The sequence below is a fragment of the Diceros bicornis genome, chromosome 2, assembly GCF_020826845.1.
Source record: "Diceros bicornis minor isolate mBicDic1 chromosome 2, mDicBic1.mat.cur, whole genome shotgun sequence".
In the NCBI taxonomy this organism is placed as follows: Eukaryota; Metazoa; Chordata; class Mammalia; order Perissodactyla; family Rhinocerotidae; genus Diceros; species Diceros bicornis.
This window is the reverse complement of record NC_080741.1, coordinates 2341064-2413152: the sequence shown is the minus strand read 5'-3', so window position 1 is coordinate 2413152 and position 72089 is coordinate 2341064.

Here is a 72089-nt window from a genome sequence, read left to right as displayed (position 1 = left end):
TCCAGCTACAACTTCATGCCCCTAGGAATCAAGAACAGAGCCTACTTCATGTGATTTTCATTTAGTTTTCTATACAATAGCTAACCACTGTTTAGTGTACACTCGCTATAAATCACTTTTTTTCCTTTCTAAATCTTACTTTACAATTATAATTTCTATTATTTAAATGCATAGATCTTATTTTTATTTCTCGTATTGAAGCCATCATTTTACTCTTTACACTATCAAGTGATTCTGAATCATGAAATTCCGTGAAAGGTTTTTTTCTAATTTATAATTAAAAGAGATTGGATTGGTGGTTACCAGAGGGGAAGGGGGAAGGGAGGAGGGCAAAAGGGATAATTCAGCACATGTATGTGGTGATAGGTTGTAATTAGTATTTGGGTGGTAAACATGATGTAATCTATGCAGAAATAGAAGTATAATGATGTACACCTGAAATTTATACAATGTTATAAACCATTGTTACTCAATAAACAAAAAATTAAAAAAAAAAAAGAAAAGAAAAATGCAGTGACCACTCTAAAAAAAAAAAAAAAAAAAGATTCCTGATTTTCCATCTCAGAACAGTAAAAAACATTGTAAATACAATAACCACCAAATAGTTTGTAACTGATAAAATCTCTTTACGTATAAAGGGGAAAGGAGATTAACTAAAGGTTTTAAATGTGAAAATTATGCTTATAAAAATAAAAATTGAAAATCATGATTCTTATGCTTAAAGCCAGCAAAATAGAAGTATTGAAAGACTATGAATAGGATTGAATTTATGGATAAAGTGTAACTAGATGAGTTCAATTTCCTTTCTAATACTTTCTATTAATTAGAAGCATATGAAAAATACACCTAAACACCAAATAAGAATTTTAGCTTGAAGTCTGAGCAATATCTAAGTTCTTAAAATTATTTACCATTGCTAAGTAAGTTTTAAACTGGGTAGAATGTAGTAAACTTTGATGTAAATCATCGCTGTTTTTGTAAAATCCAGTTAGTGGTTCATGGACCTGTCCTACTGAGGCTCTGCTCTTCTCATTCACGTTCTTCACAGACGATAACAGCATGTGGAGAAAGCCCTACCAGTCCACCAGGTGCCATTTGTAAGGAGATTGCTATGAAAATGCAAGGCACTTGGGTCACGCTTGCTGTAATATGTATGATTTATGTTGTGTTGTAAATTCTCAAGCTTATAGTTATAGTACTCTTCAACAGATTGGATGGTTTCAGTGTTATCAACTAGGTGACCTTCCAGAACCTGTTAGAATCCCTATCGCCCCTCAACCCTTAGCTGTATAACAGCACGAAATTGACAAAAATGTGTCACTGAGTGATCATTTGGGTAAAAACTGACAGAGATTTCTGTTTCTCAGCTGCTTGTATGATTTTTTGTTTATAAAAATGTTTTAAAGGATATATTTTCACTTAGGGAATGTTGAAAGACAAATTTTTTTTTTTGACACAGGAAACCAGAAATATATAAAAGATATCCTTAAAATATTACATTGACCTTTAGCAGGGATGTGAGTTAAAAGGAAATGAGTGGAATTTCACCAACATTTCTAACTCAAAAAATTCTTAGTCTGTTTAAATCAGTTTTTACATTAAGCTATTTGTTGAACTGATTTGCTGTTGAATAATATCAATGAGTATCCTTTTTTAGTAACTTGAATATGGAATGACTATAAGAAGTCAAGGTTACCAAAGATAATGAAAATTTGATTTCCTTAAAATCTCTGATGCATCTATTTCTGCATCTTTTCTAAGCTTATTTTCCTAAATAGATTTAAATAATCTCAAAGGGTCATCAAGCTTTAATACTGAAAGAATTTATCTACCACTGCCCCTTCCTCTTACAGAGGATGAAACAGAGGCCCATACAAATACAGTGATCTGGTCAAAATGTAGAGCTTATGTGTGTTACCTCCTACTCCCTTCCCACTTTTGGAGGGTTTTGTTACAAGCTTTTCAGCCCCTCAACTGCTGATGGGTCTAGATTCTGAATAATCTCTTCATTTAATTTCCTCTATTTTTCCTCTTTCACAAGCTTACCCTCTGAATACACTTAGCTATTACTGTTTATTTTTTTCCTCCAACATCATATTTTTCCAATACTTACATTCAATTTTGACAAATACTAATATTTCTCACAATATAAATATTTTTAACTCACTACTTTGTCTCTAAGTTTACAGCCAAACTGTATCTATTAGCTACTGCCACTATATGCTGCATAAGAAACCATCCCCAAACTCAGTGGCCTACAGCAACAAGCTCATATTTCTTGTTCACACGTCTGCACGTTGATGGAGTTTGGTTGATCTGGACTATGTTGGCTGTACTTGGTGCCAAACTGTAGACTAGGTCCAGATCTAGTCCATGGTTCTCTTGTTCCTCTTGGGCTGACTACCTAATCAAGTTATTTTCATGGCAAAAAGACTACATCTAATCTCACAAGCACATTTCAGACCTCTGCTAGTTTCATTTCACCAACCTCCCACTGGCCAAAATAAGACATATAGCCAAACCCATCATCGATAGGACAGGGAAGATATTCCTCCCAAAGAGGAGGGGGCATTGGGCAGTGAGTGAACATTTGATGAATAATAATTTAATCTACCACACCAGTTCTGGGACTACATAATACTTTACTGATATAACATTCTCTTCATCAGATACATTCAAATAATTTTCAATAAATGCTTATTGCACACCGACCATGTGCCAACACTTTTCAATCCCTTTTTTCTGGAACTCTGCCCTCTATGAAGATTTTGTGATCTAAAACTCAGTACCATCCTCTTTGAATTTCCTTCTGGATGGATTGAATGTACAGAATTGGGTGGAAAATAATGAACACCGGCACCAATTTAAATTTATTGTTAGAGAGAATTTTACAAGCACTGTTTAAATTAACTCTTAGGAAAGACAGGAATGATTGTTGCACACTCCTTCCCGGAGTAGATGTTTTGAGTGTGGAAGAGGGATGGCCTCGCCTGGGGAAGCTGATCAGTGCAGGCTGGCTCAGCAGTTCGCAAGCCGAGAAACAACATATTGTCAGCCTCCTTTGCGGTCGGACGCCTGCATATCCTGTACCATGCTCTGTCTTACACTTTTTTCTTGACTTATTTCAAACGTATGTGTAATTGGGTACCCACTCTACAATTGTTTAATATTTAGGTTCAAATTTTCACTTTAATAAATAAAGATGTGAAGAACATCCTTGTGTGTATATGGTCTCTATCTCAGATTGGTTTTTAGGCTAGCCCAGAGAAAGGATTATTGGATGACAGGATGTAATTTCTTATAAGGCATCTGACACATTGCAAGGGGTTCTTCGTGCATGTTTATTTGCTTTGTTTCCTTGCACCATAGAAATGGAATGCAACCTGTATAAATTATCTTTTCCCGTGTGACCTACTTCTATATTTAACTGATACTGATGCTTATCACCAATCTTTTATACCATAACTTTCTCATTCTTAAAGTCTTAAATTTTAGTCATCTTTCAGGTGGCTACACATATCTTCAAGTAGTTTTGTTTTGTCTTTTAAGCCATGCAAGTGAGTGAAATGTTTCTGGAATGTCTGCATATTTGAAAATCTCTTCCAGCACCCTACGTAAGCAAGAACTTTGCTAGGTACAACCTCTTCCTCTGTGATGTTGTGGACCTTCCTCCATTTCCTGCTGGCATTATTTTTTAAAAAGAGAAAACTGAGGACAGGCTAGTTTTTCTTTCACAGTAACTTGCATTTTCTGTCTGGATGCTTTTAAGGCCGTTACTCTATGTTATTCAAAAATTTCCTTGATATTTTGTTAATCATTCCAGATATGAGCAGTCTTCTTCCTCCTCCATTCCAGAAAGTAGCATTTCGTTATGTTTTTTGATTGTTGCTAAGGTTTCATTGATTTAATTTCTTCCTCAGGAAGAGCTGAACCAGTTTAAAGCTCTTCCCAACTCAGAACCTGTTCACAGTCAAGATGCAGCGGTCTGTGCAGAGCCCAACCCAGGGGCCTTCTCCCGTCCTCCACTCGGAGGCCTCTTTCTCTGGAGCCTTCCTGCACACCCGGACCCGGGTTCTGCCCTTGGGACCGAGGCTTCAGTGAGTCTGCTGCCCCACCTTCTGCTGGATCTGCCTCGTTTGCCATCCCACTCCTGGTTTCTAGCTGAAAGCAGACCCTGAGGAGGCAAAGCCAAGCCTGCTGCCTCAAATCTTTCTTATTCATGACAAGAATTCAGATGCTCCTAGAACCAAATTTCCTGAATATATGTATGTCTTTTTTCCTTCGTGAAGCATATCAAATCAGTGTTTTTAGTTGCCTTGTGTACATGATCTTTCCACAAAAATTTCCAAACTGTTTTGAAAAATTAATTCAGACAATTTGTTGTTTTTTAAAAAATCAGTTGAATTTGAACAACCAATTTTATCCACTTACTGAACAGTTGCTATGTTTATTTCAAATGATCCCTCTAAATGCTTCATTTTCAAATTGCTTTCAGTGCAACTTCTTTGGCAAAAGGGCTCTATCAACTACCCTAACCCAGCAGTGCATATTTTCACTAATCATGCAGACAAATCGCGGCTCTTCAGTCGCCACCAACCCGGTCATTATTGGACACTGGTTGGTTAAATTCTTCACAACTCGAACTTACAGCCTCAGAATCTTGCTATTAATAGTGTCATTGTAGTCAGTCAATGATGCTTTACATAAAATTAACATTTTAGTGATGTTCAAATTTATGTGGTTATATACACCACCTGTGTGTGTGTGTTTGTGTGTGTGTGTGTTCATGGGTACCTCTGTGTGTGTGTGTTTAAATGAGCTCAACCTATACTGATAATTTAAAATTCTAAATGTCTTGCCTAAATTCTGCAGTCATAATACCACATATTAGTATTTTTAACAATCAGCTTTCTAAAAATAAAAAGTCACTTGATTTATTCTACTTATCATATATATTAACGTATATATCTGTAAGTTTTTAAAGTTCAGTACTTAGAATTCTAATTTCCTTGAAGTGAGTACTGTCCCTATATGCCATATTAGTTATTAATGTATCTCATTACATAAAGAATATGATTTCTTTCTTCAGCAAATATTAAGCACCAACTATACTAAGCACTTTCCTAGATGCTGAGCAACCAATAGTAAAATGAAGTTGTTTTATTCATGTAGTTTTCATTCTAGTTTATGAAGATGTAAATGTATGTAAATATAAATATGGAAGCAATATTTAAAATTTATTTATATGCTTTTTAAATAAATATATATTTTATTACACATATAAATTTTAAATATAGATATACACAATTTCATTAGAGAAAATACTATGAAGAAAATAATGTAGGCATGTCTCACCGGGAAAATAAACTTTTAATCTACCACATACTCATGGCAGGAAAAAATGAAGGAGTTGTGCTCAAGCTTCAACCTGCTTTGCTCGTCAATGATTTCAGCTCAGTCATTTTACAAGCACCTGGCTGTCTGGCTTTCTCATTTAAACATAAGTATTCACAGCTGCTCAACTCAGTGGTTTGTGTATTTGCTTCTTTCCTGAAAGATTGAAAAGTAATTCTTCTCTGCCTACTTCAAGAGTGTAACAAGGCAAGCCTTTACGTTCCGCTCACCTTCATCAGCTTTTGTGTACCAGGCTCCAAAACTGGACGTTAGTCCTGGGACACAAGCATCAGTTTTGTTTTGTTTTGTTTTGTTTTTAAAGCTCTCCAGCCGCTGCACAGCTGAGATGGAACTATTGACTTAGAAGGTATACTGAGCCAGAGGGCAGTCAGTAATGAGGCCATGGGACGGGGGTGGCAGTGAGAGCGTGGACACTCTAGGCAGATGAAACTGTGTCTGCAAAGGCACCAGGTCTGAAATTGAGGAAGAGGTATTTGAGGGACTACAAATTCATTCGGTGGACTGCACTGTTCATTTCTGGAGAGGCAGAGGAAGTGTTGAGAGATGCTCCTAGACAGGCCCAGTAGAGTTTTGGTACATCCTTATAGCCATGCTAAGAAGCTTGGCTTTTATCCCTGAGTGTCCACTGAAAGATTGTAATCTGGTTGTTGAGGAGTTATCGAATTAGATTTGCATGTGAAAAGGAGCATTTTGGCGGCAGCTTGGAGAATGAACTGGAGAGGGAGGCAGAGATGACAGTGGCAAGGAGAACAGCTAGCATCCTGGAAAAAAGATGAGGCCATGCCCAGATGAATGGATTAGAAAGAAGTGCAATCGATTTTAGGAGGTTAAATTAATAGGGTTTGGAAAGTGGCAGCCATGAAAACGCATCTCTGAGACCTCCTGCAGTGTGTGGATATAACTGACCCACGGCTCCAGCTTCTGTTCCTCTAGTTCCACCACTTCATTCACACAAGGCTGTGCTTTCCACGGGCTGCTCCCAGCCAGTGAAGGAGCATGGCTGGGGTACGAATGCAAGCCATTCCTGTAAGAGACAAGACTCTTGTGGGGTACAGGACACCCACAATGAGAGACCTGGGCTCAAGGACTTCTTGACTTGCTTGAAACTTTCTTGTCCTCCTACCCAATCTTCCTTCTCCTTCTCCCCACAGAGAAGAGATCTGCTCTGTAGTCTGAGGGCTCTTCATATCACCTCCTCCTCCCTTCCCTTTATCCTTCACAGGTGTTCCCTCCAAAATCTCTTGCATTTCTCATCCCATCTTGGTGACTTGGTGTCTGCTTCTTGGAGGATTCAAATTAACATAGTACTAATTAAATGTGAGGAAGTGGGAAAGGAAAAATTCTAAGAGGATTCTCAGGTTGATGGTTGGGAGAAAAGAATAAATTCTGCTGACGATTCCAAGGAATATGATGAAAGGCTGGGAAAGACAAGGTCAATATTTTACCTGTTGTCTTTTTAGGATTCTAGGACAATCAGGTATGGATTTCCAGTAGGGAACTGCATATTATGAAACAAGAATTCAGAAGAGAGGTCGGACACAGGCATAGATTGGAGAGTCATCAGCATCAGTGGTAGTTTGTGCTGTGGCTGTGAGTGAGGACACTAAGGATGCTGGTTAGTGTGAGGAGTGAGTCACGTATAAACCGGGAAAAGTCAAGGAGGAGACAATGAAGGAGACAGATGCAAGTTCCCTTCAATGCAATGGATGGAAACGGCTGGGAAGATGGAGACACATGCACACATGTGACATTCTCTACTTAAAACAATGGAGGAAGAAGTGCAAGTAAAGGGCAGTCAGATACTCCTGAGGGCAAGTACGTTAGGAAATAAGATGATTCTCTTGACAGCAAGTGTGTTAAGGAAGCTAAGGCAGAGTTGTTAATTGGAGGGATTGTGGAAAATGCCTGAGTGCAAAATGCTTAAGAGGGAACGGGAAGCAAGATGCTAAACAAGAGCCTTTGGAGAGCTATGGTGGGAGGAATGAGAAGAAGTAGGGTGCCAGCTGGAGGATCTAGAGGGGCGTTTCTGCTTCTTTTTGAGATGGAAGAGACTTGAATGGGCTCACAGGCAAGCAGCAAGGGGCCAGGACTTATACAGAATGAGAGATGGAGGTAAATGATTTGGACTTGTCCTAGGGAGTCAGGAGGGGATTAGATTAAAAACACAAGTGTTAGAGCAAAGCCTGATGAAGATGACACCCTGGCTCCCCTCCCTCGGAGCCGACATGCAGTGGACACAGACACCTAAGTGTCCAGGTGCAGTGGAGGGAAGGCAAAGCTGTCTCCATACCAGAGCTTCAATTTCCTCCCCAAGGACAATGCTGAGACAGTGGGGGTAACAACAAGAGGCTTCAGTGCCTTTAGTAAAGGAGGATATTGAAAAAGGAGGCTGTGGTTTGAGGGTGGTGTGTTGACGTTTAGGATTTCAGAGTTCCCTAATGACGAGATTGAAAAGGCACACAGCAGAGCTGGAGAGGAAGAGTCAGGAGGCTATAGTGGATGGCTTGTTCACACGGACATGAAGTCCATTAGGATTCTGACAGGAACCGGGGTGGAGGAAAATGCTGTGACCGCTCCGAAGTCCTCAGTGAGAGTGCGACTCAGTGAGAGGCAGCAAGGATGCGTAAAACGGGGTCGAGGCAGACCATATGAGTCTCAAAACAGGATGAGATTCTGGACGTAAAAATAATGGTCTGCCGACAGCAGTAGGGAGCTTGGAGAATGCAATCCGTTTATCCCTTTGGGGAGAAATGAGGCATTATGGACAAATGCGAAGCTATCCTTTGGGAGAATTTGAATTAATTTCCAACATTTAAAAAATCAGATTTTACATAATGAAGAGAGGAAAGATGGAAAGAAGGAAGCTCAAATATAGTAACAACTGGCTGTGTTGAGTCCAAAGCTGGGATGGCCACCTCATGCCGGTCACCCAGCACTTTTCCAGTTTCAGCACCAAGAATCTCACACCGTGGAAACTCCCTCAGTTATAGGCAAACCAGGATTGTGCGACACCCTAGGAGCAGCCATTCTCTTTGGATTGGTGCAGTGTGCTTTGGGGTTTGCCAGAGTTGCTACCATACCAGCACTGATTATCTGATTGGTTCCTGCAGGTCTCTGAGTTCTCTAGATTTTGGCCTATCAAAGGCCTGCGAAGAGCTGATTTAATTCTCCCACTCCCAGGCAGTACCTCCCAATAGGGAAGTGACTGACTGACTGACTTAAAGAATCTTAGGGGAGCACAGAACAAGAAGCAATCCACGCAGGTGATGCTTATAGAGGATGAATGTCCACAGGCCATAGCACAGTTTATCAGCTTCTAGCCCATTCATTCACTATGCACTAAGGCCCAAGCTCGGTAATGCCTTACCTGGATTCCTTAGCTTCCTGTGGGTGGACCTAGGCAGGGAGTAAGGCTTGGGTTCTCTATTGTGGTTGGAATGTACCTCTGCGTAACTGGACTGGTTGAGTTTGGGGGCAGTGAGAAAGAAAGGAATGAGAGATACAGATGCAGTTAATTGGACCAAGTTTTCCTTTGGAACTCTGAGCCTAAAGAATCAGCCTGGAAGAAGAGGATACTGGCAATCAAGGGCCACCTTTAGGTGCTGGGTTGCTATAGTCTGAAGTTCAGTGTGTTGTTGTTGGTGAAGTTCTGTTTGCACATTGCTCCAAGGCCTGCCAAAACAGATGCCAGCCTTGGCTCGTGAGCCAAAAGAGAACAAGATGAAATAATACATTAGTGTTTCAGAAACATCCAGCCCCAGGAAACATCCAGAGGAAGCTACAAGATCTGTGTCTTGACTGATCAGTGACTTCCCCTCAATCAATTCCACTTTTTGAACTATAAATACTGTGTAATGATGTGTAGCAATTATAGTATACCTTGTACCATTTAGATGTGAAAATCCAGGCTGTGATTAAATGCATTAAATGTGACTGTATTTCAGTTGAATGGAGGTCCCCCAATGTTAAGAAATGTGTGATATTTTAAAGCTACCCTCAGAACTTTCTCTTAAGTACAATTGTTGGTACTACCTCTGAAAAATAAAATCTTATCAATTTTATAAATAATAATTCAGATTAAACAATAGTTGCTTCAAGTGAAGTTCAGGAAGTCAAGGGTGTGTTAATGAAATAGCAGTGTACACTCTGGTGGCTGGGTAACAGCTGACACAGCCTCCTGCCTCCCTAATTCACGGGTCTCAGGAGGGCAGTTTGGGCTGTTTATTACCCGCAGCCCTTCCAGCTGTCAGGGAGGCTTCCCGGCACTTCCAGGATACCTGCCACTTTGGTACCAGTGCTGTTGCAGTAGACACCGATTTTCTACTAGAGAAGAAACTGAGATGGCAGGCATAGTCTATACGGACTGTACCAAGGCTAAGTGGGCTGGTTACTCTAGCAAGGGAACAAATGAGGGAGTGATGCAGAAAAACAGAATAGATAGTAAAACTCACTCCATGAAAAGGACTATTTTTCTTAAAGCAGATTAGAACCAAGCAAGTGGCAGATAATCTATCAATATTTGTTGAATTAATATTTACTGAATAAATTATTTGGCCTTTGTTCAAGTTTTAAGGAAATTGGAACCAACAATGGTTTTAATAATTAAACTAATTTGATGAGTGAACAAACTAAAGTTGGCAGAGCTGTTTTATTGGAACAATTATTTTTCTGTTTTTCTGGCATAACAACAAATCTAGTTGCTTAAATCCATTATTCTTATAAGAAAGCAAATGCACTTCTCTTTAATGTTAATCTGCCAGTTTAATATCTAGCAATAGTTGTGCTCTTTTAAAATTTTTTCTCATTTGTTATAATGCCAATTTGTTAATGAAAGATTAAGACTATCAAAATAACACTAACTAACTAGTAGAATCAATACAGAATGGAGTAGATGAGACTCAATGGAAATCATCGTTTTTTTTAACAGCTTTACTGAGGTGTAATTGATATGCAAATAACTGCACAAATTTAACGTGTGCAATTGATGAATTTGGACATATGCAAACACCCACGATACCATCACCACAAACATTTGCTATATATCAGGCACCATGCTACAGACTTTATGTGTTTTACATCGTTCCATTCTCACAACTCTATAGTGAGGGGGGCTATGATTATTCCTTTATTAGGGGAAAGAAACTGATGCTCAGAGAGTTTGCACAACACGCTCAGTATCACATGGTTAGTAAAGTCTTCAGTGAAACACTGGAGGCCATTTCCAGAGTTTAGGCTGGCTCCTTCCTCTTCAGACCTAGTGCCCTTCATCTGTAAAATTATCTATGATTTTATTGAGTGTTCATCAGCTCTTTACTCTGTTATTATGTCTAGTTCTAATGGATAATAATTAAGGGCTTATAAAAGGCTTTTTCAAGGATGGATTAAAGAGACTTGTTTCTAATTTGGGGAAGAGAATGGTGGTGCTAAGTAACAGAGCTGGAAACCAACAAACGTTATCACCAGAATGCTGCGTCTGTTCCCAATAAGAACTAAAGAAAGTGAGTTAATCTGCAGCCTGCGGATTATTTTAAATGTGAGAGAAGGAAAATCTTAGTTATCAAATTTTTCCTCACACTTGTCTTGGAAAGGGACAGTATACCTCAGTGAGCCGCCACCTAGCCCTCCTGACCCATGGCCAGGGCCACCTACGTTCATCAGGCTACAATTTAGAGGCGCACCGCGTGATTTCTCAAGATCCCTACCTTATGCTCAAATTGTACAATTTGTGATTTGATCAACATACAGAGATGCAGAGTCTCTACCAGCTCTAATAGGGGGAAGGAAATAATAATCTCTCTCTCACACACACACATAGAGCTGTTTAGAGTACGGCGTCAGGCTGCTCTTCTCTTCCTGTTATCTGGAAACAGCAGAGGGACCTTGGGTGCCCCTGACGGTTCTCCAACAGGCATGCCCCGTAGTGTTGAACTTGGCTGCCACACACAGTGATTCAGCAGTTTGCCAGCAGAAAATTGAGAGAGAGAAGAAGGAGGATCTTTCATCCTGGGTTTGGGTAAGGAACATTTCTCATTGCGCACAAATAAGAAGATATCTAGAGTTGTTCATTTTGTTCTTTATTCTAAAGCTGTTAATATGTGTAACTGGCTGATTTCAGACCAGAAATCCTATTTGCCTTGATTGAGTCTTTAGAATGTGGAAACTCATTTTATAGGCTCATACCAGAAATAAAATGAAATTTAAATTAAATTAAATGGTGATTACAGAAATGTATCTATATTACATGGTTTAAGACATGAGAGATTTTTTTTTTTATGAGATATGTGTTCTACTTAAATCTAATAGATGTCTGAGAGAAAGATTGATAATTTTGTTAATCCTATTTTACAGAAGAGGAAGAGGAGGCAACAGAACATTAAAGGCATGTTCTTCAATCCATGTGGCAGGATGCAACATATGAGCAACTGGAATCAGACTGTTCCTCTCCAGACAATACCCATTTTACTAAAATGCAATATCAACTCTTATTCAAATTGGCAGGTTAAAAAAGCAAATTTTCATGTGAAGTCTGTCAATCTTTCTATCGAATGATTCAATGATAGTGAGAAATGGCTCCATGAAGAAATGATAGCAAACAGCCTTCTAAAAACAACTTCTTCCAAGAAAATTTTGGCCTTCTAGAAGACAACTGTTTGTGACTGCTTGGGTACATGACTTGCTTAGAAGGAAAAAAAAAGTACAATTCTCCAAGAGGGAAATGGATATCAGTAGTGGAGAGACAAAAAGAAAAACTTTCAAAGCTGAATTCTAAATTCCTCTCTGAGATTCAGAGGAGCACTTGAGCTCTAGAACAGCGTTTTCAGAAACACAATCTGTCAATGATGGCATTTATGGGTCAGTTACTATTACCAGGGGAATTTGGTCTACTCTTACTTTACAGTATATCTGCCAAAAGAAAGTCATATGTGGCATGCTTTGACTTGGCTCTAAGCTTCCTAAAAGCTTTTCATTCTTTTTCAGCTGAAACTCTGAAACTTACCTTCTACTTTTTTGGCCCAGAATCAGTTCTTCACCAGATCTACACTGTGCCGTGTTTTTCTGTATTCCAGCCAGCCTCCTATTTCAGACTTTGGCACAAATAACAGAGTGCAGATAGTGAAGACCCAGAGTATTCAGATGAGGTCACTTGGGAAGGGGTAGGGGGAGGAAAGTGTGGAACTTCTCAGGTAAAGCCTAGAAAAGGCAAGTGAGCAGAGAACACCTGGTTTCTGAAGAACCAACGGGCAGATTCTCATGTATCCACTATGAAGACAAGCCACTCTCTTCACAGCTGTTAAGACACCTTTTTGGTCAATGAATTGAGGGTCCCACTTTCTGCCTCCTGGGAGACATGCCGGTGGGGAATCTGCTTCACTACCCTTTCATTTATTTCTTCATCCATCCACTCCCTCACTAACTATTCAACCAGCTGTTAAAGAACAATTTTATTTTGAATAGTATACAACAGTGCCTCTAAAAATTTAATGAACATTCAGATTCCTTGGGAATCTTGTTAAAATGCAGTCTCTGATTCAGTGGGCTGGGGTGGGCTCAAAAGTCTGCATTTCCCCTAAGCCCTCAGGTGATGTGTATGCTGCTTTCCGAGAGTTGGAGAGGTATACATCCATTTCATTTCGCTTTTCCCTACACCAGCGGTTTTCAAACTTGTTAGAAAAATGCACGTTCTTGGGCCTGACCCAACCCTACTGAATCTTGGCGTTGGATCCATCAATCCTTGTCTTTCCAGGCCCCTCAATTGATTCTGATGTTTGCTCAAGTTTCAGAACCACTGAGTTTAGACCCATAGTTCTTAAAACTTAGCTGCATATTAGAATCACTTGGGGAGCTTGCATGATGAATTGTGTCCCACAAAAAGATGTGTTGAAGTCCTAACCCCAGATACCTTTGAATGTGACCTTATTTGGAAATAGAGTCTTTGCATATGTAACCAAGTTAAGATGTGGTCAGACCTGTAGGGTGGGCCCCAAATCCCGTGACTTCTGTCCTTATAAGAAGAACGAGATTTAGAGACACACAGACAGAGAGAGGAAGGCTATGCAATGAAGAAGGCAGAAATTGGAGCCATGCAGCTATCAGCCAAGGATTGCCAAGGATTGCCAGCAACCCTCAGAAACTAGGAGAGAGACATGAAGCAGATTCTTCCCTAGAGTCTTTGGAGAGAGCACGGCTCTGCCAACACCTTGATTTCAGACTTCTAACCTCCAGAACTGTGAAAGAAAAGAACTCTGTTGTTTTAAGTCATCAAATTTGTGTACTCTGTTAGGGCATCCCCAGGAAACTAACATCAGAGCTTTCGAGGGGGAGGGGGGAGAAGCCTATTCCCTCACCAATTAAATCAGAATCTCTGGGGATGGGCCCTTTGCATGAGGATTTTAAAATCTCTCTCAAAGAATTCCAACATGTGATCAGGGTTGAAATCCACATCTCTAGACATTTTCAGATGTAAATCAATTGTTTATACTTAATTTTGCAATAAGTCAAAACCCCGCAAGCAGCTGAATATCAGTGTAAGATTATCTATGAGATTTTTATATACATAACTCAAAATCAGTTATGTATATAAGAAGTATACTAAGACAACATTGGTCAGAGTTGGGTTACAGAAACACTGATACAAGAATCACCTGCAGTCTATCCCTCAAGTGGGTTCTGGGCCCCATCTCAAACCGAATGACCAGCATCTCCTGCGGAGGGCCTGAGTAGCACAAGTTACCCAGCTCCCTGGAGGTGACCCCTGTGTGCAGTGTACAGAGCCGTCTGTACAGAGGTGATTGAGAAGGCTTGAGCCAAAGGGGAGGCCTTCCTGAAAATGAAGGAATTGGATGAACGTAGGAAGGGAACATAAGTGACTACGGCATCAGTCAGAACTGTTGAGAAACTGAGAGACTGCTGGAGAAAGGAGAGTCCTTTCTGGAAGACAATGGATATCAGGTAGGGTTGGTGAGAGAATACAGACCCGTGAAAGGCAGGGCAACAAAATATGGTTGAAGGAACACCATTGGCATCACCTGGGAGCTGTCTGAAATGCGGAATCCTGGGTTCACCTCAGCCCTATGGAATCAGAGACTGCATTTTACCAAGATCCCCACATAATATGAATGTACATTAAATTTTGGGAAGCACTGTCCTGGTGGCAGTAAGAAACCAGTCAGAAGTTTCTGAGCAAGGAAGTGATATAATAAAATTATGCATGAGCAGGCTTAGCTTAGTGGGGATGTTTAGGGCAAATTGGAAGCCTTGCAGAGCTTTCCCATAAAAATATCTGCAATGATGAAAATGTTCTACATCTGTGCTACTCAATATAGTAACCACATGTGGCCACTGAGCACTTGAAATGTGGCTAGTGTGACAGAGAAACTGAACTTTTTGAAATTTTAATTTACGTTTAAATAGCCAGATGTGGCTAGTGGCTACTGTATTGGACAGCACAGGCTTAGAGGCTGCAGACATAAAGACTAGTGAGGAGGCATCAGTGATGGTTAGAGGGAGCTCTGATTGACATTGTCTTACAGTATCAAGTGTTAGTTCTCACACCATTTTTTATACGTGCCCAGACAATGTAGGCAATGCAATTTTCTGTTGAATGAAGGCATGGACAATGATTATTTAATTGTGCCTACAATCAACTTTCAATTACAAAGGATCTGATTATCCCCTCTAGTGCTTATGCCCATTGCTGGCTTCTCTGTCCTTTCCACTTTGCTGTTTACACTCCTTGGCTTGTCAATATCACTTGCCAGAGGGTCCATGGAGACAAGGAAACTTGTGTTGCAAGGGACCTAACTGAAGAAAAGAGACACTATTATTTGCCTGAAATCTTTGTTTGGGTTTGTTCAGTCCATTTCAAATGTCTGTTGCTCCCCAAACTCATTGTCTTTTTCCTTCCTAAATAATCTGTTGAGTGACAGGCGAGATGTGAGTGACACGCCCTTGATTACTGATAGTGGGGCTTCTGTAGCATCGCAATACTGGGTTGAGGAAGGGAAGAACACACAGCCGTGAGCCCCGGCAGCCTAGCACTTTGGCTCTGGCTTCTGCAGCCCATCCTACTGAGCCCCCTTCCTAATCCCTGACCTCCCCTACTTACTCCCTGCTCTGGATATCAAAACCGTCTCTGAGTCTCTCAAGCTTCATGGCTGCTTCTCTTTCAGCTTCTACCTCTGCCAGCTCGGTGACGCCTAGGCGTTTACTCTGGGTGCTGCTTTCTCTTTTTGCTCTCTGCTTCTTAGATTTCCTTCTGCATCTTTGCTCACCTCACTACTGATTCCTCTCTTCTTGAGCCCTCTCTCCAGTTGTTACTAGTGTGAGCAGAATTCCTCACTCTCTAGGCGTGCTCTGTCCAGCATAGAAGATTCCAAGAGTAAGGTCAGGTAGAAATGGTTCTGAAACATCAGTGTCATGAATTAGATCTCCAAAGTTGCTATTTTTAAAGATATTTGCTTGAAGACAGGGAACTAATTCTAAAGGTTTTAACAGATTTATTCATTTACAAATAATTATTTAACACCTAGACACAGTCCCTGCTTGCAAGAGCTCATAATCTGTTAGAAGGAGACAAAATGCAAAGAAATAACTTCAGTGCAGTATTGTTCTTACAAATAGAAATGACAATTTGGGCATAAAATCATTCAGAAAAGACAGGGACGACTTCACTGAAAAGGTAACTTTTGACGAGCATCTTAAAAGATAAGCACACATTCTCCAGGTGAGACGGGAATGAGTGGTGAGGAAAACGTGCACCCCAGGAGGCATGGAAAAGCATGGTGGACTTAGGGAAATTCTATCTGCCTGGAACAGAGGGTATAAGAAATTACATTGATTGCTGAATATGTAGGCAGGAGCTAGATTGTGGAATGCCTTCAACATGGTACTGAGGAATTCTGACTTTATCTCATTGTGATAAGGAGCCATGGAAAGGTTTCAATAAGCATTAATAATCAGGTCTTTGTGTTTAAAATATTAATATGGATAATGTATTGAAGTGGACAAAACTGGACTCACGAAGACAAGTTAAAATGTTATGGCAACAGTCCGGGTAAGAGATGATGAGGCTTTAAATTGAGAACAGAGCTGTGAGCTGGGGAGAGAAAGCTTTGAGATCAGTTAGAAGCTGATAAAATTGTCAAATATCAAGTAAGATGAGGCTTAGCAGTTTTTTAAAAAGCCATTCTCTAATAAAGTTCTGCACTAGAGCTGATGATTGGACGAGGTGGAGCAAGCCTGGACTCGGGAATCAGAGAGGCCTATACTTGAGACCCAAATCCCTCACTTCCCAGATGGGTGACTCACCGTCAGATACTTCACCTGTCTGAGCCTCAGTGAACTGGAGATAATTGTCACCTTGCAAGATTGTTGGGTGTTTAAATAAAATATGAAGAATCTCTGGCTCGTGTAGAGAGCCAATTAACATTAGCTTCCTTTCCACTCTCTTTTCCAACCGTAAAATCCACGACAGTGAATCCTTTAACATAGAAAAAGACAACTTCTCCTTTTGAGTAGACAGTCTGAGAACCTAAAATATTTTTTAAAAAAATAAGCAATTTCTTTCTTTCTTGGTAGGATCAGGCCCAGGGCACCATCCTGTAATGAAACATCCGAGTGACGGTGACGTTACATGTAACAAACTGTAATGTTCCTGGAGCTGACATGTTCTGATCAATATACTTATTGAACAAAACATCAGATTTAATAAAGCATTCCAATGCCACTTCCGTTGCCAATTGGATTATAAATGATTTCTGATAAAAATCCCCAAAATGGAAAAATTATTTCATGCCAAATGCCATGCAGAAAGGTTGTTCTCCATCTTCTGAGAATCTTTCAGAAATAGCTTTGAATTAAATCTGTCCCTCTGTGTAAGATAAGAAATTATCAAATACACCAATAGGAAAAGTCTGTCAGAAATGGAGATTTAGAATTGATGATTGCTATAATCCTTAACAAAAGTCATTTTGATGAAAAATTTGTGCACTACTACAACCTGCCAAGAAACTTTCTAAATTAGAAGGCAAACAGGAAGATAATGTTTTTACAATGTTTGTCTAAGTTTGCTGCTGTGAAATATAAAGTAGAGCTATTTCTTCTTCGGGAAGAAACCTTACAGGGTAGAACTTGGGAAACTCCACCTTGGCCCAGCGATCAGTGGTACTATCATCAGTAACAGGTCACTAAGTCCTGTTGATAGCACATGCCCCTGACAGAAAGTGATGGGAGGGGGACTCCAGCTCTAAAGTATTCTCTCCCAGACCCCTAGCCCAGGCTAAACCTGAGGAAAACATCAGAGGTGCCCTGCTAAGACATGGACAGTCCTCCTCACAACTGTCCAGGTCATGAAAACCAAGAGGAGACTCTGGAGGCACACTGACTAAAGGCGATGTGGTGTCCTGGGTGGGGTCCTAGAGTAGACAGGGACATTAGTGTAAAAAGCAGCGAAATCCTAGTCAAGTGTGGAGTTTGGTTAATGCTGGTTTCTTGGTTGGAACACATGTAACATGGTAATGCAAAATGTTAACAACATTTTGGGGGAAACTGAGTGAGGGCATGCAGGACCCCCTGCACTATCTTTGCTACTTTTCCACAAATCCACAACTATTCTAAAATTTAAAGTTTATCAAACCTTGGAAAAAAAGCTGATAGGAAAATACAAAATAATGGCAACACAACAAATACCAATACCTGAGCTCCACTCCAAGTCACTTAAGTTAGAATCTCTTGGAATGAGACCGGGCTGTCCCATGTTTCCGAGCTCACCAGTTGTGTCTAATGCACAGCCTTGTTGAGAACCTCGTCCCGCCTGAACATTCCCAGGACAGCTCTACTCTCGTCTCTATGACGCTCTCCCTCTCACAACGTACGACGGCCACTCTGTCCTCCTTGCTCTTCCCTCAAATACGCCAGGAATATCTGCCCTTCACAGTCTTTGCGTTTATAGTTTCCTCAGTCTAGACTACAACTTCATTTAAATGCCAGTATTGCCTGCTCTCTTGCTCACTTCAAATCTACGTAAAAACAAAAAATAATAAAATGCTGCCATCTCATTAAAGGGACCCCCAGGATCGCTTTTCTGAAAATAAGCTACTTTCTTTCTAAAAGGAACCACTTTCCCCACCAGAACTAACTTATTCCTTGCTTGCCTCACCCTGTTTTGTTTTTCTTCACAGCACGTTAGATGACCTGGCACTTTATTATATGTGTACGTGTAGTTCTTTTTTGTGTTCCCCCCCCAGAAGCTAAGCTCCGTGATAACTGGTACATTTTTGTTCATCGTTGGATCCTCAGTGCCTGGAAGAGTGATCGTCATGTGGTAGACATTCACTAAATTATTTTTGGGATGCTTGAATGAAGGAATGAGGGAGATTGACAAGCAGACAATTATATTGCAGCATCAAAAACGCTACAATAAACGAAAACATGGGGTGGTTGGGAAAGGGTCTCGATGGACAATGTGTACAGACTGGGGAAGCTCTGGGAACTTTCAGAAGACGTGTTCCTAAGGCAAGATCAGAAGATCAAAAGAGTGTTGCTCAAGAAAACAACACTGAATTTAGAGTTTCAGACAGAGAAGGTCATAGTCAAAGGCCCCTGAGGTCTGGGAACCACACGTAGTTCAGGAGGACGGGAGTTTGGGGCGGTGTGAGCTGGGGATGGAGCTCAAGGTGAGGCTCCAATGGGAGCAATGAAGGGGCATGTGAGGGAGTATGCGCTTCATCCTGAGGGCAATGAGTAACCACTGAAGTATTTTACATCAAATCAGAAGGTAGTTTAATGGGAAAAACTTATCACATTTCCTGTATTGTGAAAGGGTAAGTAATTTTTTATCAACTGATTTTAGCATTGGTTTTGTACCAAAATTTTTTGTTAGGAATTGATCTTCAGAATTGAGTTTACCATTACTAGATTTGAGTTTTATTAACTGAAATGGGGAAATGTTTTAGGTATTTTCTCTCTGTAAGGTAACATTAAGGATGATCTTACAGAAGGAGATTTTTCAGTAACGTTTATGTTCTTCAAATAACTATTTTAAAAGATCAAATCAACATTGGAAAAAGGAGACACTGCCTTGAAGACTTTGCCTGGAAGGCAGAAGTGAAATTATATTCCTCATCCTCAAACTCCTCTCCATGTGCCCTGGCATGTTTTACACTTCTTTTTTTTAGAGATATGGTTAACCCGTTGTAGCCATAAGAAAACATTTCTGGAGACGAGGCCTTGGGAAATCTCTAAATTCGTAGGTATGGCAAAAGTATGGACAAAATTTAAAACATGGTCTAATAATACTTCCATCAACAATGAGCATCTCCTTTCACCATCTCCTTTCTCACTTCATGGCCAGATTTCTTAACTAAACAAAGTTTCTCTATTATAAAATAACTTTATTCCAGTTGTTGCAAATAGGATGAAGAAGGAAGATGACTAACGTGCCTTGAGATGTAGAAGGTGAGTAGTCCCTTGGACCCACCCACTTGCTCACTAGCTGATCCAAACTTTCTGGCCTTGCAGCACGTTTAAGTCAAATTGACACCTCAGTAGAATCATAAATCACTGCCAGTCAGGGTCAAATAATACCACACAAGACTGTGTAGAACCAGGACTATTAAATCCAAGAATGTCGAGTTGCTAGCATGTTGAAACATAGCACTTACTTACTCTGCAAGGATACAAAGGACCTGTCCCCACTCTTCATCTCTACACAAACCGGCAGTTGCTTTAATGCACTTCTGACGATTACAACTCAAGATGTAGGGTGTGGCTGAGATAGCCCTGGAAGACTCTAGTTTTCCTGTGATTTTATTTCTCATTCAGAACACGCAGAGTATTGTCCTTGGAGACCTAGGCACAACGTTGCACTCAGGGTGTATGAGAGTGAACCGCAAATCCACTTTCTGTCTACTGGCCTGGGAGAAAGTCAGATCCAGAACGGGTCTCTTTACTAGTATCTTTATAACTGGAAGAGTTCTTCCCCCAGAGAATTTAGAGCTGGAGTGTGTATGAGGATGATTTCACATGCGATAAAGAAAAATAGGACTTCTTCATGGTTTCTCTTCTGAGGGATTATTGCACAAAGCGTCCTTACCTCTCTGATATCTAGACACCAGGAAGGTTTATCTGAAACACTGTCCTCAGAAGAGTCATATCATCCTAAATCTTGTCCTAATGTTTAGAATCCCTTAGATCTTCCTTTGAGCCTGTGACAGTGAGTCCAGGATTGAGAACATCACTGAGACTTAGAGCCAGAATTTGCACTTTCCGTTCTAGCCAGTCATCTCAAGAGTAAACATGAATTGTCACAAGAACGAGTGGCATGGCTCCAGTCAGCCATGACTGCTGCTCTAAAAACAATGGAAAGAACAGTCTTCAGAAACGGCCGCGTTAATAAATACTTCATCCCATGTGGAGTTCAAAATTTGAGAGTAAAGTGAAACGGTTTTGGAGAGTTGCCATTTAAAAGATTTCTATAGGTAATTATTTTCTTAATTGAATAATTCTTTGGTAACACTGCTAATCACCCACCAAATAATCTGCTTTCAAAATCCGGTTTTTCTCAGGAAAGCACGTACTATCGTTTCCATAAATCAGGAGTCTGAACCTTTTTTGAAGAGGAAATTCTTTTTATTCTCCTAAAGCTTTGACATTACAGTGAAAGAAATGAGGCTACTGTTAATAAAATCAGTGCATGGGCAGAGGTGTGTGGGGATGTGTTTGAGTATAGTAACTGCCACCTTGCATTTGAGCAGAAAATTGTCATTGTCCAGTTGGGGACCATTTGTTTTTGCTGCAAAATGATACATCAGATTTTCTATTAATCTTGTAACAAAGTTATCTCCCTCTCCTCTTCCCCGAAACTATGCCCCCTACATCTATCTCATGTTCCATGGGGAACTAACAGAATCATAGAACAAGAATGCCAACCTTTATCTCATGCTTTAAACTCATTGTCAGATTTCTACCAAATGACCATCTAGTCCCTCCTTCCCTTGATGGAACCATTACTTCCAACAGTTCACCACTCCATCTAGACAACTTGGTCTTTCAAAATCTCACCGTCACGTTGAATTAAGATCTCCTTCCTTCTTTTCTCTTCCTCTTTTCTCTCTCTGTCGTAGACAGAGGATGACTGTCATCATTGTCCTCCTGGTCATCATCAATCTTATGTACTTGACACTTGCTATGTGAAAGACATTGTACTAGACGTCTTATTTAACTCTTCCCCAAATATTGGGAGGCAGGTCTTGTTATCTCCACTATACAGATGAGAATCTCTAAGGCTTTGAGAGGTTGTAATTTGACTAATGTCTTATGTCAAAGGTGACAAAGCTGGGATTTGAACACAGGACATCTGACATGGATTGAGTTGATTCGATACATTCACTTCCAAGAAAAATTCTCTGTTTCATAACCTCCAAATCCATTTACTACTCTCTTATATATATTTAATTAGAAAATCCAAAGGCCTTTCTCATCTGTTCTGTGGCTTGACATCTCCATGACATCCAGCTCTGCTGACTATTCCCTGACCTTCAGCCATCGTTGATGTGTCCGTTACTGCCAAAGTGATATTTATAAGCAAGAACCCTCTGCTTCTCACTACAGGGATATTTTCAACACTTTTTCAATTTAGTTACACATTGATGGCCCAAATTCAAAACTTCCAGAAACAATTTCTGTTCATTCTCCTTCTAGTCAGCACATCTGGAAACCTCCGTGTCCTTTGATCTCTTCCTTTCTCCTACACTTAACCCCACATCCAGTTGGTCATGAGGACTTGGCCTGGTTTACCTTGACTGATGGCAGGTGCCCAATTAAATGCCTTTTGGATCAATACAGCTGATGATTATAAGCCATAATATTTGGTCCATTTCTCATACCAAAAGTGTTCATTTATACCAGTATCTAAATATAGACCCTTTATATATCTCCCTAGATATAGATCCTTACATATACATATCTGGTGATGTAAAAATATTTTGGGTGAATGTTATGAGAGGTTTGGGGATTCGATTGGAGATGTAAAAGAAACTTTCCACTCCAAACAAATGGACTGAAGGTATATTTTATTATATAGAGGATAGTAAAGGTGATAGTCCACAAACACATCCGAATAGGTCAAATATTAAGAGAGAAAAACATCAGCTCGGCTGGAAAGGGAAAACATCCACATCAACTGAAGGGAAATGACACAAATCAACCGGAAAGAGAAACACCAGGTTGACCGAAAAGAGAACACATCAGATCGGTTACTCACAACATACATGCCCCACTGCCAAGGAGAGTCCCTTCAATTGACACGGCTGGGCGGGAATCTGATCATCAGAGGTCCTGGGCAGGGCATCCCCTCCACAGGTGAGACTCTCACCAGGCCTCAATTTCCAGCAGTTTTTTATAGCATCAATAATTTCCAGAGTAAACAGTTACAGAGTTTACAGAGCAAGAGTTCAGTGTTCCCATGCACAAATGGTTATCAGTGGCAGACGTGCACTGAGCCCCCTGGCTATCGTCCCAGCCCGGCAGTTGTGTATGTGCATTGTTTTCCCTGGTTATCGTCCCTGCCTGGCACAGATGGCCAGTCTGCCCCAGTATGCGACACCCAAAGGACCTTGAAATTCTTACAAATTGCAACTATCTCTGTGGGAGAAGGGCCAGTTCCCGGGAAAAAGGCCAGTTCCCACCACACAGAAAGCAGCTTTATATTTCTTTGTGTGCTGGTGGCTGTAGGTCAATGGAGGGGCCAAACATGGCTGCACTCATGTCAAGACTGTGAAGTAAAAATTTTTTTATATAATTTCAATGAGCTTTTTAAGACATCCGTGTCTTTTGTTCTACCTCATTCTTAATAGTTATCTTCTTTGCATTTGCAGCTGTTTAAATGAATAAGTGTTTAAATTTTGTTGTCAATTTCAGTTTTAATATATGTAAAGAGAAAAAAGTTATACCTTAAGAGTAGAGACAGTCTTATTCATTTTTACGTCATTCTACTTAGAGGGTATATTAAATATTAAGTGCAGGTTGAAGAATGAAAACTAAAAATAAAAGAGGTCAAAAAATTAAATAGATTGAAATAACCTTGCTTAGATAAATTTCTGAAATATATTTGGTGTGCATTTAATTAATAAAAATTAAAAATGAAAATGATCCAAAAATGAAACAATTCAAAACTAACCTGTTTTCTAATTATTTCCTCACGTACTAGGCAAGTAAAGGAGCCTGTATTCTCCGGAGTTCCAGGCTTTACAGTCATGCCCTGTGAGTTAGTCATTCACCCACTACCCAGATAATTACCGAGCCCCCAGGCCTTTGACCAGGTACAATGCACGTGATGATGAGAAAAACTAGCTCACACCCTACCTTTCTTCAGCTTACAAGTAGAGAGAGCATACAGACAAATATAAAATTTCACAATGAAAAATGTTACAAAAGAGAGTTTTATTGCCCTCAGAAAGCATATAATAGTGATATTTGAACCAGTAAAGGCAGGGTTCCCAGGGGAAGCTAAGAATAAGATGTGATGGAAAGAAGGAGTAGGAGGAAGCCCAGGAGAGCTGCATTATCACAGAAGCCCGGGGAACAGTGGGTCATGAAGAGTGGAGTGACCAACAGGGTCAAACGGTGCCCAGAGGACAAAGAGAGGTGAGGACTGAAAACAGTCAATGAGTTTAGTAGAATGGTGACCTTAACAAGAGGGAGTCTAGTAGGGTTTGAAACAGGAGCTGGATCAGATAGCCTAAGGAGTGAGTAGAAAAAAAGAACTGGAGACAGGGCGTGTACACAATCCTTTCAAGAAGTTTGACTATAGAAGAGGAGAAAGGTAAATAAGCTGGAGAAACTTGTGGGACTGGGAGTGGTTATTTTGGTTTTTCTTCCTCTTCTTTTTATTCAGAAGTCTTCAGAAGAAGACTAAACCTGTTTAGAAACCTAGAGAAAGATTAAGGTGAAGTGTCTGAATATATAAGAGAGAGAAGGCACTGAGAATGTAAGATTCCTGAGAAGCTGGAGGGAGGAGAACAGGGTAGAGCCATAGGAACATATGTTTAGTTTCAGCGACATGAGAACTTCCTATCCGATAGATTCTATTTTCTATAGAAAGTCACCAGCTGCAAGAGGGGATGATTGCGGTTAGTGGTGAGGGTCAGAGGCTTCAAGATAGTGGAGAAGCTTTGAAATGATGGCTGGGATAGATGAGAGTGAATTGATGAAAGACATGTAGTAAGATTGCCCACACTGAGGACTTATTTGAAGCTGGTACTCACGGATTTCTGTGGGACACATATTTATGTTGTGAAATAAAATGTTACTTTTACTCTCCCACCACTAAAAATATATGAGCGATATTGTGCAGTGACTGGTTCAAAGCTCTCTCTTCAGTCTCAAATTTTTATGAGTTTCATTCTGAGGTTCTCCTTTTCTCACTTTAGGCTACATTTTTCTTAGGAATTTCATTCAGGTTTACAACTTGCATTACCATCTACAACAGAAGTGTCCATTGACTTGATGTGGCCTGCCAACTAATTTGCTTTGGCTCAAAAAGAGTTCTTTACAAATCTTAAAGTAGTTACAGAATGGGAGAGCTCATATTAAAATCCAGGTTTCTGGTTTCTCTTAAAAAATAAAATAAAAAGCCACCAACACTGGGCCCACAGTGCCACATCAACGACCGATTGGAGTGAGCAGCAGCTGTCGCCTGAGATGGAGAGTGCTCTTCCCAGCTCGTGACAGTTCCCACCATCCCTTACTATCCGCCTCACTCATTTACTTCGCTTATCCAGCAACCTGCCCTGTAGACATTTGATTTTATAATTCTCAATCTACAAATCCATGACTCCCAAAGATTTAACATCAGCTCAGATATCTCTCTTATTCTCCAGATATCAATAACCAGTTGTGGGTTGAATGGTCTTTAGGTGACTTGAACTCAGTATCTGCAGAGGTAAGTGACCTCCCAAGCTTGCTCTGCCTCCTATAACTTATCTCCTGGCTTTGGTACCACTGTCTATTCTCTTCACCAAACAAAAAACCTGCAAGTTTACTGTCTGAGTGCTTCTCGTTTCTGTTCACTTCCTTTGTTTATCCCTATTGCTATGACTTCAATTCGGACACTCATCATATTTCACCTGGGCTGTTAAAACAACTCTCAAGCAATAATCTCCACGTTCTCCTCTTTAATACTTCCTCTATACAGCCACAAGATGGATCTTTTCAAGCACAGTATCTTTTCTGGCAAGTTTATTCGAATTGTAGCAAAGCTCTCACAATTTTTTTAATGTGCTGGCATACCTCACATATGCATCTTGTGAATTGCTGCTCTCTTGACGTGGAATGCCTTCTGCCTCTGTCTTCTTGGTGAATCCCTATTCAACCTCCAAGACACAGCTCAAATATCCCCTCCTCTGGGAATCCTCACCGTAACAAAAGTGACTTAGGCAGAGCATAGAGGCATTGCCTTTCTCTCAGCGCCCTGGAGGTGTCTGCTTGCATTCAAAGCCCACCCCCCTCCACACACAACTAGACAGTGAGCTTGAGGGTGGACCCTGCAGCTCTGTAATCCAGTTATCCTCAGTGCCTAATTCCTGGTCATGATTTGCACTCTGTAAGAATTTTAGTAAATAAATCCCTAAATTCAGAAAAATGATGACATTGTATTAGGTAAAGTTTTCCTAACTTTAAAAGAAAGAAGATTATTCATCTATCACAAGCTTTTTAATCTTCTGATTCACTCTACAAGAATTAATCCTAAAAGTCCAACCAAGAGACTGTAACATGCTCAGAAAACACTTGTCTGTGTGTGCGAGTGTGTGTCCTTAATGTATGAGAAATGTGACCACCTTTCAATTCACGGAGGAAAGAATGGACTACTTGATAAATGATGCCAGCCTATTTGACTATTCTTTAGAAATCAACCTAGATCCCAATGTCATGCTATGTACTAAAATAAATTTCAAATGAATTTAAAAGCTAAGTATAAAAAATAAACCCATAAAGGAAAGAGAAGACTGTATTTAGAAGAGTAATTACATGATACTGATGAGGGATTAGCCATTGTGAGTATTACACCCAAAGGAGAAAACATGAAGTGAAAGAAAGGATGGTTTTGACAATGTAAAAATACATAAAACTTCTGTAATTTAAAAAAAAAAAATCTTCCAAACAAATTAAATAACAAACAAGAGAAAACATTTGAAACTTCTATGATAGGGAAGGTTTTATTTATATTTTTAATATATAAAATAGTCAATTCAGTGAATAGAAAAAATGAAAACACTAATGGAAAACCGAGGTCTCCCCTAATGAAAATGGATTAGCTCCTGTGAAGAAAACCCTCGGAAGGCTTTCTTAGGTACTACATGCTTCTCTACTACCTTCTCAACCAGCATTTGCCAGATATCTGATTTTACAGAGAGTTAAAGCAATAAAGTAGGTGCTGGCATATCTTTGCTTTTGTTTTTTATTTCTATGTTTTAAGCAGTTTTATTTAAGGGAAAGTGACTATTGCATACCTTTTGGAAAATATATAAAATTAAAAGATATGTCATCATTTCCTCCTCTGGATACCCATATTTGCTGATGAAAGGAAGTGACACATTTTTGCTTCAGTTCCCAGCTGCCTATTATTCAGTCTACAGAAATTATGGGAAGATTCATGACACAGTTAAAAGAATCACTCTGAACATGCTTTCTCCCAAAGAAATCCTTTCAGAGTTTCTGTTCTTTTTGGAGAAAGGATTGTGTATAAGAGAGAAGTCCACATTTAGAAGATTTAGTTTTATAATAAAGTTGGAAAGATGGTAAGAGTGAAAGGATAAGTAGGATAATAAGCACATAGTCAGGACAGGAGAAGATGGAATCCTGAGAGACTGGAAAGACAACTGCGCCAAAAATACAAGTGAATGGGAACAAGCCACCAACAGCCATGAGACCCGCATGCTCTTAGCAGCTCTGCAGGAGGAGGCAATCTGGTATCTAAGAACAGAAGAACCATAAAACAGCCACCAAGTACTCACCAGGAAGTGCAATGTGTCGCTTTGGGAACAGCAGCTAAAACTGCGAGGGTTTACCCACTGCAGTGGCAGGTGGGTGCAAGAGCTTGCAGAGGGTCTAAAGGGACTGAAGCAGTCTAGTTTCTGTGAACTCTGAAAACTGGCCCACCAGAGGTCTCTTCCAAAATGGATCCGGACCCTGTTTTGAGGAAAACTGCTGAGAATGGAATCAAATGGAGTAGGATGAAGGATGAGAGAGGTGATGGAAGGAGGGTCCTGATCAAAGAGGGAGGGAAAAGAGCCAGAGAGAAAGACAAATCTTACATGTAAGTAACGAAGTCATCTCCTCCAGAGACATCACCAACAACACGGGACTATGTTAGAAACTCCATTTTCAGACGGAGGGTTTCCATGGGCCACACGGGCAGTGTTAATCCTGTCCCCTAACTCAGATAAGTGCATGCCTCCAACCAGTCCCAAGTGGAAGACTGTCTCCTTTCTAGTGGTGGGTCTATTTGTCATAATATATGCACTAATAAAGTTGTAATTTTTTGTTTTCTCCTTTCCTAAAGTATCTTCGATACTTTGGGTGCTTGAAACTTTGTTTCCAGTCCTAAACATGTGTGGCCAGGTAAAATCCAGGCTCTGAGCCCTCAAGAACTGACAAATGCCCTTGATGGGAAGGAAAAACATTTCTTCTACCCTTCTAGGTTCTTCAGCTGGTCTAATAATCAAATTAACATAAGACATTAACAGGAGAAAAACAAATTTAATTACGTATGTACAGGGGCTCCATAAGAATATGAGACCCAAGAAGTGACCAAAGCAGCCCATATGCCTTTTATACAATGAAACAATAAATTAGTGAAGAACTGACAAGACTAAGAAATTTAGGGTTGGATACTAATTACTGAAGAAACTAAGCAGAGTTTGTTCACACAGCCTTCTAGGCAGTGAAATCCCTATCTCTGGCAATAGGATGTCTCCCTACCTCCTGATCACAGGAGGGCACCTTTCACATGGGAGATATATTTCCTTCTTTCAGGGGGACAGAGAGGAGGGTCAGAGTATCCTTCTTGCATCAGCTGTTTCTTAAGTAGCTTTAATAAAAAATAGTCAATGTGCCAAAGAAGCATATTTTGAGGTGGCCTGCCCTGAACTCCATCACCCTCAAATCAAAACAAATTCTAGATTTGGCTTACTACTGTGTAGATATTTATTAGTATTTGCTTCTTATTTTCTTTTACCGTATCCCAGTTTCCATTCTAGTAAGTTCAAATTATTTCAATTAATTGCTAATAGATTTCCAAGAACACTAGAATACACTTAGATGACTTATGATACTTTCTGTCACACAATACGACGGAGGGAAGAATACCAAAATACACCATTATCCATTTTTCATTATTATCTTTATTATTGCTTTTCACTATCTAGGTTTAATTGCGACATTTTTAAGCAGATATATTAAAACACTTTTTGCACAAATATAAAATGTAGCATACCTCTGAGCAACTCATATAACCCTTGTGCCCTCAATATTGGTTAATAGGTACCAGAAGGATCTTTGAAATAAACTTCATATTCACGCAGTAAAACATTCATAACTGACTGTTTCTCCTAGCCTCCGCTGTCAGGGCTTAACGAAGTGTCACATTTCCTTTAGTGGGTTTTCCATAATGCCATTGACTATCACACAGTAAAGAGCTGACCCCATCTCTTTTCTGGTGTATTATGAGCCATTTTAAGCCTGTCAGCTTCGGAACTACAATCGAATGCACATGACTGCTGCTTGCCTATGGGCTGCAATTTTTCATCATCCGACTTTATTTGAACTTGCTTGGCCACAATGAGACAACCTCAGCTGCAGGGTATGGAAAGAAGCAAAATGCTTGAGCAGTACTGATGGGACAGATGATTTTGATTCTCTCTGCGTACCTGTTGATGGCCACTAGAGAGGTCTCTATTAATCAGCACAGCCTCCTCTCCTAACTCGGCTTAATCCTTAAGATATTAGATCCAGATCTTCCTATGGCTTATTTTCCCCATTCAAGCTACATGGTTGTAGTGGCATGCTTTATGGATTGCTGGATGCAAAATTAACAACCCCAATCTCCTGTTGCTTAAACAGTAAGACACATTACTTCACTAAAAAGAACCTTGTTTCAATATGTGATCTATATATACATATACATACACACACATACACATATACACACACATGTATACATATATTCATACATATCAGTAAAGATGAGGTCCCAGTCTTTGATGTCATTGACACTGTCAGGACATGGTTTTACTTGCCATCATCCTTCTAATGGAGTTACAACCAAGAAGGTGAAAGTTTAAGCTGGTGCCTCAATGATAAGGTGATATGCTGTATTAGACAGGATTCTTCCCATAGCAAGTGACTTAAAACCCAACCAAACTGGCCTCAACATGTAAGGAATCTATGACGTTCTGCAATGAGAAGTACAAGAGCAAGGCTGGCTTTAGATGGGCCTTTACAGGGACTCCAATGAAGTCACCAGGCCTGACTCTCTCCGTCTCTGAACTTGGCTTTCTTCAATGCATTGTCTTCATTCTCAGGTAAGCTTCTCCTCTTGGTTTCTAGATGGCTATTATAGCTTCAAGATTTATACTTTTTCAGCTAACAGATAAACAAAAGTATTGGGCCTGCTCATTGTCCAAATGTGGTGTCAAGTAAATCCCCAAATCAATTACTCTAGTCAAAGGGGTATGCAATGCTGACTGGCTGAAACCAACCCAAGGCTCACGCTTGAAGCTGAGGGTAAGGAAAACCCTATCCAAACCACATAGCCTGAAATGTTAGATAGGATGTTTCCTTGAAGAAATGTAGGTATATTGGAAGATGAATAAGTACTTTACTAGGGCCCTGGACCTGGTAACCACCACAATTTCTCTTCTTGTTTCAGGTTTATAATTTCTGTAGAGTTGGCATGTTCTCCCTCAATATGGCAGTGGACCACTTAGCCAGTGGTCAATCCGATATGTCATCTATCACGAGCAAGGATAGGGCAATAGAGCGAGCAGAGGAGCTGGGCTTGGCTGCTGCCCTAACAACATTGCTTGTTGTCACAAGTGAGTTAGGGAATAAAGAATACCAATGAGCTGAATTTAAAAATATTCTTTCACGTTCTTTATGGTTAGTTGAGCCATCTCCCCACTTTCCCTTTGGATGAAAAACAAAGGCCATTTCCACGGTTACAGAGGTTTGTTTTAGAGAGCAAGGTCAGGGTGTACAAACCATCCTAGGAGTTAATGTTGGCTTGTTCCAAGCTTCTGTCTGTGTCTGTGTACACACAAAATGTGAGAAACACACCTTGTTAATCACTGTATTCTTAGAATGCATTTTCCTATGTGATTATTTAATGCTTCCCTATAATTTTTTTGATATTGAAATTTCTGTTATACCAAATAAATTATTTAAAAAAGCACATCTAAGTTAAGAACTCTAGAACACCACGATAACTGCATTCTACACATTCAGAGACCTACTTTTGCCTACTGCAATCAGTTGGTGGTTCAGTTTTTGTGCCCAAACCTGCCTGGGGAGAATCTATTATCTGGAAAAGGTATGTTTGTCTAAAAGCCAAGGCACTCCCTATTAATGTGCCGTCAGAAAGAGCTCTGGGAGGACGATTATTCCCCACCTTTGTGTGAGTGTGTGTGTATACGCACAGGCCTGTGTGTGTGTGTGTACGTGTAAGTGTGTGTGTGTGTGTGTGTGTGTAGGGCAGGAGGTAGACAGCGAATAAAGAAAATGAAGACCTATATTTATGTTTTTACTGTTTTAAGAACTGAATGGGGGACAATGGAAATTATGTCCAGATAATAGATTTATGGATTTAAACTCTCTTGCTTTTGTTGTTTACACCATTCACAGTTTTGATCCTCATAAGGGTTTGCGGTGAAAGGGGCTTTGGTGAGTAACTGGGTAAGTTCCTTATTCCAGAAGAAACCTATCATTACACAAAGACTTAACTGGAGCTACTGGAAGAAATGGTGTCCCACATTCTCTGAGGTTACTGTAACCTCAGAGCTAGGGAAAGCTACCATCCTACATGGGCGGAGATGCATTTCAGAAACGTAACCACCAATGTCTGAGCCTGACCTCCAGCCTTCCCTGCAGTGGAGTTGGCAGATTTTGCTGGCTCAGAATGACTCTTTGTACCTGTCATAACCAACCGTATTTAGACATTTGTGTGGCTAAGACTTTGTGTCTAAACCTGTTGGGCAGAATTTTATTTCTTGGAAATAGCTCTGCGTGCCCTATAAACCACACCCTCCTTACTGCACATGTGGCACACACCTTCTTACAATTGCCAGAAAGCTCCTTGTGGTATTCTCACACTGGGAGACATCAGACACTGTCATATGCATTTTAGTAAACATCTTATGAGAGCAGAGATAAAATGCTCCCAGATTATCTTTGTGAAATTTTGACATCTAGAGAAACCCAGAAAATAACACTCTAACTTTTTTTGGAAAGGAAAGTGCATGTCCCCTCCTATCCCATCTCTCCACACAGTGGGCCACGTCATGAAGCCAAGTCACTGCAGGTTTTCTGAACCCCCTTTGCCTTTACGTGGCAGAACAAATCCCTGGGGCCAGGCCCTTCCTGCCTCTCCAGCCTCATCTCAACCAAGCCCTTCTTCAAACACCACCCTCTTTCAACACTGAACTATTGATAATCACAACCAGACTTTGTCCTTGCTGTCCCTTCTGGCTGAAAAGTTTGCTTTCCATAGCTCCAACTTACCTCTTCCCATGGTTAAATCCAGTTCCTGAAATAGTGAAAGACTGAAGAGGCCTTTTCCAGCCAGGGCACATGCTCCCATCGACCTAAGCATGGAGCCACCTCTCCTACAAAAAGATTGACACCTCGGTTTTGCAAGAATAGAGCGTCTTCCACCAGGATGGTGTCAAAATCTCAACCATCTTTTATGCTTTTCAATGTTAATTTAAAATGTTAGTTAATTATTAATGTTGGTTAATTATTTGTAGGGTCCCATTGCTGATGTCTATACATATTTGTTGAATGAGATTTTCCTCTTTCTGATTCTAAGTTCCACATTTAACCATCTGGCCAAGCTGACTTTCTCTCAACAATCTTATCTTCTTTATTTCTTCTATCTCTATCCCAACCCACTGCACTCCCAAGTCATTCTAACTATGGAGAAAAAAAGTGAAATCAATTTTCTAACATTAAATTATGTCACTTCACAACTCATATGAATCTATGATCTACCAACAAAAGGCAAATTTTCAAGGCACTTTAAATTTAACTTATATTCTTCCCTTGGACCCTTGTGCATCTGCAATGTTTATCTCCACTAATTCCCCACAGCTGTGTGTCTTCAACCTAGATCTAACAAACACTTGATAGTCGGCAAACTGTATGTGTGTGTAAATGTCTACTCCTCTAAAAAGGGGTTTAAAAATAAAACAAACACAACAATTACCTTGGGAACCAGAAGGAAATGAGAGAATTTATCACTTTGCCAAGTTCAGTAAACTCAGTTTGGATGTGCTAAAAGCACCTTAATGACTCATCAGTTAATGAACAAATACTCAGAGAAGAAATATCTGCATGGGTGACACCGTCCTCTCTCCTTCCCTTAAAACTAGAGGTTGGCAGAAACCGTTTCATTTGCACATGAAGAGCTTAGTGCACACAGATGGTGTGGATTTTCATAAATATGTTGAGAATATTCAAGTATACACATTGTTATTTAACAGCTACTATATTCCAGGCCCCGGGTTGTAAGGATGGGAAAATGAAGAACTCACTGGCTAGTAGAGGAGATGGACACACACAAGAAAGTATAATAAAAATGGCCCTAGGGACGCCATATAAATTTTGTAGTAAGGCAGGGTTTCAAGTACCACGTGTAGGCAAGTGCAAAGGTTATAGGAATACAGAGGAGGGAACAGCTTAATGTTGCTTGGGGATGGGGAGAAGAGATTCCCAGGAAGCTACCGGTTGCAGAATTGACAGTTGAGCTCACCTTGTGGGTTGAGGCACTTTTGTCAGAAGTGAAGGAGGGATATTCAGCAGCAGAACAAAGGCTCAGGGAAGCAAGTGTTGGGAATGATGAGAGGTTGGTGAGAATGGAATGCAGGTATGGAGGGGCGAGGATGAAGCTATAAAGCTTGGGTAGGGCATAATTATGGAGTGCCTATAGACCAGGCGATAACGTATTTGGCCCTGGAAGTATTAGAGAATTGTTGAGAGAGGAGTCACGTCTTCTATTTTAGAGATTCTTGGTGATAGGCTTCCCCTAATAGGAAAGATGCTATTGCTCACGTTAGCATCCACATCTTGGTTTCTCAGCGTCTAGTGTGTGGATTCGTAGATGTGGTACCATGGCTCCGTATACACACCTGGCCTACAGAAGAGTGTCGAAGGAAGCTCCTTTCTTTGGCTCAAATCAGACACAGCCTATGTCCCTATTATGGTGTGACTACATTTACCAAAAAAAACTGTATTTATCCTTGAAAAATATTTTACAGTCATTTATGCCTTAGAAGAATCTATTCTTGAGAGAAAGCTTGAATAAAAGTGACAGGGAGAGAGAGACTAGAAACACAGAGCACCTTTTGGATAAAGGAAAAAAATCTCTGTGTTTCTGCACTTTGAGCAAGTTTCCTCTTCCATGGGCCTTTCCAGGCCTATTGCCACCACTCGATTCTCCTACAGAAACCAGGCTCTTAGCAGGAAGAAGCCCCGATTGTCCAGACATCTCTTCCTTCCTCAAGATGGGCAAGAAGAACTGGGATTTTCACAAACCCCACTTACGTATGAAGTCAGAAAATAATAAAATGTCATGTCTGTGTTGGTCACAGGCATTACGTCTATGCCTTGTCAACAGCTATTCCAAAACCAATCCATCATTTCACCTTTGTTGGAATTAAAACACTTAATTTTTTAATTCTGTTTCAGCTATGGGTTTATTTCACTGTCACTAATGCATAAATGATTCAGACACCAGGGTGGTTTTCATTTCATCACGTTGAGAGTAAGGATGACACTACATGCTAATTCTAACAAAATGAACATTTAAATGTTCAGGAAATTACAGGGTGACTGAGTACTTTATCAAGAGAAGAGTTCGTTTCAATCACATCTAATTAAAAACTCAGAACACTTCTCCTTAATCTCATTACAGATTAATCAATAAAAATATTTTTATCAAATTTGGTTAATACACAGGGTACATGCGTATTTATTTGTGATGTTAGAAAATTTAGAAGCCTGCTGTAATGATTTTTTTCTTTTTGGAATAAGAGAAGCTATTGTTTACCTGCATCCTAACGATATTAAGACGTTTCTATATTTAGTAGTTATACTACAGAGGACATAATATCACCTGTCATATACTAAAAACAGCCTATTTTAACAGGATTCCCCACAAATTCTCACCTGTAAATTAAAAAATAATAACACAGCCCCAGGTTATTAGACCTGTCAGAGAGAGGCTACAGAACCAGCATTTGTTAGAAGTCAACCAAAGGCCTCTACCCTGTGGGAGATGCTTTAAAGATGACACCTTACTTTACCTCAGGCAACACTCTAAGACCGATGGCATCCCCACCTGCTGTTTAAGAAAGTGAGTCTCAGAAAGATTAAGAAATTTTCTCACAGGTACACACTTAGGTGTTCTACCTGCCACTACTCTTACTTTACCTCTGCAGAAAATTTATATCAGAAAGAGAAGTAATCTGGAATGAAAATGTGTTTAAAAGCCTCATGAGAGGAAGGCCCGACTTGTTCTCAGACACGGAAGGGCAGTAAGGACATAGAGGAATGTCTCCACGGTGAGACTGCTAAATACATCATTTAGGATGCTAAAGGGTTATCAGGAATTCTTGAATCCACATAACCAACACCAGCAGTCTGAGAGAAGTTAAGTGATTTGCCAAAAATCAAGAAGCTGAGATGTGGCAAAGCAGGGCACAAGGTCCAGGGGATGCCTGAGGCTGGTGCACCAGCTTCGATTAAGCACTTAGTGCACGAAGCGCCGTGCTGGGCCGTGCAGACCACAGAAGCGCACGAGGATCCCGAGGGGGCTGGAGGCGCGGGCCGTCCGGGACCACCCTCCGCAGGTGCGCGCAGAGCCCCGCGTCTCCTGAGGGCTTCTCCGCCTTTCGTTCCCAACACAGCGACGTCTTCCAGAGGAGCTAGTCCTCAGTATTCGCCATTTACACACTACGGTTTTTAGACTTTTACTAGACCAGGAGTTTCTGTAACCCTCTAATGCTTGTGGTTTTATTCAGAATATTGACCCTAAATTTATTTTATTCACGTATTTCTTTGGGTAGCATCTTTCTGCAAGATGGGTTTTCATTTCAGCCAGCCACACTGTGACTGTTCTGAGTGTGTCTGTGCACATTTACCACCGTCCTCTAGCGGGTAGAATCACAGACCAGCTTACTGAGTACTAGTTACCTTCTCACAGCAAATCCGGGAACAAACCGTAGACTATTAGACTTTCAATGCTTGGGGAACCTTAGAGAGCCTTATAACATCATCACTACTGTCAGCTGTGTCCTTCGGGGACTTGACAACGTAGTTGGTTATTATTTTAATTTGTAAGTTCCTTCTTTAGAAGTTCAGACTTGATGCCGGTGGGATTTAGAAACCATCTACAGGAAGGAATGAGGCCACCAAGGATCAAATGTTCATTTGAAGTCAGAAGACTGGTTGAGGCTAAATGTGGACTCAAACCCAGGGGTCCTCTCTCACGCTCTCTGCCCTCCACCAAGCCGCCTCCCTTTCCAATCACCCATGACATCCCTGGCATAGGAGCCTTCTCTCTGTTAACATCTGCTGTACCTTTAAACATTAAACTGTCTTATGAATTATAAAAACAACACAAAATTGGCTTTCACACCTTGATGTGGTGTTTAAATCTGGTTAATTCTTCATAGGGGCTTTCGAATGGATATTCAGTTAGGAACATGATTATCAAAGTGGATGGAATAGTATTATTATCAAAGTGGATGGAATAGTGTTATTCCCAAAGCTACCCTAGAACATACTTCTAATGTTAAATGACAAAAAAATTTTAAACTTTTAAGTACTTGGTGATCTTTATAGAGATTAGGGGTATGTGGACCCATAAGACATTCAAAAGGTGAGTTATGTTTATCCTACAAATTTATTTATACATACTTTCATACAATTGACAATCTAATGCTTTTTTTAAGCACATGTATACCTAAGCTTTAAATATTTGGTGATAATACTTAAATACTTTAATTCTCAGATTTCTCATATGTAAAGCTGCCTCTCAGATTTTTGTGCAATTTAACGGAGATAATGATTTTGAGTGCCTGGCTCGCTTCATGCCGCAGCATAGAAGATGAACAAACAATAGTTTCCCTCTACCCATTGATCCCAGTACCACCAAAACTTCATTCTAAAATTAAAACAATTTTTAATAAGCAAGTTTGCTGTAATTTACAAGATACTTTGGTAAAAGCAAACCGTAAACTGCACTTATATGTCACCAGCCTCTGTCAGGACTCCTCGCCTCTGTCACTGTAGCACAAAAGCAGCTGTGAATGGGCCTGGCTGTGTTCCAACAAAACTTTGTTTACAGAATCAGGCAGTGGTCAGAGTCAGCCTGTAGCCAGTAGTCCCCTGTTCCCTGCACTAGACCAGCACTTCTCAAACGTGAGCATCATAGGGGCACCTGAGCATCTTCTAAAAGGACTGATTCTAATTCGCTGCATCCGAGAAAGGACCTGAGACTGAACTTTCCACCCGTTTCTGGGTGATGCTGATGCTGTTTTATTGACCTGACTTTGTGTAGTACGTTTCTAGGCCACTGTGACATGCTGCCAGGTAAAGCATGGTGTGTAAGAAGGATTGATTTATTAAGGCACATCGTCATCGATTTCCTTTTCAAAGCTAACATTTATTGAACACCTAACATGTCAGATATTGTGCCGAGCCTTTTGTATACACTTCAAACGGAACCATCCACCCTCTTGTTCAAGCCGGAAACCTGAGTTCCATTCTTTCGACCTGACTCTCCATCATCTCTCAAGGCTCACGTACTATCCACCACTTAATTCTACCTCCAGAACATATTTCAAACCCATCCTTTTCTTTCAGAATCTACCACCACCAGCCAAATATAAATCATGACTCTCTACCTGGACTCATGCAATAGACTCTTATTCTCCCTGGTGCCAAATATAGTCTCTTCAATCCATTCTCCATAGAGCAGCCAGAGGGGTCTTTTTAAAAGGTAAATTGGATCACATCACTCCCTTGCTTGAAACCTCTCAACAGCTTCAGTGGTACTTAGAATAAAAGCCAAGCTCTAATGTGGTGTAGAGGGGTGTACAAGTTCTGGCCTCTGCCTGTCTCTCCAAACGTTTTCTCTCTCGCCCACCCGCCTGCCGCTTGCTCTGTCTCAGGCACTGGGACCTTCTTTCAGGTCCTGAAATGCACCAAGCTCTGTCTCAATTTAGGATCTTTTTAACACGTTCTTCCTTCTGCTGGAAATCCCTTTCTTCCTCTTTTTCAAGGCTGATCCTTCTGATACTTTCATGAATCAGTCTAAATTTTACCTTGTTAGAAAAGCCATTTCTCATCGCTCAAACTAGAATAGCTGCCCCTTTGTTTTTCTGCCATACATCCTGTTCTTTCCTTCTTATCACTTATCCATAAGCATTTTTGTTTCTTTGTGTATTGTGCGCCTCCCCAATAAACACCACAAAAGCAGAAACAGAGCTCTTAAAACATAATACACATTTAATGGATGTTTGTAAAATGAATGGATAAGTTAATGCAGCTCCCACTAGAATATTCTCTCCTTGAGGGCAGGATTTTTTGCCTTATTGTTGTTTTTGTTTTACGTACCTCTCAAAAGAGTGTCTTGCATATAGTAGACCTTCAATAAATGTTAATTGTATTAAATATCTCATTTAATATACATAAAACTCGAGGATTTTGAGCACTATTGTTATGCCCATTTTATAAATGAAGTAATAGGATCAGAAACTTAAGTAACAATCAAGATCAAAGAACCATTAGCTGACAGAGTCATACTTTGAATGCAGGTTTTATTTTCAAAACACGACTGTTAACTTCCATGCTATTGTACCTCACTATGCTGTGGAAAGGTCTCCATTAGTAGATCCCTGAAAACTCCATTAGATTTTTGACACATCGTTATTTACAAGTTATTTGCAAGTATCCATAGCAACTTCTATTTCTATGTAAACTATCCATTGTGGACCATTTCTTCTCTTCCTTGATTATTTACTTGTAATTCTGTCTTTAATTGTTCTCCGGGCGTACACTATGTGTTCCCGATGATACCATAAACACCTTGAGGATGTGATGAGTCTTCTGTCTTACCCCCGCTAGGCTCGGAGTGAGCCACTAGCTATAACATGTTGTTGGATCTCCTTATATTTTGCTTTTTATTGTCACTGTTATTTGCTTTCTAAGTACTTTTTTCCAAACTTCTTCGTTCTCAAGGAAAACTAGTCTCTTGATATGTTCTACTTTAGCTGTTGGAAAACAGAGATGATCTTTGAAGTAGGGCGTAGGAGGTTTGAAAATGTGGATTTTGTTTGTGTCTCAGAGCACGCGTGTAATTACTAAGCCTAATGAAATTGGATCTTTCTACTTTAGGAGAGAGAATCTGAACTCTTTAGCACCTGTGTATTTCGGTGACTTTGCTTCTGAAGCCTCATTTAGAGCACTTGGAACAACTGGTGCTTAGAGAGACATTAGAGAAATGCTAAATGCTATGTAAAGTTTTGTGGGGCTTTTTTTGTATATAGAAAAGAACGAGACTCTTGGGACATTAGCCCTGTTGAGAAAGAAATGGCATATTTGAATTGCATGAGGCTAAGATGCTTTAATACAGTCACACTAGTAAGTGAAGGCATTCAGGGCTCTCCCATATGAGACGGTGGTGGATACAGTGTCACCATCTTGATAAACCTTTGTCCCCCTCCAGCTTGATGGCAGAAAGGAAAGGGGAGGGGCCAAAGACTGTTCATATAATTTATGTGATATGTAATGTATCCGACAAATAACCCAGATTTGTTTTCCACTGGCTTATGTAATTAAATTATCAACTTCAGAAATCATTATACTCACTGTGATTCGTGAAGCCGTAAAGGGGGCAGGGATGGCGAACCTGTGGGACCTGCATGGCCAGGGCTTCCTCGCGTGCCTGCAGCAGTTATCATTTACTGATTACACTGCATTTTCCCACCAAGGCCAGAGGACGCCTCAGAATCCTTTTCAACATGGCCTAAAGCCAGTCACTCCCAAAACGAGAACTGGAGCCAAAGGTCAGCCAGAGCTATAAAATTACTAGTTGCAAATGGGAGGTGGAGGGAGCATTGCTAAACATGTGTGCATCAGGGCACTGAGCACAGGCAGCAACTAGATTAACTGTTAACTACTTCTCATGCTCTATGGTTATCGAAGTAGGTAACTTGAGTGTGCCCAGCCCTCCAAACCCTCACAGAATGCTGACAATCTGAAACTTTAGGTTAGTAACTGATGTACTGTCCCTCATGTGAAAAAGTCACAATTAGTGAGTCTATGTAGGACATGAACTTCATATATCAATGTATATTTAAAGTGAAAATGCAATTGGTGTAATCATGAATAGGAAAGAATAAGGTGATGAAAAACAATGTAAAAAATGGAGAAATTGGGTATTCATCATACCAAAAACACAATTATCATATGACATCTACGTTTTCCCTCAAATAAGTATTTTTGAGTAATTTAATGATCGGCAATAACATTAATGTGTTTCTCAGGACACGTTCTCCTCTAAGTATGAATTGTGCACACAGCCAGAGCTTTGTGGGAAGAGACCTTCAAGGTGCGCTTTGACCAACTTCATTTCGTTGATGAGGTAACTAGGTACCTTCTCCAAATAGAACTAGTGGGTCATGATTTTAGAACTGAGACTCAGGTCTTCAGAATCTCTTACCACTTTTCTTTCACTATGCCAATTCCCCCTTGTATCATTTGTCTACACAGATTTCTGTCTACACTATACACATTTTTTATTTACCTGACACGCTTTAATCAGTTGTCAGAAATGCCTCCTAATAATACCAAGGATACTTTCTAATTGCGTATAATTGGGAGTAAACATACATTGGCTGCCATACTAATTTTTACTCTATCCAGATTGAAAGCATTTTTCCACTGTTATGAAATACCACAGATTCCTCATTTACAACCAAGAGAGAGGCGTGTGTCAGTGTAATGATGTGCCTCCACTCAATTAGGCATAATTACATCCCCGACTGGAAACGACACTGTGGGAAGGAGAGCTGCACTGTCATTTACTTTCCTTAGTCCACGTTTAGCTGTAGGCACTGGAGCGTGAAGTAGCTAACTACATTCATTATTGTTTTGTGTTCTGTAGGCTTCTGTTCACAATTTCCACCACAGCTACGTTACCAGAATAAATATAAAATGTATTACTAACCACCATGTGATTATATTCCCAATACAGTTAGTAGCTCACAAAATACAAATTCAGAAATAAAGTGTGTGTGTGGTATATACAAATACATATAATCATATGGAATACAAGTTTTCTTTAGTATACAAACTCTCACTATCTGAATAGTCTCCTACCTTATAACAATACTACACAAAACTACAAAAACTTGCAAAACTTTCACCATGCAAACCAAACCCTGCTGTAATGAATCTGCTAATGCAAGCCAGTGAAAGCATTTAAGTTGCGCTGGAGTTCAGTGAGAGAAGTTCGAGTGCACTGTATCTCAGCTGTTCTCCTGATGGAATCCAGCTCATTATCTCCACCCTTTCCCTGATGGATAGCCCTTCCTAGGTACTACCTTCTGGCAGCCGGTAATTCTAAAATCATATGGAGGTGCAAACAATTGAAAATAGTCAAGTACTTGAAGAAGTATAAAACTGTAGACCAAAACTATCAGAAATCAAGACCTATTGTAAAGCTATACTCATACAATGTAACATTATACAGCAAAAATGTGGTAATGTGTCTCCAAGACATGACACCAAGATCCAGCTTCCAAAACACGCTTTTTAGATACAGAACTTGAAAGAGAAACTCTCATTTATCGCAGTGTTGTAAGATATTCATCCCATTTTCAGATCATTTACTTTCAGACCATTTCTTTTCTTTTCTTTTTTAAATCCCGCCCTAGGATTGACTGAGCAGTCACAAGCAGCGCAGTCAGCAGACGACCTCTGCCTCTTTCAGAGTCTGCCTCAGTAGCAGGGACTTGCTTTGTCAATGGTCTGCCCTTCCCAGGGTAGCCCACACCTGGGGACTGAATTAGGCAGGGGTGTAAATGCTTAGCCATTTCAACTCAACACAGGACACCCTGACAGGAAATATCCGCTTGAGGCTTTGTTAGGTCTGCATCACAGTTCAACTGCTTTCTCTGCCCAATCTTGTTTCCACTCCATTCCTTTCACAGGTGTAGAGCACTGGTTAGCATCTTGCAATCCAAACTCCTTCTCTGTGTCTGTCTTTGGAGAATCCAATCTCTGATGAATAAGTAGTGAATGAATTGCTCACACATAAGTTTGTGCAAAGGAAGCCAGACACTAAAAGGTATAGATTATGTGCTTCATGCAAATTCATTTCAAAAATAGACAAAACTAAACCAGGATGGTAGAAATCAGAACAACGATTATCTTTGAATGGCTACTGACTGTGACGGGCCATGAGGAAGCCCTCTTGTGTGCTAATAATATTCTATATCTTCATCATTGTGATAGTTGCGTATAAGATCTGGTGGTGGGCCTAATAACTATAATTATTTGGAAGCAGTCATGGGCATATACAAGATTTAAATGTATGTGCAACAATTGTAATTTGATATGAAAATATCTGTGAGTTCTATTGATGGTTTGTTATCTATATGCATAACTGAAGGAAATGCTAAATTTCAGGGAGAACTAAATTAAAACAGACGCAATTTTTTTTTCCTCTTAAGTTTACAAATTACCCTTCACAAATTCTATCTACAGCCCTCATGGACTTAGCGGACTCTAAGGGTAGAATCCCTGGTCTATAGTGATTTGTTTTATAAAAGAGAATTTGAAAGAGAGTATTTCAACTATCTCAATGTAGTACATATTAATTCCGTTTTTAGATATTTCCAACTTATATTTTTCTCCCCCTCCTCTCTCCAACTCTCCCTCTGTCTCTCTTTCTCATGCCTAGGAAACTCATAATTCCTAACCATTTACTAATTTCCAAGGGTCTGTTAGCTGCTTTATGTGAAAAGGATAATGACTTTTGGAATCTGTCTATATCTGAGTTTAAACAGCTTCACCAATGATTTCAGCTTCATCAATACCTTAGCTGTGCATCCTTGAGTAAGTAACTTAATGTCAGTTTACTCATCTGTAAAATGGGCGCGGAGGGGTGTAGTGTTACTCTGCACGGTTGGTGGGAGAATAAAAAGAAGATTGTAGACTGTTATCTTATTTAGTTTTTAAAATCACCTTGTGAGGCCCAGAGAATTTAAAAACCTTGCCCAAGATCACACAGCTAAAGGGTGAAAGATATCACTCTGACACCCAAAGCCTTGTCTTGTGACTCCATTCACTGTTGTCGCCCTGCTTCATGTAGCTTATATTACCCCTATCATTCAGTTCTAGTTTATTTCTTTTTTCTTTCGCTAGTGAGATTTTCTCTTGGCTTCAGGCCAGGATTTCAGACCAAGAAGTTTTCATGTTTCTTCCTTTTTCTTTTTTTAATGAATGTGGACACAAGCATAAGTTGTTGAGAAATGTCTCCCTAATGAAAATAGAAACGTATTTATGCTACTACCTTCTTGGAGCATTACTAAATTTAAAGTCCGTGTCATGAAAACTCCTTTAAATGTCTTTTTTAAAATTCTTGTTCTAGCAGGGTACCTGCCCTGTTGGGATCAGTTAAAACTATTTTAATCACTGGCAGAGTACAAAATGCTGCAAATTATCAGTAGCGACTTTTTAAAAAGGTAATATTCAAACTGCAATAATACCCTCCTAAGAAGCCTTCTAGCAGGTTTCCCCTCTCATAAATATCCAGCAGGTAAGAAACAAAGAACCTCTGTCATTCACGGTGAGTTACAGATACAATGGGATTAACAAACCCAAGGCTTCATATAGGCAATCCCTAGGGTTTGCTCCTCTGCTCATTTGAGTCTTGCAAAATTAAAACAAACAAGCAAACCTGTTGTTCATCACCTTTTACCCTTTCATTTACCAGTTCTCCACATTGAACCACACTCATCAGATCGAGCAACCGCCAATCACAGCCTCCCCATAAAACAATCCTACTTCTACCTAGACTCAAGAAGTTCACTGCAGATAAGCAATTCTTACCCACATGACTTAAAAACGTTGAACTTGAAATCCTTCTGAAATGTCTGGTAGAATGCCTTACTTAAATAAGGTCCAGTTTGGGCTACAAAGAGCTTGAATAAATGGATCCTCCTATCTGACTGCTAACAGTAGGAAACACCACAATTACAATTGAGTCATATTAGTCGAAAGGGAAAATCTATTGCGTTGAAAGAGGAGGCATTATCAGATCTAGTTAGTAGCAACAGAATACGTTTGACATGATCAAAACCTTGTTTATGACTTGTTTGACAATTTCCATGAGATTTTACTGGGTCTTGCATGCCCCTCCTTACTCAATCACCTCTGGCTAGGAGCAAAGGAATTCACCTCAGGAGGTGATCAATGACTTTAATCTCCTACCTACGTGTTCCTTGAGGCACACCATACCTTGGAATGCAAGGACACATCTCATTCATCTGCTCCATGCCCTAATCTTTGAGACGAACCAGAACCCATCAACCTGCTTGACCAGATCACCTAATACTTTTTCCTTTATTTCTTTAGAGTAGTAAAAATAGCTAAAATCATATATAATGGCCCCGCATAGACACTTGCACCGAAGCTCTTTACTGCCCGTGGGTCCTGTCCCCATGCTGCACACAAAATAACGGCTCACGAACAAACGATCGGCTCATGTCTGAAAATTCTTTTTTGACTCGCGACTCAGCGGCCCCACGTCATGTTGAAATCAGAGAATTCAAGAAAAACAAAATGCTACGGATAAGCAGAAAACCTGTGAAGGAGAACTCAGGGAACATCTACATACCGAGACAAAAAGTGTGTGGAAAGCTCATGATGGAAGTTGACTGTGTATGGCTGTCTTCCCCAATGAGAAAACAATACACACCGTCCACAAGGACAAAATGAAAGAGCTTGACAGCACAGAGTGTTGGTAATGATGTGGAGCAACCAGAACTCGCACACGTTGTTAGTGGGAGCATAAAATGGTACAACCACTTTGGAAAAAGTTCTGGCAGTTTCTTGTAAAACTAAACCTGTACTTACCCTAGGACCCAGTTGTTACACCAAAAGAAATGAAAAATGGGTTCAAGAATATTCCATAATAGACAAAAACCAAAACAGTCCAGCTCTCCATCAACAGGAATAAAAAGGAATAAACTACTGACACATAGAACAAAACGAAGGACTCTCAAAAGACATGCTGTGAGACTGTGAGACGGAAGCCGTATACAAGAGTACATACTGTCATGCTGTTTCACGCCATTTATATAAACTTGTGAAACAGGCAACATTAATCTATGGTTAAACAAACTAACAACCAGCCAAAAAACAGAATGACAGTGTCCTGGGCGGGGTGGAGGGGGTGGAACTTGACTGGGAAGGGACATAGAGAACTTTCTGGTCTAAGAGCCATGTTATGTATCCAGAGAGAAATTCGGGTTGCACAGCTGTATGCACTTTCTGAAATTATTGAATGATATACTTAAATTTGGTGCATTTCATTGTATGCAAAGCTTATCTCAAATTTTAATAAATCTATAAGCCAATATTGAACTCCAGTTAATGATATACATGCTGAAGTGACTAGGGGTGAAATGTACTGATGTCTTCAATTTACTGTGACATGCATACAAACTGGGGTTAGTGATTAGATAAGGGGATGTATAGATGGATAACTATGTGATAAAGCCAGAAAGGTAAAATGCAAATTGTAGGTTCTAGGTTGTAGATATATGAAAGGTATCCTGTGAAATTCTTTCAACTTTTTGTATGTTTGAAGTTTTTCATAATAAAATGTTGAGAAAATGCAACGATTAATTAACTAGTATAAAAATTGTTATCACTTCCTCTCCTGCTTTGGTGAGGGCAGTGGCCAATGGGTTTCTGAGGCAGGTGGCACGTGAATTTCTTGGGTCCTGAGAAGAAACGACACTGAAAGTAAAGCCAGATAAGGTTCAAATTCCAGATCTGTTACTTACTTGTGCCCATAAATTAGATAACTGCTCAAGCTCCTTGAGCCGCAGTCCCCTTATGTGTAAATAGAGATAATGCTTCTCTTTCATGGGGCTGCTGGGAGGATTAAATTAGATGATAAAAGGAGAAGACGTTAGCTGCATCTTGGAGGCAGATCTGCCTGCGGTCTGAAGCCCTTTAGATTCCACCCACTATCTGTGAATAAGCCAAAACCGGGCCTTTCTCCAACCTCTCTCAATCTTAATTAACCTAATTTCCAGCCTCACTCCTTCAGCCACAAGATTTCCAAATGAACATATTATGTTTTCTAATTTGTTTGAAATGATATTTGGAATGGTAATTTCCAACCACCCCATTGGATTAGCGTATATCCCTGTACATTCTAATTCTAAGAGTAAAATGTCTGGCAAAGAAAAGTGTTGTATTGTTTCTGTAAATAGAGATGCTGCTGTATTGTTAGAAGAAAATTATTTTATACAAATCTGGGCCTTGATGTAATTACATGCTATACAAACAAACCTATACAAACATAAGAGCCTGGATAACTTAGAATTCTGAACTGGCTCCCACACACACGTTTCTAGTTTAAACAACGTCATCTGGACTGAGAAATCAGCATATCTGCTACCACCTGGTGGTAGTTTACCCAAATTCCAGCTTAAATTTTCTTGTCTTTGAACAAAACCTTGATCAGTACAGTTCTCAGTCTATAAATCTAACACACGCTGCCAACTCAAAACGCTTTGGGGAGTACATCTCTGCGTTTTTAGGCGTCTGTCCAGATGCTTCTTTTACTTTCCTTAACACAGGAAATCACTATGAAATGGAAGACCCTTTAATGCTTTCACATAGTACTATTCCAATCTCACTTCCCTGTACTCCTATTCACACAGTGTGTGCTCCAGCAAGGTTATCTACTCGCTGCATTTCACACACAGCATGTACTTCTCCCCCCAGCTAGGAATGTCCCCTCTTGTGCCCATCTCTACACATACAAATCAAATATTCTAATGCTACCTCCTCCACAAAATCTTTTCTCTTAGCCCAGCTGGACATACTCCTTCTCTTATCTCTTGTAGCAAATCATTGCAATGCGTTCTAACACATTGTACCCTATTGTTACATTGTAACACATACTATTCCCACAGTAGGTAATACTTACCTTATACCACAGCCACTTATATACTTCATCCAGTTTCTAGGGAATCACAAAATACAGATGTGCACACTAGAGTTATACAAAATTACCTTTGTGGTTGGAAAAGAACACTCATTTTAATAAACACATACTAACACTCATCATTTTAATAAACACATACTAAGAGGCAGTTTAGAGTCAGTGGATAGGCTCTGGGATCAGACATTCTGGATTTGTATCCCACATCTACCAGTAAGTAGCTCTGCATGTTTAAAATGGTGCACAAATGACTGAAATTAAACAACAATGTAGAGGACAAGGTATTTGTATTTTCTCAACATTAATAGCTCAAACTTTGCTCATAATAAGTATTTAATACATAATTTTGAATAAAGACAATTAAATTGTCTTCCATAAAACTAATGACACAGAGGCATAAAAAATACTCTCTGCATACACACACACACACAAACACACACACAGACACACACACAATGTATTATGATATGACCTGGACATAATCCTCACCTTTAATGTGATACAGTCAGTCTATAAGTGAATGACTCAAGAGAACCAAATCAAAAATTAAGAAAATCCAAATTCCACATTTCAGACCCAAATTGTTCTAGTTGCAGAGAAATTAGCTCTCTAGTCACTATTTTAATGGTTGGGTGTAATTCTTTTTTTTTTTGGCTGGGAAAGTTTCGCCTTGAGTTAACATCTGTTGCCAATCTTCCTCTCTCTATTTTTTTTTACCTGCTCAAAGCCCCAGTACATAGTTATATATTCTAGTTGTAGGTTCTTCTAGTTCTACGTGAGCCACTGCCACAGCATGGCTACTGACAGATGAGTGGTGTAGCTCCACACATTGCAACTGAACCTGGGCCGCCAAAGCAGTGAAAGCACCAAACTTTAACCACTAGGCCATCAGGACTGGCTCCTGACTCTAATTCTTTTGATAGTCCATGCCTTTTTTTTTTTTTTGTGAGGAAGATCAGCCCTGAGCTAACATCCACGCCAATCCTCCTCTTTTTGCTGAGGAAGACTGGCTCTGAACTAACATCTATTGCCAATCCTCCTCCTTTTTTTCCCCTTTTTCTCCCCAAGGCCCCAGTAGATAGTTGTACGTCATAGTTGCACATCCTTCTAGTTGCTGTATGGGGGACGCCACCTCAGCATGGCCGGAAAAGCGGTGCATCGGTGCGTGCCCAGGATCCGAACCTGGGCTGCCAGTAGCAGAGCATGCACACTTAACCGCTAAGCCACGGGGCTAGCCCCGATAGTCCATGTCTTAATAGCCCCCCACCATCATCCCTTGCCTCTATCTGTAGCTGATTTAGTTTTTATTTTTGATTTTCATTGTTTTAAACTGTTATGTTCCTTCTTGAATTCACCCTATTAACAATTTTAAGTATTTTAAAGAGAGGTTTTATTTTTTTCTTTTTGAAACACAAATGTTTTAGAACATCGAGAGACTGGAACTCAGATAATAAGACATTCAAGTTCAGGCTCTTAGCAGTATTGCTAAATTATGTTCTGGCCAAAAATGCTTTAGCCAATTGAACTTAATTCAATGCATATTTACTGATTTACTGTGATGTGCGTTGACTGTGGAGGGAATAGAAGGTTAGTAAAATGTTATCTCTATCCTCAGTAACTCAGTTCATGAAATGGAGGTAGGGGTTATGAGAATGGGCATATTCATAAATATCTACAAAATAAGGCAAAGAGTAGTGAGCAACATAAATGGGCTGCAAATGAAATGACCTGCAGGCTCAGTGGAGAGAAAGATAATATCGAATTGGAGTAATTCAAGAAGAAACCTTCCTTAAACAGGTGACCATTGAAGTTTGAGCAACAAAATAAATATAGTATTTGATTATAACCATAAAATAAATATCCATGAGTCCATACTCATCATCAATATATATTTGAATAAATACATAAATGGGCAAAATGGGGCAGCTCTTTCTCACAGAATAATTCTGATTAATAATATACAGGGAATGAGAGACATACAAAATCAGAATTAGGCAAAGATCACAGTAATAATTGTTGCAGGCAAGATGCACTAAGTATGTTAAAATCAGTAGGTGAAAGTTTGAAGACCAATAGTATATTAATATAGATGCAAAGAAGCTCTTCCGATGTATTTTTAAATTAGAAAGGGAGAAATAGTCACTTTACAGTGCAGAACCTTGGCACACAGCGCTTCAGCCAAGTGGTCAAGGTCGGCATCTCCAGTAGGTGAGACACATTAGCATCACGTACCCCGATGTGACTCACTGGGAAGGACACAACATGGCTTTTGTGGCACTCTTGCCAAAGATACAAAATTTTAATTAATCATGAGAAAACATTAGACAAAAAAAAAAAAGAGAGAAACTCTATGAAATAACTGATGAGCACTGATCAGAAGTGTCAAGATCACGGAAGACAGAGAGACGGAGGAGCCGTCACGGTCGGAGTAGACGAGGAGCCATACGAGTAAACGCAACGTGGAATCCTGGATTGGATCCTGCAACAAGATCTGACTTTTTTTCTATTGTTTCTGAATTGTGGATACAGTGATTCAATCTGTGCTTAAGGAATATTCCTTTATCATGATGGTTGAGTTCCTCAGGAGAAGGGGCCATATTTAGTTCATCTATGAGGGTCTGCATATGCGTCATAGTACTTCTCATAATTTATTGAATGAATGCTGAGAGGGGGCAACAGGTAGAAAAGGGACAGGAAACAAGGAGGCTACTGAACTACACCAGATGGAGATGAGGAGGCTGAACTCGAACTGAGCAGCTGGGATGGCTATGAGGGACACCATAAATGTAGAACCCACAGGACATGTTGGGTGATTAGGTGGAGGACAGAGAAAAGTCAAGATAGTGTCACATTTTTGAGCCCAAATGTGATTGGGAGAATAGAGGAGGATGCAGTACCTTTAACAGAAAACAATCTTAGAAAAGTCCCTAAAACCGAATTTTTTGATGCCCTGATTGTGGCTTACTAATTTTATAGGCCAGTTCAACACTGGCCAAGAATTCACATCTGGGCTATATCACTCGTGTGTGTGCTGTTGCTGCAAGACTGACTCGAACACAGAGAGGCATGGAGAACCATTAGCAAATTTGTGAAGTTTGGTTCTCTTGGCACTATTATTTCTAAGGATACGTGTTTTTTCTAAATGCCCAGCACTTTTATTAGTGTTATCATTATAATCGAAATTAAAATTGATACCTGGAAGTAGGCGTTGCTACGACAAAACCCTAAGACGTGCGGCACTGTCTTTAGGACTAGTGGTGAGCCTCGGCCAGAAGGGCCTCAGGGAGATTGCAAACGGTGGCTGGACAGACAGTGAGGACATTGTTACTGAAGAATGAAGAAAAAGATTACTCCGGTTACGCAGAGACAGAAAGTTTGGCAACATTCTTACCTGGTAATGTGGAAGATGGAAAGTATTCTTAATGAAATTGTCAATGGGGCTAAGAACATTTCCAAGCAGTCTTTTGAAAGCGCCAAATGTTTCCCCTTAATTGTGTCGGGTAAGATAAAAATAGATAAACTGAAGAAAGACTTGTTCAGTTTTCAAGTAGGATACAGAGAAAACATTTCCAACCCCAGAGTTACTGGTTTGGAAAATAAAACGCTTTGTCATTCCCCAACTTCCAGTTCACAAAATACGCTCATAGTAAATTAGAGCCTGGAGGCAACACCGGGATCTGCCAGGAAAGCAGAGCCTCGGAGCCAGGATGGGTTCAAAGACCCTTTGCTGAGACCTCAGAGAAATGTGATGGAGTATTCTGTATCCTCTCTGAGCTAGACCCTAGAACTTTTAAAAATCTTAAGGACATGTCTTATGGATCCTCTCAGTTAAAAATTGAGCCTCGAGGAATCAGAAGACACTTCACTTCAGACGTCACATTCACTTCCTGAGCAAATCTTGTTGCCTCTCTGCTCAGAACACATCCAAGATCTGACCACTTCTCACGACATATTTTCAAATCGGCATGGTTGCTCCCCTGGATTATTGCAATGACTTCCTGACTGGCCTCCCTGCCCACCTGGGTTATTCCCAAGACAGCATCTGGCATGGGTAGTGGAACTGTAAGGCATGGAGGTCCTATTGTCAAAACCCTGCAGTGGCTCCCATTCCCTTCAGCATCAAGGCCTTGCAGGGGCGTTCAGGCCATGTGGTCTGCGCCATCCACTACCTCCTGGCTTTGTCCCTTCTCCTCGCCTCTGGGTCTTTCCGCTTCAGCTGCACAGGCTGCCTCGCTGTTCCTGGACTTGCCAGGCCTTCCTTTGCCTCATTTCTTTGCACCAACTGTTTCCTCTTTCTGGAGACCTCCTCCCCTAGATACTCACGTAATCATTCTCTTACCTTTTTTAAGTCTTTTAGCAAATATTCCTTTCTCAGCATTGGTTCCGTGATGGTCCTGTTCATACTTGCAGCCCACACCACACCTGACTCCCTATATTCCCTTTCAAGTTTTATTTTTCTCCCTAGCATTTCCCACCTTCTAGCATTCTGTATAATTTCCTGATTTATTTCTGACCTCTCTGTCTCCCCAGCCAGAAAACAAGACCCACGAGGGCAGAGATTTTGGTTGTGATTTTTTTGCTGATGTAGCCTTACCTTTTAGGACAGCCTGACATGCTATAGGTGCTCAACAGATATTTGCTAAATGACTGTTGATTCCGTGTATCAGGAAATTCTCCATCTCATCCTCTTTGTCGTTAACTAAATTTATCTCCTCACTAGTTACTCAAGAAAATACATGAAAAAAAGAGGTTCAAACTTAGAAATAAAAGTCTCTGTCCTTAAACAAATTGGATTAAGTATACTATAAAATTCCAAGTTATTGCTGGAGATTTAGTGAGCTGAGTTGAAAATTAGTTTCAAAAAGAAATAAAAATAAGATTTACAACTGAAATTGATGCAAACCCTATTTTTTTAATCAGTCTTCAAAATCCTCTACATACATAAAAGTCACCTCATTTAACAGTCCCCCTCCTCCTTATTGGATACTCACGGCCTTACGCTTTCTGTCTCAGGAGAGTTTCCTGAAAAAACGACGCACAGAACCAAGAGAGCTAGACATTAACCTAGATTTTCTCTTAGCAAAACCTAATCTGGGCTTTTTATCAACTGTTAGTATCTTGATGGAAACAGGTTTTGATATCAAGCCATGAAATGAAGGTAACATGACGATGTGGTTAGAAGGCACTGAATTTTAGCTCTTCATTTGATTTTTCTGAACAAGTCTTTGGTCGTCTGAGGTGGCTGGGTCTGAAGCTTTCATGTACCAACTTTTGGGCTCCAATCTCTTTCTCAGGGACCCCTGAGTATGGACTACAGTACTTTCCATCAATGTCCAGACCAGTAAACACAAGGCTCCAGCAGAAGCCCTCGTGGGGATGAGAGGAGGGCAGGTCTGGGCTTTTCCCAAGGAAGACATTCACCTTTGGTGTCCAGACTTGTGTGCATCTTGGAGCAGGGGGCAGGGGAGTAATGCAGGTTTATAGTGGTCTTTCCTTTTTGTTCCATGATTTTGGTGGAAGTGTCCAGTTGTCTAGAAAATAATAATAATTTGAGTTTTTAAAATGTAAAACATCTGAAAATTAGACCTTTAGAAAGCTGTTTTATTGCCCAAGGAGAAAGTATCTCTTTTCAAAGTAAATCACTTGTCTTAATAAAAATATATGAGAGCAATTTCTAATCAAAAATAAGTAAGTTGCTTTCTCGCCCCAACCCTTCCTCAGACCCACTCCCTACGCCAGGTCCTGCCTCTCCCCGTGGCAGCCCCCAGAGCCTCTGTGCTTTCTGCACCTACAAGCCAGTATTCAGGGCCTCCGGTGGGGATTTCTTCAACCACAGTGGTGCTCTGTCTGAGGAGCTTCTAATTTTTACCATCAAAATGGACCTATTTTGCATCTCATCCCATTAGACTTCTAATTTTTCTTTCCAAGGGTCAATACTTCTTTAGGTTTAATGCATTCCATCTCTCAAGTAAACAAACTTGCACAGGGATCTCCTGGAGACACCGCTGTGCCGAACCTAAAGGAAGGTCCTAGTACTGGAGACTTAGGTGCCAAGAATGGATGTGTTACAGAGAAAGGAACATTAGATTATGAGGAAGAAGACAGGTTCGAGTCCCACCTCCATTATTTGTTAGCTGTATGGCCGTGAACCAGCCACTTCAATTATTCAGACATCTGTTGCTGCATCCTTAATCTATTTGATGTGCTGGCGAGAAGACTAACAAAATAATATATTCAGACAATATTACAGAGTTCTCTACAAACCTAACACCATATATTGGCCATGTGGATGGATTTGGGGGACACAGCCCTGCTGATGACCTTCGGATCACACTGTCTATGTGCTGCCTACACCACCCAAATCTAGAGCTGTACCTATGTACGTGTATCAAAAATAGATTTTGAATAACACAAGTGATTGCCATAATCACAGAGGAACTATTATTAAAAATATTACTTTGATTAAAAATGTCAGTTTTGAGAAGCTTTTAATATCTTCCACCAGTGCTAAACTGACATCGATGACATTTCAATATTAGTTTCTAAAAGTTGGTTTTCATTTCTGTCTTTATTTAACTGAGCTTTGCACATTGTCAGTTTTTAAAAGACAATGGCTCTCAGTAATCCTTTAGCTCACAAAGAAATTTGTTTGAAAATTAACACATCAACCTCTACATATTCTGAATAGATGTAAACATTTTCCCAATAGTTCAATGCTCTGACATTTTCTCATATCAGTCATGATAACACTATACCCTATGTATCTGAGTAAAGAGTATTATTAAGATTTTTCTCTTCATAAATTAAAACTTGCATTTATTTTTCACTAGTCTCAAAGAAGAATACAGTTCAAAATTAAGCATCCCATGATGAAATTGGGATTTGATGCCCATCTCAGAAAATTAGAGGATTTGCTATGAAACCAGGAATGAATGGCATTCACTCACTGAGCCAATATCTATAGAGCATCTTTTATTCACAATAATCCTTGCCTGATGTTGAGCATCCATCAGTGAACAGGACAAACAATCACAGAGCTTACGTTCTCCATTGTACAAAGTAGAATCCTGGATGAATATGTAACAAATGAACTCTCTGAAACCTTAAGTGAGTATGTGTGTATACACATATGAATGTAAGTGTGTACATATATGTATGTGGCATACATATGTATATATACATGTTTTCATATACTATTTGAAGCTGAGATAAAGTATATTTTAGGATAAAGTGGGAGGAAAGAATGGGCTGTCAGTTCTTCACATGCAGAAGATATTCCTCCAGGGATTTACAGTGTCGACAAAATTTACTGAGTCATAATATATTCTCCCCTCAATACTCCATTCCCTTCAAATCTCTCAGACCTTAAAGCTGGCACTTGCCCTGGCACAGTGACCACTCAGTTCTACGGGAAGGCCCTGCTCGATGGAGCACCGTGCGTATTATTTACGATGCTGCATCGTTCCAGGACCTTCACTGATCATGCAGTTCCCATGTAAGTTTTCAAGTTTATACATCAGCCTCACCTTACTGCTTTTCTTGACCTGCCGTCTCATCTGCCCCCTCTGTTTCTCAGCAGCCCCCTCCATTTCTACGTGGCTCATCAACCCCTTTCTTGGGCTCTCTACTCCTGATTTCTGTAAAATCACTTCTCATCTTTCTCATCTCTTCTTCTGCCTTTACCTCCAATTCCCCCATCCCCTTATCAAATATCGAATATTACAGATGAAAATGGCAGTTCGTTCTTCTGCAGACATGCCTTGCGTCAATAATGCAGCTGGGTAGCCATTCCTCAAAGACACCATTGACCAGACCATAGGCGCGGGCACCCTCCCCCGCTGGCTTTTTTTGGCTCCCTTCAGGGTACAGGTAACAAATGGGTCAATAAATGCCGTTTCTAATGTAAACAACTCTTGTAACTCTTACTGACGGTGAGAAAATAATATTGTCAAGAGGAAAGTAAGACTCTGAAAAAAAATAGTCTTAAGAATATGCTTCTTTTATTCAGCGATATTGCTTTTCACGTTATCTTTCTTTGGGCTCTTGTTTTTCTTAACAATAACAAGGAAATATTAATTTAAAATCAGAATATAATATTTTATCATTTTTAAAGTACTTCATACATTGTCTCAGAAGAGATAAGGATGATGATGATGATGGTGATGATGAACCACATCTATTTTACATGGCAGCAACTTGTGTGACCTGCCCATGGCCACCCACCTAAGTGGTGGGTTGAGAAATGAAATCCAGGCCTTCTGAGATGAGAGCTTGAGATGATTTTCACAACAGCACATGGTGGTACACAAATTATTTACAAATCTTTCGGGTTATATTATCTCAAATACAGAATGGCTCATTAAAATCCATCCCTTTTGCCTAGTAAATGGAATGTGCCTTCAGTGATGTACATTTTATCTGGTACAGGAGATAGTGACCAAGAGTACCGAGACTGAGTCAGGCTGCCTGCGTTCCATTCTCCACTCAGCTGCTTACCAGCTGCATGACCTGGGACAATTTAGACAATTTGCTTAACTTCTGGGACTTGGTTATCTCAGTGGTAAAATGGGAATAATCAGACTGGCCTCATAGATTGCTTTAGGGACTAAATGACAATGATTCATACTAAATGCTTAATAAATACTAGTTATTGCAATTTATTATTATTCCAGGAGCTGAAAATATCTCTTCTATCCATTTTCTTTAAAAAATTTAGCACTCAATATATTTTCTCTTGGTAAATCCAGGCCCATGACAGTGTTAAGTACTTACAGCCCACTGATAATTTAATTGATGCATATTAATCTATAATATATAATTCAATACAATAATGTACAAATTCTTTTTAAAATGTCAGTTAATAATTTTAAAAATAATTTCTCCCTTAAAAAACAAACAGGCAATTTGATACTTTTGAAAATAAACAAATAGTGGCAGGATGGTAAGGAGACTGTCCAATTTACCAGATCTCCCTTCTTATAATTTTCAATCCAATTATAATCATCTCCAAACAATAGGCCTTTCAGAAATTGTTCTTGGGCACACCAGCACTATCCTGACTGTGGCATCACATTTTATCATGACTCTGTGTCATGCAGAGTAATTAACCCATGTGGTCGTTTAGGCCAGAAATGGGGATTTAGTATTGACAATGTTGCATTTCTTCTCTTTTGTAGTTGTTATTATATATTTACATATCTAATCAAAATGCTTTATCTATGATAATGTAAACTAAAGCTATCATTATTTTAAGAAATCATTATGATCCTGAAGACTAATCTTCTGATCTGGGCTCCAGAATTCCTTAGCTATGTGACTCAGGTCAAGTTAATTTTTCTGAGCTGAGAGTCTTCATCTGCAAAATGGAGATAATATTAACTTTACTGAATCCCTGGGGAGTTATCTCGTATTTCAGGCTTGATAGCTGATGCAAAAGATGTTAAAAGCTGTAAAATGATACATAAATATATGGCTTTTATTGGTCTAAATGTGTGCAACAGTCAGAGTTATTTCTAACACACAGGTCAAGCGGCAGAGCAGAACTCTTTATTTTTTGTTTCTAACTTTCAGTGAAAGTTACAAAGAATACTTCTTTTCCCCTCTTAAATAAATGCTTTCTGGTAGCATTTCTTTTAAGAGCAAAAAACTAAAGTGCCTATGGCTGCCAGATAAAAGATACCGTCATTTTTTTTACTGGTTTTCTTTATCTTTTCCACACAGAAGGCCAACGAGAAAACCGGGTGCTCATGCTTCCTCATGCTTCCATTTCTGCACACTTTAGGATGACTTGCTATCTCTTCTGGCTTTTAAAGCCTGAAGTCTACCCTGAAGATCTGACAGAGGAGGAGAACTAGAAATACTCTGAGCTTGCGAATAGAATCACCAAGTGTTTTCATTTCTTGGTCATCAAATCGGAAATGATTGGACCAATTCGTTGCTTTATTCTCTCTGGCACTTAGCTCTCCAACCTCATGGTTCTGGAAGAGTTCCTATTAATAGCATTTAGACATTGCCTCTAATATACTTTACTTGACCTGGCAATCTGTTCTACTTGTCCTCATCCCTTAGCCCAAATTTCCATTCTTCAACGGTGGCAAGATGGACAGCAGGAAATAATTTGCTATTTTAGGATTCACTAAAAGAGAGCTAACTTAAGAAATAATTGGATACTAAGCAGAGTTTGTCTTCCACCAACTCTTGAATAGATAAATGGTTTCACGGAGAAAATTGTCCATTCTATAATGCATATGAGACTTGGATAGTAATTCTTGATATACAGCCATTTGAGATGTATATACATTTTATCTTTGAAAGTCTGATTTAACCCTCTGTGATTCTCCAATTAGAACGTATAACAACCAGAGCTATTGTTTGCAAATGACAGAAATTGACCCTGGCTCTCTCAAGCAGAAATGTGTTTATAAGAAGTTTAGCAAAGGCTCATGGAGTCAATGGAAGGCTGGAGACCAAGATTTGGGAAGCGAATAAGAATTAAGATAGTATCAGAGAATCAAAAAGAACAAATAAAATAACTGTCTTTTTGCAGGAACCGCCTCAACAGGAAACCACTGGCTTCATTTGCTCCGGATTCAACGTTCCATGTGGAAGCATCTGGTTGACTGAGACTTTGTAACGTCCCCGTTCCATCTTGGGTGGCAAGAGGGTGCTTAAAAAATAGTTGATGATTTTTTTTCTTTTTTTTTTGATGTAATGGTGTCTAGTGTTCTGGGTGTAGTTGGTTCTTAATAAATGTCAAATGAGTGAAAGAATGAATGAATGAAGTTGTTGGATTTGTATCATAAAAATATCTTTTATTTGAACCATTTCTAGTTGTCAAGACCATACTCTGAATTTCATTTGATTTTTCTGACAGCTGCAATGGGCTAATATGAATTATAGATCATTTTTCTTTGTCCTCAATTCCTTGGGTCATTATAACTCACTCTATTTTATTTCAGCCTCTATTTATCCTCCTCCAGAAGGGAGGAGGCTGGGCTGGGTTGGCTGATATTAATAGGAGGCAGTATGTCATTTGTTAACTTACTAGGTCTGTCATTTTCTTCAAAGGTCTCTTGAAATTTCACGTGAGTGATGGGCAGGAGAAGCAGCAGGAAAGCATTAAGAAGAGAGTTCTGATTGTACTGGAAGGGTTGAAAACAAAAATATGTACGAGGAGGAAATTGAAGTATCCTAGGTTGATTTTTTAAATGGGTGTTTTGCTACGTCTCAGCAAGGGTCTGGGCATGGATCACCACGTACAGGACACTCTCCTGTCCCGAAATCACACTTGCTGTCCACCCAAGCCCTAAATGCATTACTTATTCTGAAAAATACATTAAGGCCTACACTAGCCCTATTGACAGTGACCATTCCAGTGACTGCCCCCTGGTGAGACATTTTCTCTTCCCTTTTGTACACTGTCTCTGGGTGAGCTCCTCCAATTCCCAGGCTGTAATGCTATCTCTACACCAGTGACTTCCAACTTCTTATCGCCAGCCCTGAGACGCTCCAGAAACTCAGGCTTAGATGTTCAGCTGCCTAAGTGAGAGCTCCAGAAGTCACACAGCTGGAGCAGAACTCTTGATTTCCCCCAAACCTACTCCTTCCTGAGCCTTCTCAATCTCACCAAGTTACTTAACCCCAGAATTACTGATCCCTTTCTCTTCCTCAGCACTGTTGCAGTCTGGCTGTAAGAACCACGGTCTCTGACTAGAAAACATATCCCTGATCTAACAAGTCCTTCCATCTCCCCAATGACCAGCCAGCACCAGCCACCGCATCTCTTGCCTGAACAACTGTGGTAGCCAGATAACTGGCCTGCTTTCACTCGCTCTTGCCCCCAAATCCATCCTTCACCCAGCTGCCAGTGTTATCTTTTTAAAACTTGTATCCAATCACATGACTTCTATGATTCACACCTCCCATGACCATCCATTGCACTTAAAATAAAATCAAACTCCTCTCTCTGGGTCTAAGCGTCACATCATCTGATCTTGGCTTAGGAACCCAACCTCATTTCATATCCTTTTCTATCTGACCTAATTCATACCTGCTTTCTTTTGGTCCTTCGAACTGTGGAACCTTAGCTCTACCTGTTCCCTCTGGTGGCATGCTCTCCTCTCTGAGCATCACATGACTGACTCCTTCCTATCACTTAGATCTCTGTTTAAATATCTCCTTCTAGAGAAACATTCTCTGGGCACTGGCTCCAAGGTGACCCCTCCATCATTCTCTATCCTGTCCTGTTTAATTTGATCTTACAGGACTTGTTAATGTATTAGTTTGCTACAGCTGCCATAACAAAGTACCACAGATTGGGTGGCTTAACCAACAGAAATTTATTTTCTCACAATTTTAGCGGCTGGAAGTCCAAGGTAAAGGTGTCAGTGGGGTGGGATTCTTCTGAGGCCTCTCTCCTTGGCTTGTAGATGGCCGCCTTCTCCATCTGTCTTCACGTGGTGTCCCCTCTGTGCATGTCTGTGTCCTAATCTCTTCTTAGAAGGACACCAGTCATATCAGATTAGGGCCCACCCTAATGACCTCATTTTACCTTAATTATCTCTTTAAAGACCCTATCTCCAAACACAGTCACATTCTGAGGTATTGGGGTTTAGGATTTCAACATATGAATTTTAGGGGAACACAATCCAATCATAACACTTATTTATTTGTTTATAAATAAATACCCCCCTATACACACACATCTACTTCAAATAGAAAATAAGTTCCTTGAAAGCAGGGGCATTACCTGTCTTGCAAACCGTATCTCCTGCACTGAAGAGTGCCTGGCACACAGTGGGTGTAACTTATTGAAAGTCTAGCACTAACTTACCATTTATTAATTTATTTATTAATAGAAGTGTTCCTTTGGAAGAGCTTTAACTACCAATGAAGCTCATGACTGCTTGTTTCTTTATTCTCCACCCACAGCTTCTTTTCTAAAAAATGTGTATAGTAAAACAATATTATTTAAAATAAGGTTTGGAATTCCAAATTCCTAATAGTTTTGCAAAATGTACACTTTGAGAGGCATCTAAGTTCAGATTGCTCCTAGAAATATTATTGACACTGGGGAAAGGAAGGAGAAAGATTCCATTTTACTTCAGTAAAATTAATTCATGCTAAAGTTTATATTCCAATTCTGCATAAAAATTTTTCCCATTTTACTTTTATCATTGCTTTGCATAAAATTTATTTGATTAAAAAGAATAAACAATGATCTTTACAACTGGAAAGAATATTAATTTATTCAATAGATTGAAAGCCCCATTTAATTATTTAACTGGCATGGAAGGCTTTCTCTTCAGTGTTGTTACACTATGTCATCATCATCAACCACAAATCATCTGATGAGTCAAAATGTTATATAAGTGTTACCTAATTTTTACCAATAACTTTAATCTTAATTGACTATACTTTCTGGTTTGGTTCACAGAAAAATGAATACTGTAAAGTATTAAATTAAGGAATAAGAAATTTCATAAGATAAAGATAGCCACTGCAAGCACAAAAAAAGGATCTTGATTTTTTTAAACCCAAAACATGCAGAGCTTCCTCTTAGTCAGTGTAGTCAGGTGGCTGGATGACAGGCACCGGAGCCGGTCTAACTAGGTCAGCTCTATGGCTTGTTAAACGTGGGAGATCTTAGACCAGCTTTCTAGCTTCTCTATCTGTGAGTTCTCTCGTCTCTAAAATGTAGGTAATGCCAGCTCCTGCCTCATCAGCCGTTGGGTTGCTATGTAACACCATTGAAGTTGTGCAGGGCAAAGCTTAGCACAGAATCTCGACCATGATAAATATTTAACACATATAACTATTATTTTTATTAATAGGTTAAAGTACCTGGAAACTTTTATTTTAATAAAAAATGCTTCTAATAAAAAGACAAACTAGATATTGTCAGTTCTCTGTGTTGAAAGATATAAAACATTTGTACATTTGCGGTATGAGAGTATGTGATTAAAAAGAAGAAAATAAAGAAATTCTGAGGTGCAGCTTTAAGTCTGGGTCCCATGGTCATTTGCCAGTTTTCCCATTGATTTTTGGCTCTGTCAATCAAGGAAAAATAATTCAATTAGCTTCTATACAAAATTGATATTTTTATATTTTAAATTGTTTCTTAGGTGTTCTTTCAATTGAACTATAATTTTATTCTATCGGGAAAAACAAAAACAAAAACCCAAGTTTGCCAAGGTAAGAAGGAAAAAGTTATAATAGTATTGAATTGCTAATCAGGAAATATGGAACAGTGAGACTGAGAACTACACGCAGGATGTGGAAATTCCATAGATACAAAGGGATAAGCCCACCCCTCTGACTTAGTTTTGATAATATGCTAATTTCAGCGGGATGGTTCAGTATTTCTTCAGGTAAATTAAAATGACAAATGCTAAAATATAATAAATGCATGTTAAAAAGTATCCAAATGAGGTAATCAAGACAGTGTGGTATTGGCAAAAGAATAGACAAATTAATCAATGGAATAGAATAGAAAGTCTAGAAATAGACCCACATAAATATAGACAACTAATCTTTTGGTGAAGGAGCAAAGGCAACACATGGAGAAAAAATAAACTTTTCAACAAATGGTGCTGGGACAACTAAACATCCATATGCAAAAAAGTGAATCTAGACCCCGACCTAACATCCTTCACAAAAATCAACTCAAAATGGATCACAGACCTCAACATAAAGTGCAAAACTGTGAAACTCCTAGAAGATAGCATAGGAGAAAACCTAGACGATCTTGGGTTTGTTGATAATTTCTCAGATACAACATCAAAGGCACAATTATGAATGAAAGAATTGATAGACTGGACTTCATTAAATTTAAAAGCTTCTGTTTAAAGTCAATGTCAAGAGAATGAAAATACAACCCACAGACTGGGAAACATATTTGCATACGACAAATCTGATATGGGACTGTTATCCAAAATATACAAAGAACTCTTAAAACTCAACAAAAAAACCCCAAACAATCCAGTTAAAAAACAGGCAAAAAAATGGGCCAAAGACCTTAATAGACACCTCATCAAAGATATACAGATGGCAAATAAGCATAAGAAAAGATGCTCCGCATCGTATGTCACCAGGGAAACGCAAATTAAAACAACAACGAGATATCGCTACACACCTATCAGAATGGCCGAATTCCAGAACACTGACAACACCAAACGCCGATGAGGATGTGGAGCAACAGAAACTCTCATACATTGGTGGAAGGAATGCAGAATGGTGCAGCCACTTTGGAAGATAGTTTGGTGGTTTCTTACAAAACTAAACGTACTCCTACCATATAATCCAGCAAATGCGCTCCTTGGTGTTTACATGAAGGAACTGAAAACTTACGTCCACACAAAAACCTGCATATAGATGTTTATAGCAGCTTCATTCATAATTGCCAAAACTCAGAAGCAACCAAGATGTCCGTCAGTAGATGAGTGGATAAATAAACTGTGGAATATACAAACAATGAAATATTATTCAGCACTAAAAAGAAATGAGCTGTCAAGCCATTAAAAGACATGGAGGCACCTTAAATGCATATTACTAAGTGAAAGAAGCCAATGTGAAAAGGCTACACACCGTATGATTCCAACTATATGATCTTTAGGAAAAGACAAACTATGGAGACAGTAAAAAGATTAGTGGTTGCCAGGGGTTAGGGGAGAGGGAGGGATGAATAGGTGCAGCACAGAGGATCTTTAGGGCCGTGAAAATACTCTGTATGATACTATGAGGGTGGATACAGGTTGTTATAAATTTGTAAATCCATAGAACATACAGCAGCAAGAGTGAACCCTAATGTAAACTATAGTCTTTGGGTGATGATGATGTGTTGATGTAGGTCCATTAATTGTACCAAATGTACCACTCTGATGGGGATGTTGATAATGGGGAGGCTATGAAATAGAATCCCTAGAAAAGAAGTCTTCGTGGAGGAAGTAAGAGCTTGGCTAAATTTCCAAGGAGTTGTAGGATGACCAGAAAGGAAGAGAACGACTATTCCTGACGTCAGCTGTCACGGTACGTCAGTGTGTGCAAGGAAGAGAGCTTCCAGGAAGCGGACAGTCTGGTCAGATTCCAGATTCTGCACCTGTTAGCCATATGACTGAGGAGCCAGACGATCTACTAGGAATCTTAAATACCTTCTTTTATTTGACCCTTACAAGCGCTTTAGAAAGCTGAAGTTATTAGCCTCAGTTTTAGAGAAGAAAATAAAGAATGAAAGAAACCAAGGTCAAATCCCTAATTGTATGTAGCACAGTAGTTTGAACCCAGATCTCTCTGGTTCTGAAATCATACTCCTCCCACTCTCTCAAGCTCTCTTCTTCGAACACTCAGATATTGTCACATTTATTTCTGCATACATAACTTTGATCTTATTTGAATAAAAATAAATATAAGATGTGTACGCATGGCTAATACTCATGGTGCTGATCTTTTTGGAAAGGCAGTGGTTCTCTAACCAATAAATGTCAATAGTTAACATTCTCATGACTCATAAGTCAAAATAATAAAGTGTGCACACAGAAGTCTTGGCCCACCCTCGCCTTTTCTCCCCCTTCCCTCCTCTTCCTGTTCTGGGTAACGACTGCATTAGTTTCCTGCCTCTCCTTCCATGATTTTTTAACGCAAGCAAGTATGAATATGTAGTCCTTTCCTCCCTCTTACCCCATCAACCCTGACCTGTACCTTGCTCTTTCCATCAGCAGCCTATCCTGCAGATCATCCTGGATCAGTCACTAAGTGTCCTGCTCATTCTTTCTTAGAGCTGCATAATAGTCCATTGTGGGCATGTGCTATAATTTATGTAACTGGTGCTCTATCAAACTGGTTTTGTTCTGATCTTTTGATATTAAAAATAGCATCACAATAAGTAATCTTATACACATATAATTTCATACACGTGTAACTATATTTGTGGAATCGACATCCAGAAGTGAGATTACGGATCAAAGGCAAATGCATCTTCAGATCTAGGAGCCGCTGCTCCTAGTTTCCCTTCTGCAGGAGTTGTACCATCTTGCATTTCTACCAGTAATATCTTAGAGCACCTCTTTTTCCACAACCTTGACAACAGATTATCTTCTCAAACATGTGGATTTTTGACAATCTGATGGGTAAGAAATGGGATTTCATATTTCTCTTTTGATTAGCGAGTGCTCTTTTTGAACATCTTTTGATAAAATTGAAGGTGTTTTACGTTCTATGAACCATCTGTCCATGCCTTCTGCATATTTTCTGTCTTATTCATTGGTCATTTTCTTCTCACTTTGTAGGACTACTTCATAAACTAGGGAAATTCATTTTTTTATCTGGAGTATGAGATGCGAGTATTTTCCCCAGGGTTTTCATATGTGTTTTGCTTTCGCTTATGATGTTTTTTTTGGTAATGTAAAAGTTTTGTGTGTGTGTGTTGTGGAATTCATCAATATTTTGTGGCTTCTGGATTTTGAGTCGTAATTAAGACAGGCCCTCCCCACTCATAGTTTTAAAGGAATTCTCCCAAGTCTTCTTCTAAGAAGTCTCAATGCACATGAATTCCCTTCAGAACACAGAAACAGTGCTTGCAACGCCAGTTTAGTGAAAGTGGCTCGTTTCAAGTTGACATGCGCTGAGCACCTCCAAGCCTCAGGCAGAGTACGCACAACGAATGAATAAGACTTGGGCCTGTCTCTGAGGTGCCTACAGCCTCATCTGGATGTGCTTTAGTAAGTAATCAGAAGAGGGCTTTGTGCAGAGAGCTGTGAGAACTCAGATACGGGACACCTAACCCAGCCTGGTGGTCTTCCCGGAAGAGATCGTGCTGCTTTGAACACTAGGGAAATATGATGAAAGAGATTATTTGTGAAAAAAGGAAAAAAAACTAAACAGACACCATGGATAAACTGCATACAGGTTTCTTAATGGACAATTTCATTTGTATATTAATTCAACACATTTATTTCACACAGTGTATTAAATATAACTAGAAAGAGGATATATGCTAGCTTAGCTTGTATTATGGGTCTAAGGTTATTCTGAAACCCTTTGTGGCATGGTCTTTATCTGTTAATGACCTAGGTAATCTTCTTTTGACATCCTAATTCTGTATCTGATTTAGATGATCTTTCTCTTGAGGTCCAACGTGATTTGTTCCTTCTGTAATGGTGGCCAGAAAGTCGTTGATTTTCTTGATCATTCCTCTCTGCGTTTTTACTCAGGAAAGTTAATGGTCAGTGAACAGTTTTACCCTGGACCCAACCAGCAAGAGAGGGCAGCTTAGCCGCGTCGGTCCATTGATCAACCCTTTCTGCTCACTATAAGTGAAATATAGGATCACGGACGGAAAATTAGATAGTTGGTAAAGAAAGTTGGTTTCTGGAAAATAGAAAATAACTGTGTTCAAATTTAGGGATGTGGACTCTGTGACAATTATGGAACATTCATGTGTCAAATGTCAGATCTCGATTAGCTCTGCCCGGGCGCTCCACCACTGTTTTCAGGGCTGGGGCTCACCATCCACCAGGAGAGTGCTCTGTTCTCTCCTCCAGAGAGGCTTTCCCCAATCCATCCACACCAAAGTCCCCTCCCTGTATCATCACCCACTTGTTGACTGTCCATACTTATTCGTATCCATAGTTATCTCACTCTCCATGACAGCCACACTTGTTGACTTGGTTGCCTTCTATCTCATCCCCTTCACTGAGACAGGAGCTCCATGAGAGCGACACCAGATCTAGTCTGCTCCCTGCTGTGTCCTCAGTGCCTGTCACAGTGCCCGCACGTAATAGGTACTCAGTGAAACAGGTACAATACGCTGCGAGATGGCACACACTCTCAACTAGAAATAAGGCCACTGTTCCTTTAAGAGATGCTCTACTATCTCACAAGACTGTGGCAATCACATCTAGTTTCAGTTGTGATAAAAATGTCATTCTGGTAATTTTTTTTTTACGCCTTCTATGAGAAACCCTGAAATGTAAGCCCACAGTTTAATTACAACAGAAGTTATTTGTGACAAAATGTGAATTTAGGTGTTTCTTCAATTTGTCTCTTACCTCTTTGGGAAAAGAGTTCAGTAGGGGACAGGTTTTACTCTGTGAATAACTAGCAGCGTTTAATTACAAAGGACAGAATGGGAGCCACATTATATGCACTGTAGTTCTCTGAATCCCCCGATGAGAACTTCCATTTAATCACTCTCAGCTCAGCAACGGAGACTTGGGAGGGCAAGGATGTCCTGGGTTCCTGCATTCGTTGCTTTTTCTTTATGTATGTGGAAGATTTGCCCAACTTTTTGAGGCCCCAATTTATCATATAAAATGACAGTGCTCATTTCTTTGAAATAAATTCCTTAGAGAATTTAAGATAATGAAGATAAAGGCATAATTCATATTTTAAAATACTCTCATACTTACTGCAAAAAAAATCTGAAGAGTTCATTCTGTTGACATTTACATTAAGAAAGAGACAAAACTCAATTCCAACTTCAGAGATGACAGTTAACTTTATGGATTACAAAGTATGCAATTCTAAAATGAACTTTTTCAAATTGATTCTAATTGTTCATCATGTTATTTTCTTAAAGAATGTCAAAAGGGTGATGTAGAAATGATTCATGAATTTTCCCTCAGTGAAGGTCTAATTTAGTACATGTGTCTGGGTACCAGGTAGGAAGACGCATAATTGGGAAAGATGTCATGGGGGAGGTGGGAGTTGGTGGATCAGAAGACTTTCTCTGTTAAGATCATACTTTTATTTATTGTTTGGACTTTCTACAATATGTATTTTGTAATTTAAAAAAAACACAAAAATTTAAAAAAGAATATAGCATGCAAATTATTTACATAATTTACTTAAATCAATATGTTTTTAAATTAAGTAATGTTACAAACATCTAAAAATATAAATGCCAAGAATGAAAATAACTCAGCAAGGAATCACATATTCAACATTTTCTTCCAGGTATAATAAGTACTTAGCTGAAAACTGGAATGTTTGCTAGTTCTTCTTAATTTTTTAGAATTTTGTGCACAAAAGATGTTCGAACTAGTCATTACAAATTAAACACCTTGGTGGTTTAATCTGCTTCCTTAATTTGGCTTGTATTTCAATTTCCTTGGTTTCTATAAATCCTGGAAAGCTACAAACAAAGAAGAAAATGAAGTAAAAACATAAAAGCCAGATAGTGAATACTTATTCCGAATACTTGATATTCTAGTGTCCAAGATGCTAGTAAAGCCCAAAATCTTCCTGATAACGTGCAATTTTCACTAAATTCATGATTTTAGCCAATCAGCTTTGGCGTCAAGCCAGAAATGAGTACCAACTGGGAGCTAACAAAGCAGACAACTCTGCTGTATGCACACAAGTCAAACACGCTTTTCAAAGGTGGGATGTGGAGAAGGGTAAAGAAGATGTGGTGGTGGTACTTGAAGGAAAACAGAGGCTTGTGCAAGTGGCAGTCTGTGCAACACAGCAGTGCAGGCAGAGAGGCCGCAGAGGGCGCCCATGAGTGAAGGGAAGGTTTCTCTCTGAGAAGGAAGGAGGCAGATGGTTGCAGGATGGCTGAAAACTTAGACTCTAAAAAATTCTTAGATTCCCCTTGGACAAGCTCAGTGTTCCGGGAAAGCATTTTTGATTATTCTGCTCTCATTTTATTTTAAGCATGTTAGTTCACAAAATGCTTCCGTTAATCAAACCTGAACTTTAATAATCTAAAAAGAAAGTTGCAGCATCCCAGCTTGTATCCTGATAGACAAAGAGCAAAGCTTTTCTCACTCAGAAAAATCCGAAGTCCATAAGTGAGAAGTACACCTAGATGGATTTCTGTAGGCACCAAGAATCTGGGATGCTAGTGTTCTGATTATCTATTGCCGTGGAACAAACCACCCCAAACATATTGAAGTAAAACAACAACTATATATATTGCTCATGAATCTGCAATTTGGACAGAGCCCATGCATGGCCAGCTCTGGTGGCTGGAAGGCTGGAGAGACTCAGTGGTTGGGGGTCGACATCTGAAGTCTCATTCATTCATGTGTCTGGGGGTTGACACCGACTGTCGGTCGGGACTTCAGCTGGGGTTGTTGTGTACGTGTGCACACGTTTGTGTAGAACATGTACGGATGGCCTCTCTCCTGTGACTGGTTGGCTTCTTCTCCCAATGGTGGCTGGGTCTGAAGAGCCACTAGCCCAAGAGACAGGTAGGGGCACTGCCAGTTTCTTGATCTTGAAGCCTGAACCTGGCACAGTGTCACTTACGCTCTATTAGTCACAGAGCCTGGGATCAAAGGGAAACACAGCCCCGCCTCTCAGCTGACAAGTGTCAAAAAATTCAAGACCATGTTTTAAAAACCACTACAAATGGCAATCCTGTTGGCATTCCCTCAAAGATTGTTGACATTTTTCATGAGGAATATAAGATCATCCCCTAAGGTTATTCAATAAGCTTTTCAGATGTGAGCTGATGAAACAAGATACAAATTACTTTAATACTTAAGTGCTTTAGAGACCAGACTTAGAAGTCACTGGACACATTGCAGCTTCTTAAGGCCTCATGCTGTTCAGGTAGCATAACCTGATTGTCATGGTATCTGAGCGCGGAGAATATTAAGTAACCATAAATGCCATGGTATAGGGTATTTGGAATTCATCTCAGAGACATCTTTCATAAGAGAGCATATCCTAAAACAATTCTTGGTGGAACTGCTTCCTCAGAATTTGGGAAATGACTAGGGATGAATGCTGACTAGCTGAGAAAGGAAGAGAAGTGAGTGGTGGCCAGTGAACTGAGGGGACGTTGATAGCTGACTTCAAGATCTGAAAGACCCATGATGAGATGTTTTTCCGCCACCCCGCCCTTGGAGGCTTTCAGGGAAGGCAGAGAATCGTTTGGATTTGGTCACTGTGATGGCCGGGGTTGTTCGCAGGGACTTTCTCCAATGGCTGTTCTCTACGCAGGGTTGTCTGCCAGAAGACAAGACCTAGATGTGTGAGATGTTAGCTACTCAGGTGTCTGTAGCTGTAGGATTTAGATACTGATGTGTTAGTCTGGAGTCTTAAGCTAATTAATTAATTCTATTTGTACTGTATCTGGCTAGAAAAGATAAAAATTAATTGATTCAACCCAGAAAATATTCCTCATAATTATAAAAATGACTATTTTCTGATGTCACAAGGTGCATATGTACCCTAATTGACCCAAAGCAAATCATCTTTTTTCTTTTATCTCAGGTTCAAGAAGTATATTTATCATGATCCTTGATTAGTGGCATACCATTCACTTGACAATTATTTATTGATTTCCTACTTTATACCTGGCCCTCTTCCTGGTACTTGGATTTATCAGTGAACAAAACAATGATCCTTGCCTCTTGGAACTTATATTCCAGCAGGGAGAGACATGTAATACATAATAAATTTATAATAAAAATATAAGTTTATATTATGTTATTAAAGAATGGCCTTCTTTATTCATTTTTTCACTTTAAGATGCAACATACTAGTTCACAGAATAAAGTTCCTCAAATATCAAGTCACCCAGCCAAAACATCTTGAAACACAAGATATAAACACAACAGAAAGATTTTGAAATTTTTGACTATCATATAAATTAGAGGAAAGGTATTTGAGATGAAATGTATTTAGGGAGCTCCAGATCATTTAAAAGTATGTAATATAAGCCACTGGTTTAACTTCATCACTATCAGGGACCCCCAAGTTGAATGAACACAGTAAATCCTGGAGGAACTCTAGAACGAGTTCATCCTTTCTTCTCTTGAATCTCATACCACGTGTTTCAATCCACAGCAGTTTTAAAGCAATGCTTACTGTGATCAGTAACAACCACTACTCAACTCAGGCGTCTTAAAGGATCTTTAGCATTGGTGTCTGAAGTCATTGAGCTGTCAGCCCAGGGGTGCTTGAGTAAAGAAGGATGATTTAGGCAAGCATAAATCATGCTTCTTAGCGGACTATCTGATGTGCAAAAAGTAAATATGGAGCTAAATAATATTTCATGATGTTAATTTATTGTTTTTCTTCCTGTATCCTCTCTTCCCCTCATTTCAAGCAGTTTGATAACTTCAGTCTTCCTTGCACCTGGAGCACAGCCAAAACCCATTCAGATTCTGCTATTTACTCCTCTAGAACAACGTTTAAGAGAATTAGCAGCTCTCTGAAAAAATATGGCAGAGTTGGGGTGGGCAAAAGGAGAGATGTGATAGAAGAGTTTGATGGCTCTTCAGACAAACATACTGGTGCCCTTAGGTGCAGTGCCAACAGAAAGTAACCTGACTCGAGAGGGGAATGACTGTGTCTGTGCCAGGCGGACCATGGGGAGCCTTGGCAAAGATGCCCATGACCCAGAGTGGCACAGAAACAGCAGGAGACTGGGGGACATGAAGGTCTGTGTGAGCTAGTTAACCACTGATGGGGTGGGGTAGCCAAGGATGGGGCAGATAACAGGATTGGGGCAGAGTAACCGGGGACCATGGACAACCAAGGGCCCGATGGCCTCCCTGCACATCCACAAAGGGCTCGGATTTGTGGATGAATAAGAGTGAAGGACCCCTTGCGATGTTAAAGTTATAGTTTTAAGTTTAGTTGTTTTTTTCCCCCCTGCCAGCCAGACAAAAGAAGCAACTGAAATAAAAGATTAAGTGGGGCTTTAGAAGAGAAAGAATGTGATATTTCTTATCCTCCTGAATTTGTAGAGTAAGTGTTATTCATACTTGGCGATTGTAACCATTGAGTTAATATTACTCAAGAGTCTGAGTTACGTGCTGGAAAGTCAGTGCCTTTCTGAATTTGGAGACCCCAGCCCGCAAGCAGTCTCCAAAGAGGGGCCGCAGCCGCAGCGGGCAGTTAGAACGCTTACCCGGAGGAATCTAGAGTAAAGACGCAACGAGCGTTAGCTGTGCGAGCGTTTCGGACCCCAGAAGCGCCGAGCTCTGACACGTGTGGGCACCGGGCCGGGGGTCTCTTCACTCGTGCGACGGGGCTCAGCGCCGCGGTCCTCACCCTCTCGGCTCCAGACTCTGGCCAGTAGCTCTCCTCCTCCACATTCTGAGCCTTACACGTCTTCTCCCGGCTCCAAGTCTGAGCTCTGCCTCCTCCGGCTCCCTGAGGTCCGCAGCTGCAAGTCATTTCTGTAGACCAGGGAGGTGGAGCTGCCGCTCATTTCCTTTCTGAGTTCTCCCCTTTCTCCCCTAAGAAACCCTTTCCCTCCTGGACCTGCCCCATCTTCCCAGCAGGCATTAACTAATCTCCCTCTCTGGAACTCGGTCAGAAAACTTGGCTCATATTCCCGCCCTGACGGTCGGCTCATCGTCTCTTCCCAGCACTGGTGTGAATGCACAAAGACCCTCCTCTAATGACCGTGGATGGTACAGCTGTTCGGTGGCACAGTCTTCCTGAATGAAGGATCTGTGCGCGATAAATACATACCAGTGACACTTGCTGTCCTCTCGGAGCAGTCCTTTCCGGTTTTTTTTTTTTACCCACTGACATCACGTATGTCCAATTATTACTCCTGAACTTCTGTTTACTTGTGAACTCTTTCCAGCTTTTGGCTTTTTACACAACTCCTGGCAGATTTCCCAAATATCACTCAATTAGCTCATTTTATCCTTTTCTTTCACTAATCACAACCCATACAACCCCTTCACCTCAGGCACCTAGTATTCCAGAAATAAGCGGTTAACTCCATTGGCCATCTGATAACAAAGCAGCGAACGCAGTTTTATTTCTCATTGCGAGAAGAAAATAGATTGCCTAGAGACGCAGAAATAGTGACAGGAAGTGGAGTGGACAAGGGGCTGAGGCTGTGATGAATTTGTGGGAGGATGGGGATGCTGTCAAGAAAGAACCAAAGTCTATGCCCCGCCTCCTCTGTAGCTGCACTCTCCCACCGGACCCTGTCGACCCTGTGACTTTATTCTAGAAGAGAGACAAACTTCCAGGCTTTGTCCAGACCGTCCTTCTTCTTTATAAAATTACCTCCTTAATGCTTTTCTCTGAGTTTGCCCCAAATTAACTGGCCAGAATATTTCTAGTGTGACTTATTTTTGTTCAGTAGCTTCTCTCTTCTTCCATTTTCTGTGGTTTAATATCATTGGTTGCTTTATAAATAATTTATTTAGTAAATACTGTTGATATTTCT